This window comes from Polyodon spathula, chromosome 2, assembly GCF_017654505.1.
Source record: "Polyodon spathula isolate WHYD16114869_AA chromosome 2, ASM1765450v1, whole genome shotgun sequence".
In the NCBI taxonomy this organism is placed as follows: Eukaryota; Metazoa; Chordata; class Actinopteri; order Acipenseriformes; family Polyodontidae; genus Polyodon; species Polyodon spathula.
Genome location: NC_054535.1, coordinates 80,995,009 through 81,067,097, shown reverse-complemented (window position 1 = coordinate 81,067,097; position 72,089 = coordinate 80,995,009). Strand labels below are relative to the sequence as shown.

Here is a 72,089-nt window from a genome sequence, read left to right as displayed (position 1 = left end):
ATAATTCAGTTTTTAAGCTCTGGTGCTTTCTCATTTTCACTAGAACTGAAAATCTATTTTATACATAGTTGCACTAGCATATTGCAGAAATATTTAATAAATATGACAATACAATGCAAGTCTAAATGCAATTAAACAAGTTTATCATTCAACCAGAAAAACATAACAACTCCATCCTCTTATTATACTCAGAACACATTAAAGCAGCAGCAGATGAAAAAATCCCAATTCGGATTTCATTGGAACACTTCTTTGCATTGTTTGAAGGCTTTTCTACATTTATTATTTTCAAATAAAAATACATATATTGCTATTCTTGTTTAAATGTTGTGGGTGATTTCCAGTATCAATCTGTCCATTGATCTTTTGTAAAAATAAAATAAAAAAATTAATAAAACAACTGTGACAACTCTGGAACTTTGATATGTTTGTCACTTTTTTCCAGACCTGTTACACTGTCCTCTAGCACAAAAGAAAGTCAGACTTCCAGGAATGCAGTTTAAACAGGACAGTACCTGTGTGTTTATTATTTACAGTGCTTCAAAAAAAAAAAAAAACATCCAAAATAAACAATGCCCATGCCCTTTTTAAAAGGCTACCAATTGTTTAATTGAAGGCAGCTGTTGAATCAATTACACAATCACCTATTTTACAATTATGCCATCTAAAATGGCTGCCCATCAGTCCTGTGGCCTCCTGGGAATTTAAGTCCTGCAGCGCCAGACCAGCAGGACTGCATTTCCTTCAAATGGGTATAGACTGCGCATAATCTGTGGCCCAAAATATCAGCCCTTCGACCACAATGCCCCACACTTCATCACAATACTCTCAAGAAAGATTTCTGTTTTGATTTGCTCTTAAAGAAAGGCTAGTCTCAATGAGAATGTGCTGTTCCTCTGTGATATAAACAGGATAAACCATGAACATCCATGAAGTACTGTACCTGAGGATAATCAGTCGGCTATGGACATCTTCATGACTAACTTAAATGAACCTTCAACCCTCAATATTAGTATTATTTTAGATAACAATTATAATATGTATGTTTAAACCTAAATTAAACAACTACATTCAGAGAATTGCTTTCCCTAGATTAAGCAATGCAGCATCATTTGGAACAGTGCAGTTTGCCAGTCATTCAACTGTTTAATTTGTTGTGTAAGTCATAATAGACCAGTATGAAAGAAATTGTCAACAAGTAAGTGACTGTGAGTTGTGTGATTGTACAACTTTAGAGAGATGACATAAACTAAAAACTATAAAGCATTCTACTTAAAAAAAAAAAAATCAGAATCTCTTCTTAAAAATAATGTTTGTATTCCCATTTATATTCTCCATTTCTTTCTCTGTGGTGTAACTTTGTAATGTTCTTATCGTGTATAGAAGCATGGGTGAAAGTGTTTCATCTGTACATGGAATTCCATCAAAATGACTTCCCAGGTCCATTCCTATCAGTGGCAGCTGGCGGGCAAAAAAAAAAAAAAAATGGGGAAGCAGAGGGCTTGGGGGTCCCATTAAGCCTCCAGCAAGTGGTAGAATCTGACTGACAACACTTTTCATAACATTATTATTATTATTATTATTATTATTATTATTATTATTATTATTATTATTATAAATTAGGCAGTCAGCTTTATCCAAGGTGACTTACAGGTGTTACGGGGTAGTATTGTACAGGGTTACAATGCAAGAGTAATATTTAAATACAATATAGTTTACAGTAAGTGCAAATAATACTACTAAAATACAATATGAACTAGGATGCAACAAGTAAGGATTACAAAAAGTTACATATACAATTAAATATTAGTAGTGTAAAAGTGCAAGGATCGCGCATAAGCTGAGGATCCAGTAACGTGGTGCGTAGGTCAAGTAAGTCCAGTGCATAGGGGTAGATCAAGAGATCTACAAAATCAGTCTAAACAGGTTTTAGCCCAGTTCAGCTGTAAAATGCATTTCTCCACTAGCCAACAGAGGAAAGAATACAGTAGCCCATCATAATTTATTCTAATAAATTTAACTGTTACACACTGCCAGCGTATGTCTAAAAATGCACTGTATACAGCATACATATAGAGCATTTCTGTTTCAAGACCATGTCACTAACGTACTTTGCATACAATATTTTCTAAACAAAGTTGTTAAGGCAGAAGAAAGGCAGACAAAAAATTGCATACATCCTATAGATTTAACTTGATAAGCTTAAATAAATGACCAACTAAATTATATACCGTACAGACAAAAACAGAGTGAATTAGTTTGCCTGCGCTGGGGAAAATAATATAAATGTGACTTATAACAAACACTAACGGATCCTACCGGTGTCACAATGCATTGGGCGTACAGGCATGCAGTGTCTTCTGGGAATAGTAGTTTATCTGATACATGCTGAAAGCTGTTTCTAATCAGCAGAAATGCACAGGAAAACTGAAAATGTGATTAATCTGCTATATTTTAATTCACAGGGTGTCCGATGGGGCTGTAAGGACAGAGCAGAGGAAGCAGAAATGAGCTGTTGGTAAGACGGGCCAATCGAGTGATGCTCGGCCAAGGATAGAGGCTCAATCCCGTAGCTCGGCTTAGAGGGGGCCCCCCTTGGCTTAGGATAAAGAGAGAGAACCCAACCGATGGGGTCTCCTTTTGGCAAGGATGGCGCTTGGTCAAAGGTAGCGTTCCTGAGGATCTGAAAACATATAAAAGTTGCTCTGCTCGGCAGAGGTGCCTGTCGGGGTGATAGGAACAGCCCGATCGTAGGGCTGAAAGGAGAATAGTACAGGATTCCTTGATTGGTCTGGTGCTGCCCTCGCGTGAGGTGAGGTGAGGTGAGGTGAGGTGAGGTGAGGTGAGGTGAGGTGAGGTGAGGTGAGGTGAGGTGGGTTAGTCTGGGACTGAGCACTGAGAGTGTAAAGCGGGCCACATCCCTAGTGAAGGAAAGACAGCGCCTCACACGGTCAAGTAGAAAAGCGCATGAGCTGCGAAAATATAGTGAGGCCGGGGGTCCCCTCTGACTCACGCGGTGAAAATCCCCCAAGCGCGAGGACGAGGGGCCACGATCTGAGTATTGGAGGCAAGCTGGAGTGTTGGAAGGTCTGGAGGAGGACAGTTGTAGATTTAAGCATTTTTTACTGCTGCAGCAGTGAGCAGATCTGAAGAGAGAGCCGAGATCTGCTGTAGTGAGGCGCGATTAAAAGTAGAGGGTGGGATCTGCTGAGTAGTGCAGAGCTTTAAAGACGTAAACGATGCAGTGTTGTCAGTAGCGTGCAGTGGCCCAGATGTAGAGAGCAGAGATCTGCTTAAACAGTTATCTGTACTAGTGAATGTTGGCCTACTGTAGAGTGCAGAGATCTGCTGAATTTTAATAAAGGTCTTTGAGTGTTAAGGTGATTTAGATGGAGCCGAAGATGGGGCTGGATTCGGGCAGAGATGAAGAATACAAAGATCTGGGGCCGCTGCATAACCTGAGGATGAAAAATGCATTGCTTTTAGCAGAAAATGTTTTCTAGTACTCATAGAACATAGTACCCTCGTATCCAAGAGAGCTCGATAATGTAGAATAAATATTGATCCGGCTCTTGACACCGGTGTAAAAATTAATGTTGCATGACTTAACTGTAACATTGATATCTTTACCGTCGATTATTTATTTGGTAACAGACCTGAGTGTTAATGTTTCCAGTTGATGGAAATGGATATCTTCTATCAAATGTTTGGAGAGAGTGTGGTGCCTAATGGTAGAATCTGAATGAGAACCAGATGCAATTGCTGATGTTAAATTGCACTCGGGCTATGCTTGATGATTCCTTGCAGTGTGAAACGGACTGGTGGGATAGACAGCAAGTTTATTTTATCTTTTTTTTTTTTTATAACCCTTAGCGGTCCATTTATTCAGCGCTTGTCAGGTGTGTCAGGTCCAATTTATTTTCTCATGCGCTGTTTATTTTACACGCGCTGTTTAAATTTTTTTTTTTTCAGAATAAAAAAGGTTTAAAAGGCACTGAATCACAAAAGTACGCTTGTGTTGCATCTCCAGTTAAACCCCACCCCTTGTTAGCTGTATTTTTCACATACCTCTTTATAGCTGTGCATACTGATAAATCCTCTCCTGATCACTTGTTTTATCACCAAACTCCTCAATAATGGAAATCCAAGTCGTTATTTTATTACTATAACATCTCAAAAAGCACTGCAAATGTCTGTGATATTCTTTGAGTGCTGGATGCAGAAGCAGCTAGCTCCTTTGTTTATGTCCTTGTTATCTATGTGGTGCATTGGGCTATCAGATATTCCTTTTTTTGGCTTGATTTGGCTCCTGTCAGTCTCACACAGCCATTGAAAGGTTTTCTCTGCTTTTTCTGGAGAAAAATCGACTAGAGATCTGTGCTTTACGTCTTTTTGTGTGTGTCTTTTATGTCGGACTGGGAGAGGGAAAATTGTAATGTCGGACCTGGTCTGACATAGGACCGCAAAGGGTTAACAGAAATTAAGGATCCAAGTTTGCCAAGTGTAAGTTATTGTGAATGTGCGATGATACATTATGAAAATATTTTTAGTTCAGTAGCAGTGAAACTGAAAGTGTACAGGATGGGAAAATCCAGCATAAATAGCAGTGTGAAGACCATTTTCAAAAAAATTAACTTGACAAAAACAACAAATCAGCCATTTATTTTAGTACTTGCAAGAAGTCTTAAATTAGAACTGTACTTGCAAATGTTCTTTTTCAGAAAAATAAATTAAAATGAACTTGAAAATAGCTTTGAGACTCAAGCCCTTAATGTTGCAAAAGTATCAAAAGTAGAAGCCATATGTGGTCGTTGGACTTGATGATGCGTGCTTTGGACAATTGAGGGAGCTGATGCCAGGCTGTAAGTGGGAACGTCAGTTGTTGGGACCAGAAGTGCTGAACCAAGACGGCGGCGATGACTGGAGTGATGAATACTGCTGGGCGTGATAGAGATTGCTGCAGCGTTGGAAGCAGCAATTGAGGCGGCAAAGGGGTGAATGAGGGACTTCATGTCCTCGAAAATGTTGTTTATGAAGATGAAGGATGGGATTTGAGCTGTGCTGTGTGGGGAATCGCTGCGGTGAAGGAGAAATAATAATAATAATAATAATAATAATAATAATAATAATAATAATAATAATAATAATAATAACTGGGCATTCCAAATTGTGAGAAAATCGGTGGGTAAAATAACTAGAGATTCTGAATTTATATTACAAAAACAATGTGGTGGCTGCATTTATTTCCACCATATTCTTAAAGCAGGACCTGACTACTGCTCCCTGCACTTTTGTTCCTAACAGATCCGCCAACCACTGCTTTTGGTATTTTAGTCCCTCAATCAGACTGTCATCTGGCCGGGAGTCCAGAGCTTGCTGAAGCTCTAAAATATCTGCCTTGTTTAAACTCATAGTGACATTTTATTAAACTGTTGACAAAAAAAGACTGGATCTGTACTTTCCCAACATCCCACCATAACCTCAAAGAAGAAAAATTCCCTTTCTTCACCCTCCATCTCTCCCAAAAGAAAGTAAAACATTTTTTAAAAATAAAAACTATCCAATCAGGCCAGGGTAACATCATTACCACATGTTTTAACCCATGTGTAACGTATGCCATTAAAATTCCTCCATACAGTTCTGAATGTTTGAAAATTCTTAAAAACTCTAGCAGACTGTGGATGAGGCTCAATGTGATTTCTATCTAACCCATTATTTACTGTACAATTAAAATCACCACCTAAAATAAGAACAACTTCTGGTCCACAGTCTGCTAAAATACTTTCTAAATGCTGGAGAAACAAGATCCCTTCCATTAGTGGGTGCATAAACATTTATAAAAATAAAAACCATGCCCTCAATAAAAGCTTGAACGTTCAACAGCCGACCGTTTGTTATTTCATCAACAATAACTGAGCTGAGACTGAAATGTTCTAAAAACAGGAGTCTGAAAATAATAGAAGAGTCCGTAAGACTACCTTCCTCACTCTCTGAACTCTCCTCTACCACTTCACTAGCTGCCTGAATGCACCACAGTCACAGCTTTTTTTACATTGATACCATCCTTTGTTTTTTTTTGTCTTTTTCTTCAGGGTAACTTATCCCATTACTCTCCCTCTCCCACTTCCAACTGCACATTTTCTGACACACTGTTCTCAGCAACTGCACTTTTATGTCTTACCTCTTCTGTTGTCCCTACTGTTGCAGCCTTATTTTCAAACTCTCTCACCCTGCCCTGCTTCAATGTTTTGATCAGCTGGCTGTATTTTGTCTGATACAGCATTACCGTTTGTAACCTCTCCCTGTAGCTCGATCTTCTTCTCACCTGCAGACTCTACATTCAATCCACTTTGATTATCAGCCTGTCTGTTGGCAGTAGAAGAACATGCCTGTTGACCACTGTGACCCACTTGCTTCTTCCCCTCATTATCAGTCTGTCTGTCAGCATTAGGAGGACCTGGCTGATCACTGCCTTCATGCCTTCTCCTCTCCTCTCTCCCTTTCACCAGGCAATTTTTAATAATATGTCACTCACTCCAACATTTAAAGCATGCCATCAAGTCAGAAGTGGCGAAAACGACATGAATCAGTACCTTCACTTTCACCTTCACTTTTAAATTTAAGAGCAATATTTAAATACTTAATTAAGCACCATATATACCCCGAAGGGAATCACTTTATCCCCAACATGATTTGCCCATGGTGAGCTAACTCTTTAGAGTTTCTTTTTTTTTTTTTAAACAGAGGAACATTAAACAGAGTTATTCTCCTCACTAGAACAGCAAGCAATGAAACCTGGAAAAACATATTATCAATGACAATACATTTTTCCACTACTTTATAAACTAAATCAAATAAGCTAAAAAAAAAAACACCAATCGATCCACTCGTCCAAGAAGTCAATTTAATACGCCCCACATCCGCCACACATTTCTCTGAGGGAATAAAAACTTCTGAAATAACTTTAACTCCATGTTGACAGGATTATTTAGTATTAGTAAATGCTCACACTGAGACAAACACAACCGCTCAATCAATCAATAGATAGATAGATAGATAGATAGATAGATAGATAGATAGATAGATAGATAGATAGATAGAATATCTATCGATCTATAAGAAGATGATATCTATCTATCATCTGATTTTGAGGATGACGGAGGGAACGGAGGCCTCCTCTAAAGGAGCCCACTGACTCCTGATTTTTTAGCCTCAAACATCGGGGGGGGGGGGTGGGTAATATGACACTTTACAAAAACGTGTATGCACATAAAACACTGGAAAATTATATAAAAAGAGGTGAAGTTGACATTGAACTAACACACCATATATATATATATATATATATATATATATATATATATATATATATATATATATATATATATATATATATATTCTCTTATTAGGACTGAAGTCATTGTATTTTGTATCTTGCTCTTAATTGTACTGTAATTCTTGATATGTATTTTTTGTATACAACTGTAAGTTCTCAAAAATTTAACATTTTTATCTGTAATAATAATAATAATAATAATAATAATAATAATAATAATAATAATAATAATAATAATAATAATAATAATAATAATAATAATAATAATAATAATAATTGCCACTCTACTTGTTCGGGATAATGTCATGTTACACTACATTCTGAATACATTTTTCTCCCCTGGGTCTTCCGCATTAGATCTCTAGATTTAAAAAAAAAAAAAAAAAAAAAACATAGTTTTTGGTACTGTAAATTGTGAGAAAAAAACAAGCAAAGCAGATAAATAATTTGTAATATCTAAATTATTTTTTGGCTGGTTTAAAAAGAAAAATTTGCCTTCTTGGCTGATTACTTCCAAAATTTGATGGGGCATTGCACATTTTTTTTTTTTTTTTTTAAATAACGATAATCGTAGGACTGCACTTGATTAACCTTCCCTAGCTAAGTCAGAGACACAGGCAAAAACATGGACACACATTCCAGCCCACTGGCACCTCATTCCTCCTCCACCAAATCAACATTTCAAAACTTACCCCCAGGGCATTAAGTGCCACACTAAGCTAGCTGCAAGGGCAGTCGTATATTCTAATCTCCAGGTCTCTGCACTGACTGATAATATATAAAAAGGTGCATTAAACTTGTGACTATGTACACAGTAGTACTGTATGTAATTCTGCTGTCTTCTTTGTCAGCATTATTACTAAAAAGAATCGTTAGCCTTCTACTACTAGTTTGCAATAGAAGTTCCTAATGTTCTCTTCATTGCATCACAAGGACAACTGACTGAGTCCGAATGAGACAGTTGTGCGGGAGATGTATGAACTTTGACTTTGCAAACATTTTAAATACGCACCGGTTATCAGACACTGGTTCGTAGTGTACCATTAAAACTGGTATGTAGGGAACAGGACACTGATTTTTTTGTTCCTAAAGGCAAGGCACAGAAAGACTAATTTGATTTCTCCAAGGAAAATAGGCACCGAAAATAGGGTGGTCAGGTGCCATATAAGCATGTTTACAACAAATCGGTAAAGATTCTGAAGTTAATTTTCTGCCAAGTTTTAAGTTTCTGCCTATAGAAAAAAGTACCGGAGCAATGTTCCGGCTCAACTAAACCACTGCTTAATCTCCTACTCCTTCTGCTCACAGTCAGCCCTTGTTAAAGATACTGAATAATTGGGGGGGTCCCGAGTGGCGCATCCAGTGAAAGCCCTCTGCGTGAGTGCAGATTGCACCCTATAGCCTGGACGTCACCAGTTCGAGTCTGGGCTATTCCACAGCCAACCGTGGACGGGAGTTCCCAGGAGTCAGCGCTCAATTGGCTGAGTGTCACCGGGGGGGTGGTCTAGGTCGGCCAGGGTGTCCTTGGCTCATTGCGCACCAGCAACCCCTGTAGTCTGGCCGGGCACCTGCGGGCTTGCCTGTTAGCTGCCCGGGAGCTGCATTGTCCTCCTACACTGTAGCTCCCTGGTGGTTGCATGGTGAATTTGCAGTGTGTAAAGAAGCAGGCAGCTGACAGCACACGCCTCAGAGGACAGCATGTGTTCATCTTTGCCGCTCCTGTCAGCGCAAGGGTGATAGGAGTGAGCTGAGCCTAAATAATAATTGGACATTTCAAATTGGGAGAAAATAAAAATAATTGGCAACGACTAAATTTATATTTAAAAAAAAAAGATATAGAATAATGTACCTAATCTGAAGCAAGTGTAAAACTTGCCCAAATATTTAAAAGTAAAAAATATAAATATTTTATTTTAAAAAGTAAGAAATAACTTGGTTGCACTGGCAGCAGTTACATTTTTCTTTTAAATTATTTTATCATTGCAAACTTTGCCATCTAACTCAGTGAATCATATTTAGAAGCAAGCACAAAGTCAAATACACAATTTCTTAGAGGAATACAACCATTTTAATGGTATAAAGCAAGAAACAACTCTTGACTGGTCCTTCTGCAACTAAGTTTATACTGTTATGTATATTGTTTATCTTTTATTTTTTTTATTTTTTTGCTGAATAAAACAAAGATGTTGCATTTGCTTCAGAATTGTCTTTTCTTTTTATATAAGAACATAAGAACATAAGAAAGTTTACAAACGAGAGGAGGCCATTCGGCCCATCTTGCTTGATTGGTTGTTAGTAGCTTATTGACCCCAAAATCTCATCAAACAGCTTCTTGAAGGATCGCAGGGTGTCAGCTTCAACAACATTACTGGGGAGCTGATTCCAAACCCTCACAATTCTCTGTGTAAAAAAGTGCCTCCTATTTTCTGTTCTGAATGCCCCTTTGTCTAATCTCCATTTGTGACCTCTGGTCCTTGTTTCTTTTTTCAGGCTGAAAAAGTCCCTTGGGTCGACACTGTCAATACCTTTTAGAATTTTGAATGCTTGAATTAGGTCGCCACATAGTCTTCTTTGTTCAAGACTGAACAGATTCAATTCTTTTAGCCTGTCTGCATATGACATGCCTTTTAAACCCGGAATAATTCTGGTCACTCTTCTTTGCACTCTTTCTAGAGCAGCAATATCTTTTCTATAGCGAGGTGACCAGAACTGAACACAATATTCAAGATGAGGTCTTACTAATGCATTGTACTGTTTTAACATTACTTCCCTTGATTTAAATTCAACACTTTTCACAATGTATCCGAGCATCTTGTTGGCCTTTTTTATAGCTTCCCCACATTGTCTAGATGAAGGCATTTCTGAGTCAACAAAAACTCCTAGGTCTTTTTCATAGATTCCTTCTCCAATTTCAGTATCTCCCATATGATATTTATAATGTACATTTTTATTTCCCGCGTGCACTACCTTACACTTTTGTCTATTAAATGTCATTTGCCATGTGTCTGCCCAGTTCTGAATCTTGTCTAGATCATTTTGAATGACCTTTGCTGCTGCAACAGTGTTTGCCACTCCTCCTACTTTTGTGTCGTCTGCAAATTTAACAAGTTTGCTTACTATACCAGAATCTAAATCATTAATGTAGATTAGGAATAGCAGAGGACCTAATACTGATCCCTGTGGTACACCACTGGTTACCACACTCCATTCTGAGGTTTTTCCTCTAATAAGTACTTTCTGTTTTCTACATGTTAACCACTCCCTAATCCATGTACGTGTGTTTCCTTGAATCCCAACTGCGTTCAGTTTGAGAATTAATCTTTTGTGCGGGACTTTGTCAAAAGCTTTCTGGAAATCTAAATAAACCATGTCATATGCTTTGCAATTATCCATTATCGATGTTGCATCCTCAAAAAAATCAAGCAAGTTAGTTAGACACGATCTCCCTTTCCTAAAACCACGTTGACTGTCTCCCAGGACCCTGTTACCATATAGGTAATTTTCCATTTTGGATCTTATTATAGTTTCCATAAGTTTGCATATAATAGAAGTCAGGCTTACTGGTCTGTAGTTACCTGGTTCAGTTTTGTTTCCCTTTTTGTGGATCGGTATTACGTTTGCAATTTTCCAGTCTGTCGGTACCACCCCTGTGTCAAGAGACTGCTGCATGATCTTGGTTAGCGGTTTGTAAATTACTTCTTTCATTTCTTTGAGTACTACTGGGAGGATCTCATCCGGCCCAGGAGATTTGTTTATTTTAAGAGCTCCTAGTCCCTTTAACACTTCTGCCTCAGTTATGCTAAATTTATTTAAAACTGGATAGGAACTGGATGACATGTGGGGCATGTTGTCCGTATCTTCCTTTGTAAAAACTTGTGAAAAGTAATCATTTAATATATTTGCTATTTTTTTTTTTCTTCATCTACGATTTTGCCATTTGTATCTCTTAAACATTTAATCTCCTCTTTGAATGTTCTCTTGCTGTTGTAATATTGGAAAAACATTTTGGAATTGGTTTTAGCTCCCTTAGCAATGTTCATTTCTATTTCTCTCTTGGCCTTTCTAACTTTCTTTTTGTCTTGCGTTTGCAGTTCTGTGTACTCTTTCTGCATACTTTCTTTTTGGTCCTTTTTTAATGCTCTGTAAAGTGCCTTTTTTCGCTGAATATTTTTTTTAATTGATCTATTAAACCATTTTGGCAATTTAGTTTTACATTTAGATTTGTCTACTTTAGGGATGTAATTGTTTTGCGCCTCTAGTACTATATTTTTGAAGAACAACCATCCTTTTTCTGTGGGTGTTTTCTCTATTTTACTCCAATCTACTTCTGTTAGTCTCTGTTTCATACCTTCATAGTTTGCTTTTCTAAAATTGTAAACCTTAGCTTTAGTCATTACTTTTGGGGTTTTAAAAAAACACTTCAAATGAGACCATGTTGTGGTCTGAGTTTGCCAGTGGTTCTCTGACCTCTGTTTTAGTTATTCTATCTTCATTATTTGAAAAGACTAAATCAAGGCATGCCTCCCCTCTAGTCGGTGCCTTGACAAATTGTGTTAGGAAGCAGTCATTTGTCATTTCCACCATTTCTATTTCATCCTTCGTGCTACCCACCAGGTTTTCCCATTTTATTTGGGGGAAGTTGAAATCCCCCATTAGTATGGCTTCTCCTTTGCTACACGCATTTCTAAGGTCATTGTATAACAGATTATTGTGCTCACCGTCTGAATCTGGCGGTCTATAGCATGCTCCTATTATTATGCCCTTTGAATTTTTGTCCGTTATTCTGACCCATATTGATTCGGTTTTATTTTCTTTGTCCAGGTTTAACACCTGGGCTTCAAGATTGTTTCTTATGTATAGCGCTACCCCTCCTCCTCTTCTGTCCTGCCTGTCTTTCCTATACAGTGTATACCCACAAATATTATATTCGTCCCCATCACTCTCAGACAACCAAGTTTCTGTAACACCTATCACATCATAGTTACTTGTTAGTGCAGTAGCTTCAAGTTCTAGAATTTTGTTTCTGATACTTCTAGCATTTAGATAAATACATTTAATGGTTGTCTTACCTGAGTTGTTGTTCTTGTTTTGATGCGGTCTCCCTTCTGTTTTTTTGTTGATTTCTCCCCCCTTCCTTTCTAGTTTAAATGCTTCTGAACCTGCTTGAGGATCTTTTCTCCAAGTAGACTGGTTCCCTTGTTATTTAAGTGCAGTCCGTCCCGTCTATACAGATAGTCCTCATTGTAGAATGTGGTCCAATGATCAAGATAGGTGAAGCCTTCCCGTGTGCATCACGTCTTCAGCCATGCGTTTTGATTAATTATTTCCAGCTGTCCATATGGTCCTTTGCAAGGTGCCGGTAGTATACCAGAAAATACCACAGTTTTGGTTTTCTCTTTTAATTTCCTTCCTAGCTCTCTGAATTTGTTTTGCAGGGATTTTGGTCTGTCTCTTCCAATGTTGTTTGTACCGATGTGGACGACTACTACCGGGTCATCTCCTGTTCGTTCTAGGAGCCTGTCCACGTTCTCAGTGATGTGCTTGACCGAGGCTCCCGGAAGGCAGCACACTGTTGTAGTAAGGGGGTCCAAACTGCGAATTGAACTTGCTGTGTTTCTCAATATGGAGTCCCCAACAATCATGACCTCCCTTCTTTTTGCTGTCTGGTCACCACTGTCAATGGGGTCCTGGATGTTGTTCCTTTCATTCTCTTGTTGTTGGTTCTGCTCATCAAAATTCTGAAGTGACTCAAATTTGTTGGTTGTTTTGATTTCTGGTGGTTGTGTTTGACGAAGTTTCTTTTTTTCCCTGCTTCTGCCTACCTGAACCCAGCTGTTCTGACCTTCTATCTCCCTGGTGGCTTTCAGTCTGTTAGGGGTGATGCAGACTTCCATGAATTGCGGGTGTGCCAGTTCCTCAAGATCCTGTTGCTGTCTCACTTCTTCCAGCTCCATTTCTAGCATACTTACTAGTTTATGCAAATCCTGGATCGCGCGGCACTTTACGCACACTTAGTTTAGCTCCGCTGGGTTTTCTCGGATTTCCCACATCAAGCAGGTTTCACAGATTACTGGTTTGAAGACCATGTTGAAGGTTTTTTTTTTTTTTTTTTTTGAAGTTTAGTTTCTTCTGCAGCCGTCAACCTGCTTTCAAACTGCTTCTAAACTGCTCTGTACTTTTCCACGCCTGTACTTCTCCCACTCGTTGTCACTGGGAAGACTGCCTTGTTTAACTGCGTTGTTCTGCGTTGTAAACCAGTGCTTCTGACATGGCAAATATTTTGAACTGCCTTACTTGTGGAATAATTACTTTCAAAAGAACAGTACTTGCTTTTCTTTGTTAACACTTTCCTTTAATAAACTGCATGTGGGAATTCTAGGTGTAGCACTGTGCAGAGACCTCCTGGTTGTGGCATATGGTGCTACTTGTATGTATTTGTAATGAATGCATGCTCAGCAAGTACATATTGAAAATGCTCTGCTGAAAAACCTGCCCAATTTTGTAGGTCTGCAATTACTAAAACTAACTTCACAGCGGCAAGGTTTGCTTGGTTTCTTAGCACTTCTTAATTGTACGCTCAGCAATTAGTCTTTCAGTTTGCCACCTACTCTTTAACAAAGTTAGGTGTCTATGATTGACTTGGAGTATTGCTTCTGACTTTGATTAAAACACTGAACTGTTGTACTGCTTTTATAATGGAGCACTCACCTATAGGTACCAAAACTGACTCAGTGTTACTGAATAAGAAAGTTTACTGGTCCAGAGCGTATCTATACTTAAAGTGAGTATAATTTAGATTTTACATATGCAGTTAAATAAACTGTTAATGCAAAATCTGTATTTTTCACATTTAGTAATCAACATTGAAAATGATATGAAACTCCTTAAATTAAGTCTTTGAAAACTGTCAAAACGGTCCTTGAAAAGTCCTTGAAATTTATATCAGAAAAACTGTATGAAGCCTGTACTTATGACATCTGATTGAGTTAAGTAAAGATTGCATATGATTTTTGCAGATGAGGTTTTATAAAATGTGTATTATGTGAATTGGGTATACATGGAAAAGGTTTGATCAGTATCATTTCAAAATCTTTTGTTAACTAGCCTCACATGTGGTTTATGAGGTTGATCCATCTGGTAAAATGATAAGTTGTAAGTGAAGTCACATCTGAAGTTCTTTTTCTACAATGTTCAGTTTAAATTTGCTTCTGAAAGAATTCCACAATGGCCCAGAATGCATCTGAGAGCATGTACAACCTCAGAGCCCCAGCCAAAAGATTGGTTTTGCCCCAGGAGTTTGCCAACATGATCACTGCCCACTTTCACCCATGTACAAGTTACAGCATGTGACATTTAAGAAATATTTTTCTTAACAAGTTTTTACCTTTCTTACAGTTTCTGAAATGTTATGTGCAGATGTTTTCCCATTATTCTTGTAAAAATAAAAAGGCTGCCACAAAAATAGAAAACCTTGAGTTTTATAACACATACAACGCTGTGGGGAATAATATTTGTAGCATTTGAATTGTTTGTAGTAGCACTAAACATTACCTTAGGGCTATAATTAATAATAGACAGCTCTCTCTAGAATATACTATTGCAAGATAATTATCATTGCTAATGTCACTCTCTTGGTTTTAATTGATGGAATTACATGCACAAAACTATAATTAGTAAAGTTTTATTTACACTAACAATTAGCTTTCACATATCATTGTCCCATAATCTACAGTAGAATACACAAAGTATGCCGTACAATTATTCCTATCACAGTATGGTTTTCAGGCTCAATATAAGTAGATTAAAAACAGTATTTTAAAATAAATGCAAGGTCTTGAAAGTTTCTCTGAGTAGGGTTTTTTTTTTGTGTGTTTTCTTTGGATCTCACTTTGAGTGATCTACAAATTGAACTTGCGAAACATGGCTCTTCAGTTTCAAGCAATTACAAACCACTGATGAGCGATATGGAGAGCACTCAAGTGACTGGCTCACGGGAACTAAAATTGCCTCAATGAGGTATTCGGTTAGGTAAGCGATATACTTTCAAGCAACAAGAGACTGAAGTGGTGCTGTGGAACAAGAACAATCTTAATATGGCTGGGTGCCAAATGACAAAGAGGTGTAAGAATATAGCAAAATCGAACAGCTGTAGCATCGGATTGATTCTACAAGATCTTTTTTAGGAAATCTTAACCTCAACTCAAAGTTTAGGTGTTGTTCCAGTATCTCTTAACAATATATACATTGCTTCAGTATGGAACATGTGCATGTACTAAAAGCTACTGGATTTTGTTTTTGCACATTTATCATAGAAACACACAAGATTTTTCAACTGGATTAATTCATTGGCAGTTTCATGTTTCTATTACAGTACAGCATATTTAGTTGTGAAAAAATGAACACACATCTTAGTGATCCCTGCTAATTCTGTGTTATTCTTTACAGCTATTTTTTACAGAAATCAACAAACCTGTGATTTATATTGTGGGTTATAAGGTTTAATATGGATACTGTAACATTTTAAATAAACCCCAAACTGCATCAAAATGTCACCCCACAACAGATTATTTCTTCATTTCCTGATCATAATCTTACATTATTATTTTCAGAAGGACAGAATCATTTTCAAGACAATACTTTATAGTATTAGGTATTATTTTTATGGGGCTCTTCAGATTGAACCATAAATATTTGGGATTAACTACACAAATTAATGTCTTTACTGTGTTCTTACAAAAATGTGTGTCATATAAGAGTACTAGCAAACAGAAAACATATAAAACAAGGTATAGTTCAAGAACGTACCCCCCACCAAGGTTATAAAAACATTACAGAGGTCATTACCATGGAAAATAATGCCACCCTAACCAACACCATAACAACAGCGGATTCCTGAAGCATGTGCTGTATTGCAGTTGTCTTTCCACTGTATTGTTCTTTAATAAATATATCACACTTGAAGGAAAACACCAGCCGGATTATTAGTTAGATGAGAGTGACTTTAGGACCCACCCATTTAAATCCTTAAAATCGACCCCAGCATCTTATAACAAAATAATCAGGCAAATATTCATCCAATCAAAACCATACGCTAGAATGCTTACAGTGTGTGTGTGTGTGTGTGTGTGTGTGTGTGTGTATATATATATATAGAGTCAGTGGTTGAAAATACTGGCCTGTGATTGGTTAAAACGTCATCACAGGAGGAAAAATAGATTGAACTATTGCCCTAACATCCTTACACCGCCAGGCAATAGTCTCCATCTGTCATGTGATTAATTCGCATCACGGTCAGTCTCACCCCTTTTCAAAGGAATGCTCTCCATCTCCACTCTAACAATATAAAATAGCTGAATGAAAAAAGAAAAACTGCTGAACAGTGATTCTGTGACTTAACAGAAAATAAATTACAAACCATACCACAAAAGAAAGAAGAAAAAAAAACTGTGGTGTGAACTTCAAAAACATTTTCTGTTATTTATGTATGTTGTTTAAAACCCATAATAAATGGCTTGCAAATATCTATGGCTATACAGGATATAAAGCCATATTTACTATCCAACATTGCCCCTCATTATTTTGAGTGACTCATATATTAAATATTGTCTGCGGCTTTGGGCATTATAGCCTTCCTGTCTTTAACATTAATCTTCCTTCTGGTCAAGAATTTTCCACTATAGCCCTCCTTTCCAAACACATATGGTACAAACACATTGTTTAGTTTCCTTGTAGGAATTTGCTTGAGATTCTTCAGTCATAAAGCAAAATCCTTGTAACTTTGACCTCACAGATGATGTTGCGTAGTTGGCTGAACTTGCATACAATTTACTATATAAATATACTTTATACATTGATAGAACACAGTTAAAAGAGCAGAGTAAAAACATGGCAATAATAACACTGTGTAACAAATGTTTATTTTTTTTGTTCCTGGGTAGTAAGTGTTATTTCCTAATTGCTTATGCCTCAAAAGTATAGAAAATTTGTGTCTTTTCATTCACATAAAGTCAGAAAAAAAACAACATATGATCCAAATTAACATGTATTTATATTAAAGTAATACAAAAATGACTACAAAAGATTTAGAAGTGAGTAGTTTTTTGAGATTTACAATTATACTGTAAATCTACTTTAGTATAAATACATGTTAATTTTGGATCATATGTTGTTTTTTTCTGACTTTATGTGAAAGAAAAGACACAAATTCGCCCGTTTTCTCATTGGAAATAGTGATATTTTGAAATTTACCTGTCCTGGTCACAAAAGCAAAGTTTGTGGGGAATAATAACCATTTTCTATACTTTTGAGGCATAAGCGATTAGGAAATAACACTTACTACCCAGGAACAAAAATTGTGTTACATAGTGTAATTAATCACTTTGAAATGCTGCTATGAAAAAAACTCACTCCTAACGTACAGAATGCCATCTGTATGTCTCCCTGCATTCAGATATTTTTCAATCAATGATGAAAGAAGTAATTCCTACATTATTCAGTTATTGCAATTTCTCATTTGAGTGTCAGCTAAAGGGTCCTTTATGACCCGTCAGTAGTCTCATAGAATCTAGGTATCAATGATCAGTATCAATGTTATACTTACCAAAAGCAATTGGGCTCTAATTCATGGGATAGTATATGATTATGGTATCTCTCATTCAGTGCTTTTTGTAATAATTATTCTGTGCTCTGCAGTATTCTGCATATACTGTAAGTATATGGATTACGCTCCACATAATGCCATTCCTCTAGAAAATCCCTGTTTACAAGCAACTTTGGCAGAATGCTAAAACATATTGCATCTGTAAGTGACACTCATGGGCCAAAATCCCATAAAAACAAATGACGCTGTGCACATGTCTCTCACATTGTCTTTTGGGAGAATTCCACCAGTACACTACATAAGGAACTTTTAGTATCCTGCATACAACTGGTATATACTGTACCTCAAAAAGGTTCATGTCTATAAACGATCCTGTGGTTAATGACAATGTTCTTACTCTCAGGCTGCAGAGTTGGGCAATGTGAACTTATGCTAGTTTATTCTTTAGAATTAGACATACATATAGATTTTTTGTAAAATGTATAAAAAGAACATAATAAATAATATACAGATCCAAAACATAGAGCCCCATTGCTAATAGGTATGTTGTATGATATACTACAGTTTATAAATGAACCAACATAACAAGTATTCTCACTTTAAAAGCACATTTTAAATTGCACACCAAATAGTCTTCAATCTTTATTGCAAAAGTTTATATAATTTATTCAAAATTACTCCAACAATATGTGTGAACCACAAATATTAAAATATAAAATACACAGTACGATACATTTTTTTTCCCCTGGCTTATCTCCAATAAGAAGTCAAAATACCTTAAGGCACAGTAAAGGTTAGTTTTAGCAAAGCATTAGTCAATATATAAAATAAATAGAAAGGTTGTAAAACCAATATATGACAAAGCATGGAGAGTAGTCACAATCCAGAAGATTACAGGGAACCACTTTAAATGTGTGATAGATAGATCGATAGACAGAAAACAAAGAAATCCATAATACTGAAATAACATAAACAGATACACTTGAGTCAAACTGAATTTTAAAATACATTCATAATTACTTATGGAGCATTTTCAAATCTACGGATTTACAAGTTTTTTGGTATAGGCATATGTTTATTCTTAAAATTCAAGGATTTTATAATATTTATTTTTTTACTTCAGTCCCTCTCATACATTAGTAATGCAGTATTTCAGATTGTGTTAAGCGTAGAGGGCTTGTATTAGAATATCCACTACATTAAAATAGACCCACCTATATTAAAAAGGATAACACATTGAAAAATAAGCATTTTTTTTCAGTGTCTGCTCAACACAGACAATTATACCCACAGGTGCTAGAATTAATGAATTACACAAATACAGTTCTTTGGTACAAGCATTGAAGACTTTATACAAAAAATACACATAAAAGTTACATCCCAGGAGTGATAATAAAAATAAGATTGAAATCTGGCAGTTTCAATGAGCACCTGTATTAGTTCACTTTGAAGCAGAAGCTGAATTAATTCCATGGGAAGTACTTTTCAGCAGGTTTTTTTTCTTCTTTTGACTTCTCCATTTCATGTTCACGATGCTGGGAGTTTTGGCTGCTGCCCTGGAAAATAGGCTGATAATGTTTGTGGTTTTACCCGATTCGATAACAGCGCTCTAGTTGGCACTGAAAAAAAAAAAAAAAACACACACACACAAAAACCTACTGTTATTTTATACAGTTTTTTCATATACAATTTTACTTCAGGTCGTTCAACCTTTCTATTATTTAAAACACAACGTAACAAAAATAAAAACCCACAACATTTGGTAATGTTTACTGTATTTAAAAACTTATATGAATACCAAACTACCTGCATTATAGGGATTGTGGCCCTTCTGTGCTTTGAGCGGAATGCTCTTTTGCAAGTACTTCATGTCTAATCCAGGAGCATCACTGCAAAACGAATGTTTAACAAAAGTTAATAAAATTGTCTCTGGCTCATTACTTTGTACACTATAAAAGTTTTTTTTTTTTTTTTTTTTTTTTTAAATGCAGAGCAAATACCTGACCAATGAAACACTGCAATATTGTTGCGAGGAACCTACTTTTTATTTGAGGCATGCGGTATCATAGGACTGGAAGTTGATGGACCTGGTCTCTGTTCAAATGCACTAGGGGTTGCGCTATTCATTGAAAGGGGGCTGAAATGCACCTGCAGGAATAAAGGATTGAATGTTACAGCAAACCAACCTCTTTTTACACTGTTGCTACGTAATGTACAGTAAAATTTTAAACTTGTCTAAAAATTGCAAACTTGTTATTAAAAATGTGTAATGCACAAATGTGTTTCAAAACAGAAAAAAATTAAAAATCTGCCTTAAAAAAAGCACAAAAGATGACTGCCTGGGGTCTGTGTCTAATCATACTGGGGCCAAAAGATGCTGGATGCATTCCAGCTGAAGAAGCAAAGATCTTAGAATAGTTATCTGAAGGCTGGGCAGAAGGGGCTTGCTGGGGCATCGGGGAGACAGAGAAATGAGTGCTGTAGAGAGCTGGGGGCTGTTGCTGCAAAGACAAAACAGTAGCGTTAAAAGCCAGCTTTGATCATCATATGAAAAGCAAAAAAGATCATTATAAAATGCTTAAACTTCTAGGATTTATCAGAGTTGTTCCACATATGAATAAGTATAGCTGTCATTCAAAAATAATAAGCAGACAGCTGTTCACCTTTCTAAATTAAAACAGTGCAGAAGATTATCCCAATATTTATTAAAGCTTTTTGATACTCAGGTTGTGTTACAGAAGTAGCGAGAAGCTACCCAGTAAGATTAAGGACTCTGTAGCCCATCTAAAGCTGCACTTTCAAGGTTTTGTTCATCCAGTGTCTTTGAGTCAACCTTGAACAAGAAAGTCAGACCACCTATTTCGATCAAAGTTCTTTGAATAACAACATGCTCAAACTCATCCAATTTCTTTGAAGAAATGTCCCGTCCAAGTTAGCTCTGATTGGCCATCAAGTTTGCAGTCACACATTAAACATGCTGATGACATAGCTGGTGCCTTTTTAATATACCAGATGTATTGCTCAGATAAATTGGATCCAACTTTGATCCTACTTAATTTGACCATGAAAACAGTGTTTCCAATAAACTGGATCAACTCAGATCCAACTGCATGTATATTTATTTGACACTGAAAATACACTTTATACAGTTTCTTACAAAAACAATGCAAACTGGAAATTGAAAATTCATACAGGTGGTGAGACTCAATAGGTGAAATCAACATAGATAAAATCAGAACACCTCAACAACTGATATGTTATTGGGAAAATATGTTTTATATTTCTTTTTAAAAATCCCTTGACAACCACTAAAATTTTGTGGTGGTTTGTTTTAAATTGTATGTAAAATATTACAGTTGTAAATGATAAATGTCTACTTTATCATAATTTATCATTGTTTGCTGAACCAGAAATTAAACTAAAAATCAACAATTCATGGATGTAACAGCAATAAATAAGCAACATTGTTCCTTTCAATACAAGTTCATATTCTGATTAAATACTGGCATGCAACTACGATACTGGCATGCAACTACATGCAAATAGACGGGATGGACTGCATTTAAATAACAAGGGAACTAGTCTACTTGGAGAAAAGATCCTCGAGCAGGTTCGGAAGCATTTAAACTAGAAAGGAAGGGGGGAGAAATGAACAAAAAAACAGAAGGGAGACCGCATCAAAACAAGAACAACAACTCAGGTAAGACAACCATTAAATGTATTTATCTAAATGCTAGAAGTATCAGAAACAAAATTCTAGAACTTGAAGCTACTGCACTAACAGGTAACTATGATGTGATAGGTGTTACAGAAACGTGGTTATCTGAGAGTGATGGGGACGAATATAATATTTGTGGGTATACACTGTATAGGAAAGACAGGCAGGACAGACGAGGAGGAGGGGTAGCGCTATACATAAGAAACAGTCTTGAAGCCCAGGTGTTAAACCTGGACAAAGAAAATAAAACCGAATCAATATGGGTCAGAATAACAGACAAAAATTCAAAAGGCATAATAATAGGAGCATGCTATAGACCGCCAGATTCAGACGGTGAGCACAATAATCTGTTATACAATGACATTAGAAATGTGTGTAGCAAAGGAGAAGCCATACTAATGGGGGATTTCAACTTCCCCCAAATAAAATGGGAAAACCCGGTGGGTAGCGCGAAGGATGAAATAGAAATGGTGGAAATGACAAATGACTGCTTCCTAACACAATTTGTCAAGGCACCGACTAGAGGGGAGGCATGCCTTGATTTAGTCTTTTCAAATAACAAAGATAGAATAACTAAAACAGAGGTCAGAGAACCACTGGCAAACTCAGACCACAACATGGTCTCATTTGAAGTGTTTTTTAAATCCTCAAAAGTAAAGACTAAAGCTAAGGTTTACAATTTTAGAAAAGCAAACTATGAAGGCATGAAACAGAGACTAACAGAAGTAGATTGGAGTAAAATAGAGAAAACACCCACAGAAGAAGGATGGTTGTTCTTCAAAAATGTAGTACTAGAGGCGCAAAACAATTATATCCCTAAAGTAGACAAATCTAAATGTAAAACTAAATTGCCAAAATGGTTTAATAGATCAATTAAAAAAAATATTCAGCGAAAAAAGGCACTTTACAGAGCATTAAAAAAGGACCAAAAAGAAAGTACACAGAAAGAGTACACAGAACTGCAAATGCAAGTCAAAAAGGAAGTTAGAAAGGCCAAGAGAGAAATAGAAATGAACATTGCTAAGGAAGCTAAAACCAATTCCAAAATGTTTTTCCAATATTACAACAGCAAGAGAACATTCAAAGAGGAGATTAAATGTTTAAGAGATACAAATGGCAAAATCATAGAGGAAGAAAAAAAAATAGCAAATATATTAAATGATTACTTTTCACAAGTTTTTACAAAGGAAGATACTGACAACATGCCCCACATGTCATCCAGTTCCTATCCAGTTTTAAATAACTTTAGCATAACTGAGGCAGAAGTGTTAAAGGGACTAGGAGCTCTTAAAATAAACAAATCCCCTGGGCCGGATGAGATCCTCCCAGTAGTACTCAAAGAAATGAAAGAAGTAATTTACAAACCGCTAACCAAGATCATGCAGCAGTCTCTTGACACAGGGGTGGTACCGACAGACTGGAAAATTGCAAACGTAATACCGATCCACAAAAAGGGAAACAAAACTGAACCAGGTAACTACAGACCAGTAAGCCTGACTTCTATTATATGCAAACTTATGGAAACTATAATAAGATCCAAAATGGAAAATTACCTATATGGTAACAGGGTCCTGGGAGACAGTCAACATGGTTTTAGGAAAGGGAGATCATGCCTAACTAACTTGCTTGATTTTTTTGAGGATGCAACATCGATAATGGATAATTGCAAAGCATATGACATGGTTTATTTAGATTTCCAGAAAGCTTTTGACAAAGTCCCGCACAAAAGATTAATTCTCAAACTGAACGCAGTTGGGATTCAAGGAAACACATGTACATGGATTAGGGAGTGGTTAACATGTAGAAAACAGAAAGTACTGATTAGAGGAAAAACCTCAGAATGGAGTGTGGTAACCAGCGGTGTACCACAGGGATCAGTATTAGGTCCTCTGCTATTCCTAATCTACATTAATGATTTAGATTCTGGTATAGTAAGCAAACTTGTTAAATTTGCAGACGACACAAAAGTAGGAGGAGTGGCAAACACTGTTGCAGCAGCAAAGGTCATTCAAAATGATCTAGACAAGATTCAGAACTGGGCAGATACATGGCAAATGACATTTAATAGAGAAAAGTGTAAGGTACTGCACGCAGGAAATAAAAATGTACATTATAAATATCATATGGGAGATATTGAAATTGGAGAAGGAATCTATGAAAAAGACCTAGGAGTTTTTGTTGACTCAGAAATGTCTTCATCTAGGCAATGTGGGGAAGCTATAAAAAAGGCTAACAAGATACTCGGATACATTGTGAAAAGTGTTGAATTTAAATCAAGGGAAGTAATGTTAAAACTGTACAATGCACTTGTAAGACCTCATCTTGAATATTGTGTGCAGTTCTGGTCACCTCGCTATAAAAAAGATATTGCTGCTCTAGAAAGAGTGCAAAGAAGAGCGACCAGAATTATTCCGGGCTTAAAAGGCATGTCATATGCAGACAGGCTAAAAGAATTGAATCTGTTCAGTCTTGAACAAAGAAGACTACGTGGCGACCTAATTCAAGCATTCAAAATTCTAAAAGGTATTGACAGTGTCGACGCAAGGGACTTTTTCAGCCTGAAAAAAGAAACAAGGACCAGGGGTCACAAATGGAGTTTAGAAAAAGGGGCATTCAGAACAGAAAATAGGAGACACTTTTTTACACAGAGAATTGTGAGGGTCTGGAATCAACTCCCCAGTAATGTTGTTGAAGCTGACACCCTGGGATCCTTCAAGAAGCTGCTTGATGAGATTTTGGGATCAATAAGCTACTAACAACCAAACGAGCAAGATGGGCCGAATGGCCTCCTCTCGTTTGTAAACTTTCTTATGTTCTTATGTTCTTACTATGTAAGCCTAGTCTCAACCAAAGTAACCCCATACCATCTGGCACAGCTGCAGGTGACTGCCACATTATATGTAACAGATTGATCTGAGAATTTATTGACATGACCAAAACAACTGCCAGGGAATCCACTGTAAGCTAAAACAACCCAATTAGATGTTATCTACATGTGCAACCACACAGTTAATCTGCAGATAGCAAAATTAGGATGGATTAACAGTCATACATCCTACAATTACAGTACTGGCTACAGTGGGCCATGGGATAGGTCATTTAGCAAATCCAGAGTTCAAATCCTCATCAGTCTCAATGGCCGCAATACATCCATGTTTGAGAAACACTGCAAGAAGCGTATTCTTCCCAGTCTTTGCATTAACCCTCCATCAGCAGCAAGGGGTGCGAGCCCCTTTCCTCTCTGCTCCTCCCCTCCCCCCTTTGTCTGTGGCATTGTAAAGGCATTTACTGTTGATAGCAAAATATTAAATGATTTGCACTTCAAAACAACCTTTATTTAATAAAACACTGCTTAAATAATATAAACCAGTTTGCTTTAAATTATAAGTTAACCGCATTTAGGTATGTGGTGTGTATTTGAACCCCTTTCCGCCGTCCTTGCGAGTCCTTTTACTGCTGCTGAAGAAGGGTTAAGGAAGAGTGATGCCCAAGAGTCTAAAAATGTCCTTATCCATGCCTACACCTTGCACATTTATCAGAATGGGATAGCCACACCACATAATGGAACTTACTCACAAAATCTTTTGACTGATATTACGAATCTTCTAAAAAGTGGCTGTGTGGCTTTGAAGAGAAGAGGGTGTGGGACAGATATTGTGTTGATTAGCAAATCCACAGATTGTGCTACGAATCCACAGAAAATGGTTGATTCATCAACAAAAGCAGTCAGAATAACAGAAAAGTGAATGCCATTTTATTACGCAACAATCATTTTAACAATTAGTTAATTATTGTATTACACATTTCAAACGTAACACCTAGAAAAGAACTTGTTTTAGCATTTCACATTTCATATAGCTTTTGATATCTTCCATTTAACCATTGTTTAAACAAGCTTACAGCCTACTTCTCAAACAGATGTCTGGCAATAATATTTAGGTCTTGATCTGTTTTAAGTTTGCCAAAATGATCAGTAACTTTACTCTCGGTTCACATTCCTTTGGTTTTTTTTTTTTGGCATTTTCATTTTTTTAAATTCCACTTTCATGTTCTACATCTAAAAAACAGTCCTCGCTACTATATTCATTTACAAGAGACACTTTTGTCTGTGTAAGAGGGATTTCAAACTCCAAGGAACTCATGACCACAATATGAGACTAACATTTTAACTGTTTAACTGAAGTCTAACAAGAGCCAAAACCAAATCCAATTCCAATGACCAAATTATCAATCAAGTATCAAATTAGGAGGAAATGTTTTAAGTGCCATAAACAACTCAAAGTGTTGAAAATCAGTAAGAAAAGAATCCGTAATTAATTATTTTTTACCGATTCAACACTTATCGTTGTTTATCCCTTAAGAAAACTATAGCCGACCCCTTTAATTGTTCAGCAAAAGTATTACGTTCACAGTATTTAATAAGATAATGTTCCAGTTTGTCAGCTTACCAGACTGTTCTGCATCACCGAAGGCTTTGATGAGGTGCTACCAGGCATGGCAGAATCACAGAACCCAGCTGTTTCTTGCACTGAAGCTATCTTATTTTCATTTAGTTGTTTATTCAACCAAGATATCACTGGAATAGAGATTGACACACTTAATTGTATTTAATGCCATACTTTATGATTTTTACCAAAGCTTGTTTTTTAATACAAGTATCTCAGCATTTTTAAATACAGAGTACTGTACCAGTACAATAGTGCAAAACAAATAAATATTTGTCAATACATACATTTACTCACCATTTTCATTTGTCTTAAGCAACTGTTTACTTTCATCCAATTTTTCTGCTGTGCTATCAAGTTGTTCTTGCAGCTTTGAGGCCTAAAAGGGAGAAAATAATGCTTTCTAATGTCATACTTGACCAAGTTATTATAATTAAGCATGTACAGAGACACTGGCGTACATGGATAAAACAATAATTTTTACAACCATTTTACACCATTGCATCCCCATGCAGGGGATGCAATTCCCAGCAAAAGGGAGGTGGCGTCGTATGGAGAAGGTTCTGCACATTTACACACCTCTTCGTCCGTCTGCATGTTGCTCTTACATATTTACACCCGTCTTGAGAACACAAGAAGTTACAACACATATGTTTATTATGTCATTTTAATCCATGATACTAACACATCATTTGTTTACCTAATGACATCTAGTTCTTAAATACCACTTGTCCAATTATTAATTGCTATATTGTTTTCTAAGCTACGCCGTGGTTATATGGTCATCAACATTTCATTATACTGATATCTCTAATTTTGAATTTACAGCCATTGCGAGGGATATGTTACCGATATACTTGCGTTTACCTCATCTTCCTTTTGTTTTAATGCATGTTTCAAGTTGTCCAGCTCCAATGTTTCTTTTTGAAGCACTTGCTCCTTTTCAGTAAGAAGTTTCTCTTGTTGCATAGTAACAGCATTTTTTAGTTTCATTTTTTCCATTAGTTTCTTCATATCCCCCTGCAACTTTTTTATAATTTCATTGGCCTGTAAAGATAACATTTCATAAATGTAATCTAATAACACACAGAGAAGTATATATATATATATATATATATATATATATATATATATATATAATTTTTTTATTTTTTTTTTTTTTTTTTTTTTTACCATATACAGTGCCTACAGAAAGTCTACATCCCCTTTAAAATTTGTCACCTTTTGTTGCCTTGAAGCCTGGAATTAAAATGCATTAAAATAGTTTTTTTTTATTTATCTACACATCCTATCCCACAACTTCCAAGTGGAAAAATTTTTTAGAAATTTGTAGAAAACAAATTAAAAATAAAAACTGAAATAGCTTGGTTGGATAAGTTTCTACCCCCCTTGTAACAGCAATCCTAAATTAACTCAGGTGTAACCAATGGCCTTCAAAATCACACACCAAGTTAAGTGGCCTCCACCTTTGTTAAATTGTTGTGATTCACATGATTTCAGGATAAATTCAGCAGTTCCTGTAGGTTCCCTCTGCTGGGTAGTGCATTTCAAAAGAAAGACTCAACCATGAGCACTAAGGCGCTTTCAAAAGAACTCCAGGACAAAGTTGTTGAAAGGCACAGATCAGTGGATGTGTATAAAAAAATATCAAAGGTCTTGAATATCCTTTGAACACGGTCAAGACGATTATTAAGAAGTGGAAGGTGTATGGCACTACCAAGACCCTGCCTAGATCAGGCTGTCTCTCCAAAGTGGATGGCCGAGCAAAGAGATTGATCAGAGAGGCTACCAAGAGGCCAATAGCAACTTTGCAAGAGCTACAGGCTTTTATGGCCAAAACTGGTCAAAGTGTGCATGTGAAAATAATATCCCAAGCACTCCACAAATCTGGCCTGTATGGTAGGGTGGCAAGAAGAAAGCCATTATTCAAGAAAGCCCACCTTGAATCCTGTTTGAATTATGCAAAAAAAAAAAAAAAAAAACATTCTGTAAAAACATTCTGTATTCTGTTAAAAGATTTTGTAGCCATGAGGCAAAAAGTTTTGTGGTCTGACGAAACTAAAATGGAACTTTTTGGCCTAAATGCAAAGCGTTATGTTTGGCGCAAACCCAACACAGCACATCACCCAAAGAACACCATCTCTACTGTGAAGCACGGTGGTGGCAGCAGCATGTTATGGGGATGTTTCTCATCGGTAGGGACTGGGGCACTTGTCAGGATAGAAGGGAAAATGAATGGAGCAAAGTACAGAGAAGTCCTTGAGGAAAACCTGCTGCCCTCTGTAAGAAAGCTGAAACTGGGACGGAAGTTCACCTTTCAGCATGACAATGACCCAAAGCACACACCCAAAGCTACACTGGAGCGGCTAAGGAACAACAAGGTAAATGTCCTTGAGTGGCCGTCAGAGGCCCGTCCTAAATCCAATCGAAAATTTCTGGCATGACGAAGATTGCTGTCCATCAACGCTCCCAAAGGAACGTGACAGTGCTTGAACAGTTTTGTAAAGAAGAATGATCAAATATTGCCAAATCTAGGTGTGCAAAGTTGGTAGAGACCTATCCCAACAGACTCACAGCTGTAATTGCTGCCAAAGGTGCTTCCACCAAGTATTAACTCAGGGGGGTGGAGACTTATCCAATTATGATCTTTCAGTTTTGTATTTAATATATTTTTTTTTCCCCCTAAACAGTGTGGAGTATGGTGTGTAGATAAGTGGGAAAAAAAAATCTAATTTAAATTAATGAAACTCTGAGGCACTGGCACAACAAAATATGAAAAAAAAGTTCAAGGGGATATAGACTTTCTATAGGCACTGTACATCTTTCTGTGCATTACCTTTAAAAGCTCCTCTGACAGAGATTTCACAGTGGCTTCAAATTTTCCAATTAGTAACTGTTTGTGTTCCACACTTTCTTCCAACTTTTTCTGAAAATACACACAAGCATATTTTTTCTTCTTTACTTCCCATGTAACTAATGCAATAAATTGTGAAAACAGGGACTGACAAAGAAAGAGCAAACGTGCCACAAGCTGTACTAAAGTCTAAGTTTCTCAAGTCGCATCGACTGTAGATTTCACAAATTGTACTTGGTTTTTGAACCACTGGTTTTGAATTTAGTCTTTCATTGGTTTGCTGGATACTTTGGTTCAACAAACATTTCTTTATACATACAGAAAGTTTAAGGTGGAGTGTAGAAATACCTTATGCTCCTTTGCAGTTTCAAATGTAACTGTTGTCCTTGTGACAACTTGCTCCTTATCTTTTACTTCCTGCTCCAAGACAGCTGTCCTTGTCCTTAGCTGACTCAGTAGCTTCTCTTTTTCATGACACTCTGAATCTAGGGTAGAATTCTCTCTTCCCAAGGAAATTACTTCTTGTTTATATCGATGATAGTCCTGTCAAAACAGCACAGTATAACCAAACTTATTACCTTGGACAAAATAAAAAAAAAAAATTGAACATGCAATAGGTTAAGTTGTTGTGCAGCACAATCGTGTGGTAAAATATTCATTTGCAAATCCACAACACTCATTTCAGCATTAGCCTATGTCCTGCCACAAAATCTCTAAACTTTTCCTTTTTTTTTTAAATTATACAGTATTTGTGCTTGGAGGCACTTTAAAAAAAAAAAAAAAACAACCTTGTTTACCTCTTCCAGGCCTGTCAGCTTAGCCTTCAGCTCTCGAATTGCAGAGTCTGATTTGTACTTTCTCTCTGTGAGCTCTTTGTTGGTGGATTCCAGTTCTACTACTCTGCTTTCTAAGTGCTGCACTGCTCTGCTGTGTGTCACCTCCATCTCCCTTTGTTGTTGTTCATACTTTATCTGGCACTGGGACTGAATCTGTGAAAAGCAATTTAAGAGACAAAACTGCTACAACATACAGCATTGGAGTGTCTCCTAAAACATTAACTTTTTGAAGCAACATAATTAATAAATGAACAAAAATATCCCACTTGAGTATGTCCAGATATCCAATAAGTAGAGGACATTTTAAATAAAAGAAGTAGAGAATCACAATTGGAGTTCAAAATAAAGTGAAAACTTATACAGGGTTTTCTTCATAGTATATAACTCTATGGACTGCTGCAAGTATAGCAGGTAGTGTTGCAAGTTGCACTGCCATTCGAATTCTGACCTGTGACAGTAAGATAAGGTGACATGCCTCCACTCAGTTACTTTGGTTCTGCGAGTCAAATTCTCATAAGCCCCTTTCACGCTAGCATACTCTATCCAGGTTGGACCATACCCGGATCCCGACACGGTGTCATGTGGGTCAGCTACATAATTTCACATTGATTTTTGAAGAAGCAGGGTTGACCTGGGTGACAGAAGGAAGTATGCAATGCCACAGAAGCAGCAACATTCACATGACCACGCTTTCATCTGTTTTTAATCTGTCTCTGCACTGGACTGATGTCCTGTGAATTCCTCAGCTAACCTTTTGCAAATTGTTTGGAAGACGTGCTTGTTACGGACTCTTCCATGCAAGCTTCTCTGGATTGAATCGTCGGCCCAAATTTTGATTAGAGCAAAAAGATTTCTTCATCCCTGTTGCGATCTGGCTTATGGTGCATCTCATATCAACAGAAATATGGCTTGAACAGAATAAAAAGAAAGGTTCCTTGCAGGCGTGGCTGTATGTTACTTTATCCGCTTCCAAATGCCGATCATGTTATTTTATGTCGCTCGACCCGGGTCAAAGCATCAATCCAGGTAGGAGCACCAGTGTGAAAGGGGCTGTAGATAGCTGGGATCGATTGCCAAGATAAAGGGGGTTGGTGCTGTGTGATGCATGGCTGTTCAAATTCTGACCTTGGCCCATGTGGTGCAAAAACTGCATGCATGTATGGTTGGCTGTTTGTTGCCAGCCTCAGCCCATACAATTATACTATGAATGATGAGTCACAGCTTTTTTAATGAACAGCTTATATATCACCCACGACACAGTATTAATAAACATATTTCAGAAAGCAGATGTTTCTATAAAAAGTTTTACATATTGAGAAAAATACCTGTGACTTGTTGACAGTACATTGTCTTTCTCTACATTACTATGCACTGTGTAAAGGAAATATGAGAAAAAAGGATCCTTCTGTATCATGAAACCAAGTGTATGGTATATATGATACCATAAACATTGACAAAAGTGACAGCTCTGGTGGCCCTAAATTTAATAGATTGTATAAAAAAAAATAAAAAAAACTCATTCAAATGAAGCACACTATTGTAATAACATAATTAACACATTGGATCCTTCCTGCCAAGATTCAGTTGCCAGTCAGCTTGTTTTTTTAAAGGAATGTCTCTGGTTTTTACAATTCTCAAAAGTAAAACCTCTGATTTAAAACACCAAAGAACATTCAGAGGAAATATGTTGAAATATTTTATAGTTCATTTAACTTCTATTGATAATTTAGGTGAAGTTAAATTAAGAGTTCAAATTATCATATATAACCAACTTCCGATATCATTGCTAATAATTGAAAAAAGAAAGGAAAAAGTACAAACTATTCCTGGAAAGTCTAGACGGCAGAAGCAGATTGAACACTTAGAGAAAGGAGGCAGTTGAGGAAGCAATGGAAAAAAGCAGAACAAAGTCAGAAGGAGGGACTCAATCTGTTACAAAGGGTCATAAACGATAAGCTTGCAAAATTGCACAGAGCCGAGCACCTAAAGAAACGCTACAAAAAGACGAGAACTAACTTTTATAAAGATCAATTCAAATTTGTAAAGAAGATATTCACCAGCGAGAAAAATGGAACACTAAAATCATCTAAGTTTGAGCTGGAGAGATATTTGGAGGAAACACATACAGATTCAAAAAAGAAGGAGCCTTTGTCAATTCCTTCAAATATCCCACATGTCAATCCACCCGAATACCAAATGGAGGACTGTGCACCTAAGTGGAAAGAAGTAGAGCAAGCTGTGAAAAAAGCAAGGGCATCATCATCTCCAGGGCCTAATGGAGTTCCATACAGCGTGTACAAGAGTGCTTCTGGAGTTCTTCAAATCCTGTGGAAATTGATGAAAGTGGCATGGGAAAAACAGGTTGCACTAAGAGCATGGCGCCGAGCAGGTGGAGTCTTTATACCAAAAGAAAAGGATTCTACAAGCATCGGTCAGTTTCGTCCTATTTTCTTACTAAACGTAGAAGGCAAGATTTTCTTCAGCATTATTGCTCAGAGATTGTCAACCTACCTATTAAAATAACTGCTTCATTGACACTTCAGTACAAAAAGCAGCCATTCCAGGTTTCCCAGGATGCAAAGAGCACATCAGTGTAATCTGGCAGCAAATTCAATCAGCAAAAAAGGAGAGGAAGGAGCTCCATGTGACATTCCTGGATTTGGCATATGGTTCAGTGCCACATGAACATCTTTGGGCAGCATTTGATTTTTTCAGCGTACCGATGACAATAACAAATTTAGTGAAAGCCTACTTTGGAGATTTGCAATTTAGGTTTTCAACTGCAGAATTCAGCACTACATGGCAATGCCTAGAAGTTGGAATAATAGCAGGATGTACCATTTCTCCACTGGCTTTTACCATGGCAATGGAAGTAATTATAAGGGCATCAAAATGGGTAGTGGGAGGAGAGCGCTTGGCTTCTGGAATGCGACTACCACCAATTCGGGTATACATGGATGACATCACAACAATGACTACAACAGTAGCCTGCACTAATCGGAATTAGGCACATTTACCAATAACATTGAATGGGCACGAATGAAATTCAAGCCCACTAAATCAAGGAGCATCTCTATAATTAAAGGTAAAATAGTAGATAAAAGGTTCTACATTAATGGTGAGGCAATACCAACAGCGTCCGAGAAGCCAGTGAAAAGTCTAGGGAGATGGTACGATGGGGATCTAAAGAACACAGTTCGTGGAAGGGTTGAAGAGCATAGACAGCAGCGCTTTACCAGGCAAACAAACTCTGGCGCTTTCAGTTTGGTCTACTGCCAAGTCTGCTGTGGCCACTGACTGTGTACAAGGTTTCCTTGACAACAGTTGAGAAGCTGAAAGCTTTAATCAGTTCATAAGTCAGGAAATGGTTGGGAGTTCCATGCTGCCTCAACAGAGTGGGACTTTATGGTAAAGGAATACTGCAGCTACCAAGCTCTGCTCTAACTGAGGAGTTTAAGTGCTCCAAAGTCCAACTGGAAATGACATTAGTAGATTCACGTGACAAATGCGTAAGGGAGGCAGCACCTGTGTTGAAAACTGGAAGAAAATGGACGGCAAAGAAAGATGTGGAAGATGCTAAGGCTGCCCTTCGAATCGGAGATACTCTGGGGCAAGTTCAGCATGGAAAAGGAGGTTTTGGTCTCAGTTCAGCTCCTACATGGCACAAGGTAACCCCGGCTCAACGGAGGAAGCTGGTAGTCAACGAGGTGCAAAAGCAGGAGGAGAGGATCAGGTCTGTAAAAGCCGTTTCCCAGGCCAAGCAGGGAGAATGGATGAGATGGGAGAGTGTGGAACAATGCAAGATCGGCTGGCAAGACCTGTGGACAATGGAACAGAGCAGGATCAGTTTCCTCATCAGATCAGCATATGATTTTCTCCCATCACCACAGAAACTAAACCTCTGGGTGGGTGACGACCCCTCATGTCTTTTGTGTTCATCACCTGCAACATTAAGGCACATTTTGACAGGATGTAAGGTGGGTCTTAGCCAAGGACGGTTTACTTGGCGCCATGACCAGGTGCTGCGATGTTTGACCTTAGCATTGGAAGACATGCGTAACCTGACCAATAAGTTGCCACTAGTTCCATCAAAGCATTACACACAAAAGACCATATTCTTCCGGCCAGGAGAGCAACCACCAAGAAACGGTGTTAAAATCAAACCTTGCTCAGGAGAACTGGAAGCTGCTAGAGACTGGAAGATGTTGGTCAATGGTTTATTTTTCCACCTGAGATTGCCACCATTAACCTTCGACCAGACATTGTCTTGTGGTCTGGATGGAAGGTGCCCACTTGAAGACCACAGAGATGTACCCTACTTAGCTCAATCCAGACGGTTGTCAGACTGATGCGCTGGGGAGACCCCACTGGGTTTATCCCTGGAGTCAGCATCGTAGCCGTTGTGTGTGCTGATGCACTGGGGAGGCAAAATGAGCTGATCCCTGGAGCCAGCATTACACTTCAGCAATCAACACCAGACATAAGGATATCTACATCATCAGATGGAAAACGCCGCAAATGGATGGAGATACAGATGGATCACACTAGTTTACTGCAAAGCTATGTCTTAGTTGGTGCTTATCTTGACGAGAGCCGAGTTCAAATCAACCTGAAGTTCAACATCTACTCTCATGTAATGGAAATCAACGCTGGGATTAAGTTACAGGTGTAGGATTCTGTCATTTTTGCTGGTTTTCGTTATTTTTGTTGGTGTCTGCAATTTTAACAGACAGCATTGAACTTTATCAACTCTACGAAAGACCTGAACTGCAGATGGGGAAAAAAAAAAGTAGTTTCACATACATAAGTGATATCTATGGAAAAATCTTGATGGATTTCAATATTATTGTTATTATTATTATTAATATTTATTCATAAAGAATGATGCCTTTATCCAAGGTGACTTACAGTTTTACTTTGCAGCAAGTGGCAAATACAATAAATAAAACAAAGAATACATCGGACCAGTGTGGCGGCATGACATAGCTGGTGATGCAGTGCTGGGACCCAGGGTGCTGTAAATCAGTGAGTAGAGTGAGATCAGAGGTAGATCGGTGGAGTCTACAAGTGCAGCCTAAACAGACTGGTGAAGATGATACATTTTAGAACTTCTTTCCATTGGACGCTGGATCGCCGAAAACATTACTCTGACGTAGTCGATGCTGCAATTTACATAGTAGTGGAAGAAACCCAGAAATCGGGACAACACCTTGAATATCGGTTGATGCATTTGAAATGCATACGAACTGCATAGATATTACGTACATACTTGATACTTTCACAGTACTTTTTTCACAGTAACGCGAATGATGTTGAACTAGCATGGTTGCCCAGAGTAGCTACTGATACCCTCTACATTGCAAGCAAGACAGCAAAAATAAGTGTGAAAGCATGATCTGGACAATACCCCAAAAATGTATTTCATGAAAGCAGGGTTTTACTGTTTTGTTCAACATATCGGTAGATCACAGTCATAAAGCAAACTGTGAACAAACAAATAGAAATGAAAACTGTACCACAGCAGAAGTACGGCAAACTCTGCACAAGCCTTAAATGTGTTCTCAATGAATTTGTAAACTTCAACGAACATAGGCAGCATGCATAAGGTTAATGCAATGATTGAAAAAGGAACACACAACTGACCTGCAGAGATTTCTCTCTCTCAGCTGTAACATCCTGAGTGTGCCGGTTTGTCAGCAAGGAGGTGCGAGATGACCATTCATTCCGCAACCTGTCTAATTCTTTAGTTTTCTCAGCCAAAGTCTACACAAAAGAACAAAACAGCGATTTCAGTTGTAAGCTGAAAAACATATACAAAAAATAAATATATTTTTAAAAAATCTATGGGCAAATAATAATAATACCTGCTGCGTTATACTTAATCGTTTAGATAGGTCATCTTCAGTTCTGTGAAGCTTTTCCTCCAGCATATTTTTTTCTGTCTAAAAGCAAGATGATTGAGAAAGTTAAATTGGCTGTTTATTTCTGGTTTGTTTTCAAATTTCACTGTTGGTTCACTCAGATTAACCTTTAGCTGGGAAAAAGGCAATTTTGGAAAATATAAATTCACTTAAATTAACAAAATGGATGTGGGGATATTTTTATTTTGAGATCTTATTACTCTATAGAATGCATTTCTCTTAGTTTGCGGCCATCATTAAATTGTCTTAATTTGAGGTAATCTTTCTGTCAGATTTGCTTCAAAAACAGAACAGCAAAAACAGCACCCAAGCTGAGCTATCACAGTGCTTGCACTGAGAGCATATCCTGCTGCACTCAGCCTCTCCCCCAACTAACTCTCTCAAACATGTGGCTGGGCTTAATTGATTTTTAATTAATCAAGTAAAGCTCCAGCCACCTTCTGCACAAGGATTCATCAGGGCTGAAATAAACCCCATCCCTGCCACAGTGACTCATACTTGAAAGTGGGTAGTAAATGCCTTTCTGGATCTCAGAAATTTACTAAACAGTGTAAGTGTGCAGTGCTAGAACTGGAAGTGCCTCAGTACTGCACGTCTGGCAATCAGAAACTGAACAGTGATAGAAGAACATTATTTGCGACTGATTAATATGTAATTTTGTACTTATCACTGGAAATCAGTAGTTTCAGAAAAAAACAATTATGTGTAATAAGCTTCGGTCAGCTTCTCCTAATAAATCTGATCTTCTGTTTTATACAATAGGAGGAGTATTACAATGAAGTTAAACAGTGGCAGTATTTTAAATCTGCGACAATTTAGATAATTAAAATAGACCCCAAAGTACTTCACACACATTGTAGTATACAGGATTTAATATACAGACAAATAGAACAGAAATAGGCTCACTTAACATTTATATGTTATTTGGTACTTAAACTAAGAAGGACAGATATACCGATAGAGACAATGTATAAACATAAAAAATTAACATATTGAAATATATACTGGACCTTTAAGCTTTTGAGACAGATTGCTAAATACTTCTTCACATCACTGTCGTTTCCTGGGAGCAGCTTCAGCGAAAGGTGAGTAAGGTGTTTGAATGGGTTTGTTTCTATTACATTCAAACCAGCCGGCAATCTGTCTAGAACTGAAGATGATGCTTCCAATTGCAGTAAAAACCTTTATAAAAAATTAAATCATATATGAAATGCTAAGCATATTTTATTGAGCAGATTAAAAGTTGATCTAAATCATGTTGTGACCACCATAGTACATTCACAGATGGGTAAATAGCACTATGTAATACAATTTTTGTTCCTGGGTAGTAAGTGTTATTTCCTAATTACCTCAAAAGTATAGAAAATGGCTATTTTTCCCCACAAACTTTGTTTTTGTGACCATGACAGTGATATTTTGAAATATCAGTATTTCCAATGAGAAAACGGGAGTTTTTGTGTCTTTTCGTTCACATAAAGTTAGAAAAAAACAACATATGAATCCAAATTAACATGTATTTATACTAAAGTAATACAAAAATGACTACAAAAGATTTAAAGTGAGTAGTTTTTCGAGATTTACGATTATACTGTAAATTAAGGAAAAACTACTCGCTTCTAAATCTTTTGTAGTCATTAGTATAAATACATGTTAATTTGGATTCATATGTTGTTTTTTTCTGACTTTATGTGAACGAAAAGATACAAAAGCTCCCGTTTTCTCATTGGAAATACTGATATTTCAAAATATCACTGTCCTGGTCACAAAAGCAAAGTTTGTGGGGAATAATAGCCATTTTCTATACTTTTGAGGCATAAGCAATTAGGAAATAACACTTACTACCCAGGAACAAAAAAAAAAAAAAAAAAATTGTTACACGGTGTAGTCAAGACTGCTTTCCAAAGTATGCCATTATCCCCATGCGCATGACACTTTGGACTTAATCATGTTAAAGCAACAAGTATCCACATTAGTCTTTAAACAAATTGCCATATTTCTTAGTGCTTGAGAAAGTCTACATCTTTTATATTTAAAAAAAATCTGATCAGATATTTAGTTTTATACACACAACTTTACATTCGTTACCTACCTTGGCACTTCTTTTGTTTGCTCCAAGATGCACTGTTCTAAAAGGTCTATAAATCGTTGAGCGAATGATGAAAATTCTACTAACAATCCTTGCTGGCATTTTAGGCTAGAAAATAAAAGATTTCATGATTATCTAAACACATGTGCACAGCTACAGAGAAAATATAGGTATGCATACTGGCTGTGTGGTCCAGTGGTTAAAGAAACAGGCTTATAATGAGGACCCAGGTTCAAATCCCAGCTCAGCCAGTGACTCACTGTGTGACCCTGAGCAAGTCACTTAACCTCCTTGTGCTCTGTCTTTCAGGTGAGACATTGTTGTAAGTAACTCTGCAGCTGATGCATAGTTCACATACCCTAGTCTTGTATCTTGTAAAGCACTTTGTGATAGTGGTCCACTATGAAAGATGCTATATAAAAAATTATTATTACTATATAAATGTAGAACAATCCAACTTCTAACAAAATGACTATCATAAAATAACAAAGGCACAATGTGCCATATTTTCAAAGTGTTTTGTCCAGGCTTTAATTAACTCCTAGAACCAAACAACTAAGTAATATAATCTGAGCTCTCTAAGCAAACAAGCAGGAGTTAAAGACTGGAGGAAAACTGTACAACCTAACTCAGGTGTGGCACAGCTTTAATGGCAGAGAGTGATGGATCCCATTTTAGAAACTCACATGGAGGACTGAACTTTCCTCCTCTGCAATAACAGCATCATATAAATGGTATTCCCTTCAAGAATCTGACACAACACAAAACAATTAAATATTTTCTCCCAAAGCATTAGTCAAACAACCTCATGCTGCCTCTCTTAAAACTGCTGAATGACATTTATCACAGCTAAGGACCACTCATACATTCCTGGAGAAAATGCAGATATGGATATAGGTTTAGACACATACTGTACAGTCATACTGCATACAATGTTTTCCTTCTCACTCAGTACATGAAGATACAAATATACTGATTTGTCTCACAGGGCTTTATATAAGATTTGACAGCAGCTTACAGTTGATATTTACAGCAGATTGACATGTGACATTTTCCCAGTCAGTATAACTTCTCACTTATTGTTGGGAGAAATGTCAGCGATCGTTGGATAATATCTGACATTCTGAAGTGTCTTATGTTGAGAGTGAAAGGGAAACAAATTTACAATTTATACAGTACTTGTGTAAAGTTCCCCAGCCATCAGTATGCAATCCAGAATAACCAAACTATAGAGAAGTGTTTCAGTTTTGCATGAACCATCATGAACCATCCTTCTCCAATCAATAAACCGAATGTCAGTTGTTCTTAAAGTCGTGACCATTTGGGTTTCTTTGTAAAATGGTATTACAAACCTAATTTAACTTGAACAACTTATTTCATCGTTTGTTTTGTATTTCCATGCCAAAAAAAAATGTAAAAGGGTTCAAATACAATTTACATATTCCACAACCACCACAAGTTTTTTTTTTTTTTTCATTTTGTTTAAGGTTTTAGTGGAGGGATTTCTATACCATACCTCTGGAAATCTTCTTCACTGATCGTGAGGTTATATAGAAAGAAAGGATCAGTGTCATCAGTTAGACGGACGATCAAATCCTGTTAAATTAAAATTAGATTTTTAGTCAACGGTATTAAGGTGAGTAATAACTTAGGATGTCATCTAAGGGAAAGGTGTTTGCTGGCCTGAACTACTGGAACTGGAACTAATGGACTATTCAGCTGCTAATGTAGAAAATATGAAAACAATTAAATTTTGCCATGCATAATTATTTATTTTTTAAATATATATAGGCCTATGTGTGCCTCATTATTGGCTCAATAGCCAATTAACCCTCAAGGTATTCTGGGGGATGTAGTCATATTTCAAACCCCTCGACTACATTTTCCTCTTTCCTCCCCCTACTATGCTATACTAGATAATTAATTATTATCATTAATAACACTTTCAATAGTTAAACCCATGGAGTTTAAAAAATAAAAAATAAAAAAATACATAAAAATAAACATCTGCAGTACCTTTTTGTGGACTGGGTTTGATGCACTCCGAGTTTCAACTGTTAATCTAATGCTCGCTCTCCTGAATTAAAAAAAAAGTATTTAAGAGGGGCATTTTTTTTTTAATACTTTCACCTTCACCTGTGCATCTAATTTATATAAATCTCTTTTGATTTAGGTACAGTATGTGCATTTCAATTGTGGAAAAATAGATACTATATATGTCTAAACAGAATTACAGTGACAAAAGGCATGTGGACAGAATGCTGAATTGTAGAGTTTAATGACAGCAGATGAGAATTTAAAATACATTCAGTATTTCTAAATAAATACATATACATTTAAGTTGTTTTATTATTATTATTATTCTTCATGCAGGCTGGCCCCTTTGAGTAATATTATTTTTAAACAAAGAAGAAGATTTGGTTACATTCATTAATTCAAAGTTTCAGATAGGGTGCCAGAGTGAACATGAACAGCAATTTTAGAGATGCTGTTTTGCACATGTGTTTTACCTAGAAACATACTTGAACATTATGAGGTTGGATCCAACATCCTGAACATCCTTACTGCTCAACTATCCCACAAAAGACACCTTGCTAAAACAGCCATCGTGTCAAATTAAAGAACTCCCTTTGCATGTCAACTTGATTTGAAAAGAATCTGCAGCAACTACATTATAAACACCACTATAATGTCCTGCTTTGCTCTCTATCCGTCACCTACTCCTTGTTCCTGTTGCACACAGGGCTGCAAGTTTTAACATAACCATTCAGATTTGACACTTCTTTTCCTCAAGCAAGTTTAATTGCTGTAGTCTAGCAAATTGCTACATTAATTTATTTTACGGATACTGTCCTACATTTTTTATTATATAAGGTTAGCACTTTGAAGTGCTAACATTCACTTTATAAATCATTAAGGCTCAGGGTTAGAAACTTGCACTCGCCCGCGGCAAATTAAATCTGATGAGGTCTAGTAGTCCTCTGGGCGAGTATATCTACACATATACTCTCACTTTTAGTCTTACGTTAAAAAAAAAAAAAAAAAAATGCAGGGAAGTCAATTTTCTAATAGGGTGAGGTAGTGGTGAATAAGCATTCATATATAATGCTTAGAAAACAGTCACTCGGAACTGAAACCTCCTTCATCTCCCCTGCAATGACAATCCTACTTAATGGCGTTTTACATTTGTATTCTCCCTCTATGCGGAATGCAAAGTTTATCGTTTGAATTTGCTGAAACACGTTGCATCTTTTGAAGTACGTGTAAAGTAATTTTACAAAAATGTGGAGATTTATACTGGGTTACGACCCTGACTGAAGATGTCATTAGCAAAGGGGGCTGGTGGTACTAACGAGGTCAAACAATAGGTCACACTTTACTAAACATTTTAAAACTATTAAAGAAACAATTACCACAATGAACATTATATTCATAATAAAGTTAAGTTCTTAGCTATAAACAGTAACATGTTTAAAGCTTGGAACTTGCCGTCTGTAGGTTGGTGTTGTTTACATTATCGTCAGCATATTTTAAGTGATTGGAAGCTGAAATTACTTTTTTTAAAAACACACTTTTCTTATACCAGTACAGTACTGGTGAGCGATAATCAGTTTGTCTGAAAACCAGGCTTTAATCACTAATAATACGTGCACAGGCGGTGATTCTGTGAGCGCTCCGGGGCTCAAGCACCAATAAGGTCCCACACCCTCCAGCTATGCAGCTCTCATCGTGCAGCTCCAGCCGCGCAGTCATGCGTGCGCAGGTTTTAATAGATCATCACTATACTGCCGAAGGCAAGCTAATTCATCTGAACACCCCAATCACATGATCACATCGTACCTTATCGTAACAGCCGATGGAAACTTCATAAGACACCCATCAAATGACTGCTACTAACAATAAACGTACCAAAGTGAAAACGTCAATTTTACATAACGTATGTATTTTTGTTTTATAAATTCAAACTTCAAAGAAAAGTGAAAATTAATTCGATACCAACACACTCTTTGTAGGCTGTAAAATATGTAGTTGCAATTTAGTTTAAATCGGAGCAATATCATTTTAAATGATGTCCTTTATTTTCCAAAGACTGTTGTTTTACAGTCTTTGACATAAATCTTTCATTGATTTATTCATTATTCGGGAAGACCCTGTTTTGTTCATACAGGGACAAAAAGGGACATTTTGAAACAGTGTTGATGAAGATTATTATTTAAATACGGATGACTGCAGTACACGATTGCAATGGGAATGTCAGATTATATGGTAATATGCATAGCACTGTGTGCATTATTAGTTATCCATATCACACTGTATGACATTTCCCCAATAATAATGAATCTCAGTAGCTGAAAAAAGAAGCATATGAGGAACATTTCTATGTGACCTGGTTCAGTATTATTTAAATCCCTAGGAGCACATCTTCAAATGTATTTATTTGAAAAAAAAAAAAAAACATTATTACGCCTTGATTTGATTAAACCATCATTATTAAATAGTTGTTTAAAAACATTATTATTACAGACATTTAGCAGACAAACAACGACATCTATTATAACCGTCTGGAGGAGCCAGACTGCAGAGATACCCCTCTCAATAAATCACCTGTTCTGTCAAATTATAGTGTGGAAACAAAACTGTTTTTGCCGCATTTAAAAATATAAAACCCATTTATACAAAGTCTCCCAGCTTTCTTGAAAAGATCTCAGATTCCCTCGTTTTTCTTTTGTATGTTATACTCTCATTAGTATCTAAACCTAGTAGATACAGCGTCCATCATTTCTGGCAGATTCTACTGTAGGCCTACTTGCTGAAGCAGTTTTCTCCCACTGCTAATTAAAAAAAAATAGCCACCTAGCCAGTAATTTCATCCCGAGGGCTACAGTGAAATGTACTGTCTTTAAACTGGGACTTTACTGAAGACCGCATGTGTACGTGAGTACATTAATTATTGTAGACAGTAATTCATAGCCAGCCAGCATTTTTGTAAATACCAACACATGTAATGTACAATTGGTGTCAATTTCAGGCGGCGCTTCATGGTCGGCAAGGTAACAGCTGACAGAATTTTTTCCTCTGGTGCTGTCAGTGTCAGTTTCTCAGCACACAGTACAGTAGTTGCTCAGTAACGAGGTGTAAACAGGTGATTGATCGATCTGACTCGCAAATGCTGAGCGACCTTTAAAAAAAAAAAAAAAAAAAAAAAAAAAAAAAAGCAAACCTAAATTCATAACAGTGTTTATTTTTAAATCTAAGCCTATTTTTAGGGACCCCAACTGTTGTTGATTCCACCTTAGGCACTTCACATAAGGACTAGTAAGTTCAAATCAGAACTAGCAAGTTTCAAAAGGTACTAGTCCTTTGGACTAGTAGCCCAATATCGTTAGTTTCTAACCTTGAGGCTGCAATGCTTTTCACAGATAATCAAGGATTTCATGAATTCCATGAAATTAACCTATTGCCAATATTTAGTTCCCTGCAGAAAAATCAATTTCTGAAAGAATAGTGTAAATATACTTATTTTTGTATCACTTAAAATAAATACAGCAAAAGTTTGTCTTATTGGCTCACTACCTGTTACACTGCATTTAGGAACCTAGCACCCAGTTCAGATTGCTTCTGGTAAATGACTGAACACACTGCATAGGGCTGCACCATTTCTTAAACACCTTCAACGAAAAGACACTGGCTGCATCAGGGATCAGAGATATTTTTTAATAAAGATCGCTCTGTCCAGTATAAGACAGGGTTATTTCACGTGTCTTATTATTCTTTCATCCACTTATGTTTTAATTTGTTTGATAATTCACTGGTAGAAACTCTTTAAAAAGGTGGGCATAAACTAAATATTCTAGAATTTGGCATTTACTGTTTTTCGGGTACGCATTTAAATATTTAGGAACATTTGTTGAATCATAACTCTAGAGAATTATCAATTTTGAATGTGGCAACGCTATTTGTTCTGCTTTAACAAATAGTGTTTAATCATGAAATACACATTTTTAGACCATGAAATGAGCCATTTCTTACAGTAAAAAAGATACAGCTCTACTTACAATGGCTGAATTTAACAAAGAGGACACTACACATTTGAAACAACATGGAACTAGATGAGAAAATAAACTCCAGGTATTAAATTTGCCCGTGGGTTGTGTGCAGGCAATAGAAAAGCAGTGTAATTTATGACCCCTGAACCGGTCTAAAGTTGGTTTAAAAAAAAAAAAAAAAAAGTACACATTGTTCTCCATGTGTGGGGATGACGCAGAGGTAAATTTTTAGTACAGAATCCCTTTAAAAAAAAGATACAACAAAAAACGTTATTTGTCTAGGTCAGGGGTCTCCAACCCTGGTCCTGGTGAGCTACTGTGGCTGCTGGTTTTCGTTTCAGCCAATCTGTTACTCAATTGAACCAATTATTGGCTTAATTAGTCAAGACTAACAGGTGTTCCAGATCTTTAGCCACTGATGATGTAGACACCTATAAAACCTACAGGATAGGGGCTCTCCAGGACCAGGATTGGAGACCTCTGGTGTAAATCATCCCCAGATAGACAAGTGAGGTCAAAGAATGTTAAAACAAGAAACACCTCCACAGAATGTGGTCCACTTGAGCTGCAATGACCTCAAATAAATACAATTAGTATCATTTTACAGCTTGTTTAAAAACAAATTAAAAAAAAAAAAAAAAAACCATTTCAACAGACAAAGTGTTGAATATGGGTTATACATTACACTGAAAACATGCTTTGTATTGCAAATAATTTAGAAAATTATATTTCATCGATGAGTGAATAACGTCTTCCAAAGTTTCCTTATTTGTGGGCCATGAGTTATATATACTGTAGAACATATTTGCATGTTGTAAAAGAGGTTAAGTATTCAGGCTTTAGTTATTTTCACATTACTGGCCACCTGTTCCCAAAACTATAAAATCATGACCACTGAATCACCTCACCTCTAAATGACATTCACAGCCAAAAATATTAATTTAGTCTACAAATAAAATTAACTACCCACTGTTTTTGTTTTAGTTATTCATGTAAATTAATTTACACAAATCTGCTTCTCTTTAATATTTCATACACAACATACTTGTACAGAAATATTGCATATAATTAAACGTGACTGTCGTAATAAAGATGAAATGAAAAACAGAAACAACCCTGATACAGCACATGCGCCAAGGCTAACCAAATGGGTAATTTCAGAAACACTGTAATTCACTTGCTTAAATAGATATTTTAAAACACACGCACACTTCTGTAATTTTATATATATATATATATATATATAAACCGATGTGTTGATTACAACAGATGCAATTTAAAATCAAAATTATATTTGGTCTACTCACCTGTCTTCGCAATCTTTACACCTCAAAATTACGTTGACAACTTTACAAAATATCTCATCTGCCATGGCAATTTTAATTTAATAAAATGTTCAGCATAAGGCCCACTCCCGGTGATGTGGGGTTATTTCCGACTCGCATTCCATTTCAATGTGCAATTTTCAGAAAGGCATACGCGCTGCACCTGTTCTCTCAGGTAAGCGTGTATTTCCTTTCTGTTGTTATACGTGTGGAAAAAAAAAAAAAAAAACGTTCTTGTACAAATTATACTTTTTTTAATGAATTCGTACTTTTTCTATTAAGTTTGCCTTGTTATGCCATTTCCATTGATGTTACTCCACGTTTTTTCTCAAAGGGAGTGTTTAGCTTTGTTCTCCAACTTCTCCTTCCTGTCCGTCTGAATTATCCCTCTTCAGTGGTTCCCATGGATTCGCGCCCCAGTCCCGCCCGCACAAGCACCTGCAATACTTCACAGGTAGTTTGTGTAATTTGTAGGTTTAGATTTTGTTAATGTGCTGCCACTAAAACAAACATTTTAATGATATAATAATTAACCATTAATGCAGTCATAGAAATAAGGTCTGTGAAATGTCCGTCGATGGCTTGCAGATCAGAACTGAAACTTAAATTTACGAAATCATTTCCCACATGTGGTTGTGATGTGAAAGTGTTGTGTTTACAGTGCATAGTAGTGTCTTAGTAAAGGCGAGCTTTATATGCTGGTACCTGGGAGTCTACTGCAGTAAAATCATTTCAGTTAGGAAGAAAACAAATATTAGTTGCCCATCAGAATTTACTACTGTACCTCGATTGTCCCATATGAGGAGTATGTAAGGTAAATTCCAATTGTACTAATCCAAGGGCTACTGCAAATCTAAATTATTGATACAGGTATTGCAAATTTTTTATTTTTTACCAGATGTGTGTTCAGTATGTTTCATTATAAAAGTCTGCCATATTTCGTTATAAAAGTCTGTCATTTAATATTGAATATTCTTTGAGAATACTCTTTTAACTGAAGCTGTTACTATGAAGAATGCAACAAAAACTGAAATGGAAATATTGAGGCCGAAGGCAATGCCTGACGCAATTAAATTGAAAAAATGCATACAGAGTTGGTAATAATCTAAGAAAACACAGAACCTTGAAGTAGTGTCCATAATAGATTTGAATGAATTGTTCAGTTGCACACACTAACGAAAGAAAAAATCTATGTTTGTTGGGTCCAAGGTCTCTTTTTTGCAAGTACTGTATTTGTGAAATACAGGAGCTTGAATGAAAGAGACCTGTGTCACATGTGATATTGGGTGTACCTCACTGTGATAAAAAAAAAGGCTGCTGTTGTAATATTTTTAAATAGCAATAAAAAGTTTCAATAAAATGTTTCATTTTAACTTGCATTCAAATAATGTTACCTGTATAAGCATGGGAGAGGATTGCTGTGTTTCATATGACAACAGATAGTGGATGTCAAAATTGAACTAAAGGTGTGTTTTATGCAAATATTTACTTGCAGGCTCATTTACAGTTATTGACAGACCATTTATATATGTGTTTCCCAGGGTCATGACACTGACTAGTAGATAACTGGAAACATTGTTTCCCAAAGCAACTGTTTAACAACTGTTACAGTTACCAGTACATTGTTTAACTAAGTTATTTGAGCTTTCTGAACCCCACAATGAATTTCTTAGATAAGACCTCGACTGTTCCAGTTAAAAAGCAGCTCATTTTTAAATTATTTTGAACTGTACATAGGTAATCTCCTGTGGTTTCATTATGACTGGGAAACCAACTGTAGAATTGAAATCATTGAAATACACAATGCATTATACTTATGTAATCTTGGAAAGTCTTTGTCCGGTTGTGATTTGTGTGGGCATTATCTTGACAGTATATTGAGAATATCTGAAAGGTGACAAAAATGAAAGACAGCTGCAACTAAAGGTGTTTGCAGAGTTCAGTGTTGTATTTCTGGGAACAGTTAATGCGCATAAACAGTTTAGCAACTTGATTTTGCTCATGAAACTGATTTGTAAAAAACACATATATGCTAAACAAAGCAAATCATGTTGTAATAAAAAAAAAGCTCCAATCACCTTCTACTGTATTGCTGTGGTATCTCTGTGTTTGGCACCTTAAAATAACAAAGAAGTAGCTACAAGTGAATCCTTCCTTCAAAACAAGGTGCTTTTCTTTAACCTTATATGAGGACAGAAAAGCAGCAAGAAAACATTCACTACCTTCTGGGAATTTTTGTTGGTTGCTTGTTTTGAAACTTGGGTTGCATTTTTGTTAAGGCACAGCTATCATTATAGCAGCTTTTATAATGCAGCCAATAACAAAACAAACAGTGATGCAGAGTTAACATTACATCATTGTTCACAAAGTTATCATAATATAGGGCCATATTGCAGCTCATTAAAATGTACTCCTAGGGCTTAGTTCCTGTACCCTGTTTAGGTTTAGAATTATTTATTGTTTTGCAAGTTACCGCTGTGCTACAATAGTTTCATTGTAATTGTACATAATGGCTTATTTCAGTATGTGTATTTCTGACAGTGAAAAAAAAAAAAAAAAACAATATGAAGATGGTTTAGTGCAGTAAATAAGCACACACACACATACAACTGAGGCATGCAATGAATTCCCAATTCATAAATGGATAGGGAAGGTAGCTGTCATTCTTCTTGAGTAATAAGGCTGCTCCGGGGAGAGAGAAGTAACAGAAGGAGTGTTGGGAATTGAATTCAACATAAAAATGCTAAGGTACTGGTGCAGGTAAAACCCCATATAATTAGGGGAAAAGCAGTCAAGTCTAAATCTGTAACAGTAAACATACAATCACATTATTAAATTCAATATTACAAGAATTGCCATTGGCTTACTACAAGTTGACAACAGCATGCTGTAGGAGCAATTAATTTAAGTAAAATGTAATTTAAAAAATAAATACAATAAAATCAGTGTAGTTCCTACTGTACTGGATACCATACCCAAAGGACAATTCATATACACAGATCATTATAAAAAAAAATACACAGAAAAAAATATGGCGGGGTCTTCTTTCTTTTTTCCAAAAGCCTTTCATCCATCTATCTGTGGTTTTAGACAATCCTTTCAGGACATCATAGTTGACAACTCAGTGACACCTTGGTGGTATAGCAGGGGACTGTTTCTGAAGTAAAATGAACATACAGCATTGTTAGCCTTTTATAGAAAATCTTCTATGTCTTATATTTGAAGCAGAGACTGTGCTTGTTAAATTGTACCACAAGGCTGTGATGCGAACAAACTGACTCAATAATAAACTTGGGGCCTCTGATTCACTTTTTTTATTAAAGGTGCTGTTTACTGAATGTTTAGAACCCTGTGCCAGGTTAAATATAGATAGACACCTTCCCCATGGATAAGATACAGATGCCCCATTTTAAAAGCCGCAGTATTAGGAAATATAATGATGAGAGTGTAAACACTAACCCAAATTATTTTGTCATTTGTATGTGTTAGACTTTTATCTGTATATATTGACTGTAGCAGTTAGGTACTAAATTGGACCAACCCACCAAAAAGTTAAGGAGACCTCCACCTATAACCCTGATTCCTTCAAAGACCTTCCAGCATCTTGTCCCCATTCCCAGGTATAGGTCCAGTTCATAACACTGTGCCTTGCAATCCACTGACTGAGCATGTAAAGGTTATATTACAGTTGTACATGACTATGTCAGACTGCCAGAAATGCATTTCTTTCTTGGTGGGACCAGATACCAACAATACAACAATATTTGTTGACACAGAAAGGTCAGGCACTGGTTTGAAGGGCAACAATGTTGAATCTGATGCCTTATAGGATGAATGTATCCTATATTGGATCTCAAAGTATTTCAGAGAAATGTCTACATTTCCAGAAAGCTTTGCTGATTTAAGCATTCTGATGGGAGGTAGAGGTTATGGAGACCAGCTGTGGCAAGCTATTACTAACCCTGAACTAAGACAGTCTGCAGTCAGATACAGAGGGGGCCACAGAGAGCATTTTCTGAAATAAACATCCAGTCTTATACTGTGTTACCCATTGTTCATGTAGGTTTCCTTTTAAAACATTGTATAATAAAATACTTTTTAAAATAACAGTTAATACTTTATAACTACTTAAACAAAATACAATTAAATTCCTTCCCTTATTTTACTTTTATGTATTGTCTTTTTTTTTTTTTATGGATCCATATTACTAATGTGGTTCAAACCATATTAGTAATGTGTTTTTTCTACTTAACCTTATCAAATAATGCAAGTTATTTTCATATCAATTGAACAATACAATACAGAAAAATAGCAGCAGAAAATGTCAGACTTTAGGTGTGGACTCCAAAATGTCTGAAATTGAGCCCTTTAATGTATTTGAGTGTACACAGTCTAGTGTTAGTCCAGGTTGATGTAGGTGAACACCATCCACCTAGGCAACCTTGGCCCTTCCAGTCCAGGTATTTATTCCTACTATATTCCAGAATTAAACTCAACCTAAAATGTTAATAAATAGGTTAAACCTTTTGAACTTGTAGTGAAATAGCCCTTCAAGACCAAAGCTGCATGTAGTCTTGGCATATCAATGGAAAATCAGTATAATCTTCATGGAGGAAATACTTTTTTGTAACAGTGTCCCCTTGATGTATTGCCTGGAAATGCACTTAAAAAGGCAACTGGTTCCCTACAATCACTCAGCAAGGGCCTCTGCAAGGGGTTCAACTGCTACTTCAATGTGATTCCATTTTTTGCTTAGATAAGGGTTAGAAGAGCACAATTATATTGGAATGTGTATTTGTCTCTTGTGATGTGAATGTGGCTGTGTTCATGCACAACCATTGCTCCTTGCTGAAAACATTTGTTATTGAGGGATAGGAAAAAGACATGACAGTTTGACAAGGGTATGCCTCAAAGTGAAGAGTGTGAGAGATTGATGCTTAAAGACTTAGCACCATGTGGCTCCCCCAGAGAAATCCCTGGGTAAATAAACCTGTTTTTTTACCACCCAGTGTTTCAATGGCATTTTCCTACAAGTTCACTCCACTAACCCCAAAATCTGTGAATGCTGTACTAAAGGTAAAATAAATCATGCTCTCACCTGTGTATCATGCATGTTATTTGGTTTTGAAGTATTGATTTGTTCCAGCTTTTCATTACATCCTTGAAACTTATTTTTAAAAAGTTTGAGCTCAGCATGTTTCATAGCAGTATTCTCTCAACTAAATACCATTAAAACATGATTTTATTAAGTTCCCCCATAAGGCTTTTTGCATTATCAATGTGAGACTAAAAGAAAGAGGGTGAGACTAATTTGGTTATTGGTCTCACCTTCAACACCTGTGCAAGCTTTCCTGTAATGGAAAAAAAAAAAAAAAAAAAAACATCTGACTTATTGCATCATGTTAGCAGCGGCAATTAATTCAGCTAGCCTATCACATGTGTAAAATGCAAGACTGATAATCAAATTAGTCTCAGTCTCTTATCTCTAGTCTTACATTGATGACGCAAAAAGTCCTTATGAGAAACGATGCAGAAGTATGATTTAATGATCTTTAATAAAGAACATACTGCCAAGAACCATGCTAAGCTCAAAATTAGTATCAAGGCTCTAATGAAAAACATAAGGAATAAAAGAACAAATGATAAGACATCAGCATTAAATTACATTATCCAGTACTATAACACTTAAAAACAACAATAATGTGCACTGCATAAGTTTTAGGACATTCGGTATTTTGGCAAAAATATTGCAATAGAAGTTGATAGTCTTATAGTTGTGTGTACGATTTTGGAATAGCATAAGAATCCACAGAATTACACAAATGTACCTCTGTCCCTCAGTGACTCAACATATGCTTGAATAAACTCCTTTTCAAGTTCCTTCTCACTGTCGTGATCCTTCATTGACTCTGTTTGTTCCTTCTCATCCTCAAGATGGTTATCAAATAATTTTATAAATCTGCAAGAGGAAATACTTTTAGAGAGGAGTCCTAAATACAGTAGTTACTTTCTAATAAAGTATGAAGAAACTACAGAGGCTGTACCCCATGCTGTTGTTACTGATGTGTATTACTATTACTTAAACTATTGAAAATTAAGATACAATTTCCATCAGATTTAAGGTACTAATATGAATCTGTACTACAAGAACTACACCCCAATTTTGTTTGTCTGAACATCAAAAAAAGACTAAATATTACAAAAATGCTGAATATGAGCATCTATGTTTCTATATGTTGCTAGACACTGTAAAATTGTCCTGGTATGGTTTTAATTCTAAGTTCTAAACTGGGTAGAAGAAACCATTTACTTTATTTAAGACCTTTCAATTCCAATACGCAGAGAGCACTGTCAAACATAACTGGAGAACTAAGATGAAACCTGATGTACTGAAAAACAGACTTAATAGAGACTGACAAACTTGAATGACTACCAGACAGGTGGTACTTCAAAGACTTGTTTCCGACTCTCTAACCTCCTGTCGTTCCGAGATGAGAGAGTGTGGAATTAGACACCACCTACTGTGACAGTTGTGGGGCTGTAATAAACTGTGCTAAGGCAAGCAGTACTCATTGTATAGCTGAAAATGCTCATAACACTGATTAAAGATTGTATGGGGGATGTAATTTCCCATGAACAGTCTTTCTATTTTTAACCATACAGTATTTTCAAAAAAGCCTGACCTCTCTGAGGATAATTGATTAACAGTAATCCTTTGGTAAAACAATGACCTTTCTGGTAGAATACTGGTCAACAGTTGAGCGTATAAACAAGCAGGGTAACTGACCTGTCATTAGGAGGTCTGGTATTTAATGATTGAAAACATTATAAGAAGCTTTTTTGGTTTAACTTAAATATGCACAATGGGGTAAATTAATGTAAAATAAACAGTAGCAGATCTTAATACAGAAAGTTAATACAGGGATATTTGTGTTCCATACCTTGAATTAAGTCTCATGTATATATGTCTGTAAAATAATGTAAAAGTTCAGGTAGGATCCATCCTCTTTTAACACCAATAGATCTCAGTGCTAATTAAACTGATTTCTATTTTTAAAAAGCTGTTATTTTCTGTTTTTCTTCATTATTTAAGTAGTCCAAAATGACATAAACCGTACAGTATTTGTTTTCCTTCAGCAGTGTATTTGTAGTTGGTTGTCTTGGAAACTTTTAGAGGTGGGTAGCAAAACATGTATTTAACAACATTTATATCTTTGATTAGCCAATTCAAATCACAATGTTATTTCCAAAAGGAAGATAAGCCACTAAACCAGAAGCCAATACACTATTTAGAGGAATGTATTTATAGTAAATTAAATATTTTACAGTTTAAATGATGATAGGTATATATGATTTATTGGTCATAAAGTACCACATCCCTAGAATACATAGCTTTAACAACTGTCAGTTAACCTTGGTGTAAAGAAAATATTATAGCCTTTTATTGTATGACCTTAATAGCAGTGTATCTCAATTACTCGGCCCTAAAGCAAGTGTAATCAAAATTAGACAGATGTAAAAATGTTGGTGTGACATACAGACAGAAATACCTCAACATATCCCCACAGTAATTAATTCCGCAGGGCTTGAGATGTTTGGTTAGATGTTCCTATAAGATTATGGTTGAGTGCCTTGATAGTGTTCTAGTGACCTTTAGAATCTGAGGCACAATACGGTCAATTAAAATATGACAGTGCTTGAATAGGTCTTTCTTGTATTGCTAGAATAGGCTGATTCTGCTTTAATAGAATTGTAGGTCACAGCATATTACTTTAATATGGTCAAAGTGTCTAAGAAAAAAGTATTCTGCTGGTAATATTGCCAACATTTGCTGCAATTTGGTCATTTTAATTTGAATTAAAACTGGTCAAACCAGCAGCATCAAAATTCGTGCCAGCAGAACGTAAATCATGAATGCCTTAAATATTCCAATTGTTATTAGACATAAATGTCTTTCTGTACTGTGTATAAAAAAAGTGAAAAAATACTCTTACTTAATACTGGGACTGCTACAGATGGCTGTTGGCATTTTAACCATGCGTTCACCGCTTATTACAATCATACTGAGCTTTGTTAGGTTACACAGAGCTTGAGGAAGATACGTCATTGGGTTCTTCTGCAGGAACAAGGATTCTACTTCTTCCAACCTAGAGAGATATTAGTACAGAAGAGTGAGTTTAAATGCAGAGTATTTAAAAAAGCCTCTGCTAGTTCTGTAAACGAAAAAGCCATTTGAAAAAGAAAAGAAAAAAAGAAAAAAACATTTTACGTTTTATCAGATCTCTAGTTTTCTTGTTTAATGATGTCCTGAAATATCGACTTAATTTAAAAATAGCTCATTTTGGCTTCATTACATAAATAATGTACACATATTTATAAATATGTATAAATGAAAAAAATCATGCTGTGATTGAACTACCATATACTACAATCCCAGCAACATACTATTCATCAGTTTAGAAAAGAAAAATCTTGAAATATTACGCTTCTCAGAAGTACAAGCGAGTTTTTTCGTCAGAAGTAGTACATTTCAAAACACCGGCCCATTTTCCACAAAGAAGTTTTCAGCAGAAAGGATGGAAGGACAGAGTCATAGTTTCAGTTACCTGTCAATATCCTGAGGCAGTTCTTTCAGGTCATTGTTGCTGACATCCAGCCACTGCAGGCTTGACATGCGGAGAACACAGATGGGTATACTACTGAATTTGTTTGCCGATATGTCCAGGTATAGGAGCTGTTTCAGATTACTAAGCTGAAATGTCACCACAAATCAGTGTTACAGATATTGTTAATAAATGTGTACTGCTTACAAATATACATTCATGAACATACAAAACTTTAACAAACACTGTGACTTCTATGAGTCCCTCTACATGTTAATAAGGCCCCTTATGTACTACTGTATATTTTGATGCATATCAGATCACAATTTGTTTTGCTATCTCTGTCCCCATACCCTTGGTCATTAATCAGTTTTGGTCGGCTTGCTGGCTACCACTCAATATGTAACCTTTTGTCCTCTCAAAGTCATATCATGTCTTCACGGTTTTATGTTATTAACACTCCCATAGTACACCTGTGCTTGCCATGACTTTATTTGTTTTTGAACACAGAAGTTAAACATTACAGAAACATCAGTAATGTTGTGTTTCTCTTTTCCTGGGCAATTAATGTGTCACAATAAATTAAACATAATGTTGTTCTCTTAAAGGGATACTTTATACCCATTGAATGTGCATAATACTTCTATTTTAAACAGTTTATTATCCTAGGAGATTTGTTCTTATTCATCATGTCAACTTAAAAATGTTGTTTACTTAGAGAAAGCCCCAAAAGTAAAATATGCTTTTATTAAAAATGTCACATATCCATGTGTGCAGAAACATGCTACATACTTTATTAAAGGTAAAATAAATAGAGTGTACAAAAATAAATCATACTCTCACTTGTGTATCATCCATGTTATTTGGTTTCGAATAATTGATTTGTTTCTTTTCATTGCATCCTTGAAACTTATTTTTAAAATGTTTGAGCTCAGCATGCTTCATAGCAGTTTTCTCCCATCTAAATACCATTAAAGCATGATTCTATTAAGTTCCACCACAAGGACTTTTGGCATCATCAATGTCAGATTAAAACAAAGAGGGTGAGACTAATTTGGTTATTAGTCTCACCTTCAACACCTGTGCAAGCTTTCCTGTAATGAGGGAAAAACCATCTGACTTTACATCTCGTTAGCAGCAGCAATGAACTCAAATGAGTCCGTCTCTTACCTTTAGTTATAAATTACCATTAACGAGCACATATAATGATAATAAACAGATAAAAACATCATTTTACTTAAATTCAGAGGATATAAAGTACAGTATTCCTGATATTTTTACTTTTTTATTTTTAATTTTATGTTATGTCACAGTTTAATAGATTGATATTTTCACTGAAAGTTTATTTCTTCAGTTGAGTGGAAGGACACTGGTACAGTATGGGTGTATATTTCAGCCATCTTTTTTTTTTTTTTTTATGTTTACATAAAACATTTACTGATAAGCTGTGTTTGCTTTGGTATGTATTAAAAAACCATTTCCCAGGAAAAGCTTATTGATAATATCTGGAATATATTTACTGGTTTGTATTTAAAAATATAAATAGCTATTTGCTCCATTATTAGTCATAAATGTATTGAATATTGAATATCTGAAAAGTCACTGTTTATTTTGACTAGTTCTGTCTGCTATTCAGATTTATTCCCATTTTAACTTGTTGTGTGTGTGTGTGTGTGTGTGTATGTGTGTTTGTGTGTGTGTGTGTGTGTGTGTGTGTGTGTGTGTGTGTGTGTGTGTGTGTGTTTGTGTGCGTGTGTGTGTTTTATTAGACAATGAGCAACCAGGGAATAAGCTGTGTTGAATCCCCTGAATAAAAATATTAGCACGGTGAATTCAAAGACTGATATGCCATAGAGTAACAGATTTGTACTGCAACTGTTTACTGCCCCCTGTTGTACTATTTTAGTAATAAGAAAATATTCTAGAAGGGAACAAAAACAAAGAGTTATGAGTGACTACCAGTGTACCATAGTTCATGTTCTAGTGTTACACTGCGTCTCATTCCGACATTTAACCAATTTAATTATACTCCAAGGTGAACTGACTGCATCTGTTGATGTTTTACCTAAATTTGCATGTAAAAATGTTCACCATTTTGAGTATAAATTTGACCATTTAAACCTGATTTTGTGAGGGGTATTTCAGGTAGTGCTGAACAACAACAGAAAACAAGTCTGCTTACTGTAATACCACTTTAAATCCTTTACTAAAAAATAAATGTCTGCTTAGTCTAATCTCATTTCAAAATGTTAACTTACAATTTTACATTTTTCCTGGGGGGGACGGGGGGGACGGGGGGGTTCTTTGTATCCATGTTCACCAAAGCTAGAGTGGCCCATGCCACACATTGTAGGTGTGGACAAATCAGAGCCTGAAGCTAGCTTTGCCCAGGTTGGTTGACAGGCACAGACTTATGGAGATGCAAGAAAGGACACCAAAGTAATGGAGGACAGGCGTGTTAGCTCTGCACATTGTACAGATAAAAATGCAGCTAGCAGTTAACCTCTGTATTCTGCATTGTGTTTGAGGAAAAAAGCCATATAAAAGGTCTCCCTTATTTACAAAAGTTAGCTCTGTGCTGCATTCAGTTGCTCAAGATTCTCACAAATACATGTAAAAACCACTGTAGTCTTGTAACTCCTGTTTAATGGGGCATTGCATTGCTACATACTCATTCAGAGCTGTCCAGGAATATTAAAAGCTAGCTATTGTGTTCAGTTTATTGTGCTCAGCACTTCTTATACAAGGCTAGTGTGGAGCAGACATGTTCAGGTCCATTCAGAAACAGTAATCAGTAGTACACATTGGAGATGTAGTATACAGCCCTGCTCTACATAATTACCCAAGGTAAATGCAGTACTTAATAACTGAGTAATAACTGACTGTATGCACACACTTCCCTTCCCCCAGACTGTGCAATGTATCAGGAGAGGTGGGGGGTTCTGAGAAAAACAAAAAGAATTGTCAACAATGTCAACAATACAATGAAGAGTTTTGTGTCTTTAAGAGAAACACTGGCATGTTCTGAAAATAATGATTCTGCCAAGCTTACAAGAATCCTTTGTGAAGTCCCTTGTGTACAACATGTGAAAAGTACAGGATTGAACAGTCAAAGTACAGACGTGGCAATAGCCTGAACTGGTCAAAACCATGAATTTCCTTCCCTTTGTGTCTCAACCACATTCTGTGCTGTTATGCTCTGAAGGTTTAAAACTCTTCGTTATAGTTTAATGATACATCTGTGATTCATGAACAATTATCACAAATAATCAACCTTGTAGCACAACTCACTGTCGCTCTCAGTGTTGGAAAACAACTTGGAAATATAACACTGAAAGGCACCAATGTCGGTTACCTCAAATGGTAGTTCCCAGAGGTCCAGGTTTTCAGTTAATTCCAGCTTTTCCAGGTTTTCACAGTCTCCAAGTTCAGGTGGGATACTAGAGAGCTTATTATAGCTTAGGTTCAGTTCCTTAAGGTTCCTCAGTTTACCTGTAGTATTTAAAAGACAGTAATCATCATCAAAAAAGTATTATGGAGAAAAGTGTATTGCATATTAAACCAGTAGTTTTGTGTATATCCCTCTAAGGAAAAATATGTTTGTACGAGGAAATTGCTTGTGCAGCTTAGTACTTAGTATGAAGTTGGTCCTGGCTTTGCTGAAGGGTCACTGAGGGTCTGCGCTGCATCACATCTTGCTCTAGATTTGGCCAGTTTTGGCCAGTTCCCACAGATCAGCAGGAAGTGGTTTGCTTTTGATCCTAAGGTGGTCCCATGTATATAGGGGTGGTACATGTCCAGGACCTGTGCATTTTGTGATCATCATCATTTATAACTATTACTCCATCCTGCAGCAGCAGATGTCATCCATGTAGGCATACCATGTACTGTAGGGTGGTATCTTGAATGCAGACATATATATCTCTTTCCAACTTTCAAATGGCCCTGTTGAAAAGTGGACTGCTCTGACTGCCTTCTACAGATCCTGGGCATAATCAATCTACTCCAAGATGTGGATATTATACCCCGAAGAATGTATCCAAATTCTCAGATTAATTATTTTACAAAACAAACTTGTGGCATGAATACATGCTCAGGTGAATATAAAAGCTATAGAATAAAACGAATTGAAGAAAATCATCCAGCTGTGTGCGTGCTTAGGATGCGTGCCGACTCTTAACAAGCAAGTTTCCAGGACACGTTTATCAGGCTTCTGCTACACACACTGATTGTCCCTTGCTTGAGCCAGCACTCAGTATGGGGCCTCAGTCTATTCCTTTATTTGCTGCCAATTTTAGCAGCTGCCACTGAGGTTGTTGTTTTTCTTAACTGACTAAAAAAATAAATTGGCAAGGTGGCATTGACTGCTAAATCTCTGTCAAATTCAAGTAACATGATGTATTACAAAAAAACTACTGCACTGTCAAGTAATACAAGTATAACTACAAGAGATTTTTTGTTTGTTTGTTTGTTTGTTTGTGATTAATCTGTTTTTGTCTGGTGCCTTTATGGAATTCCCAAAAGGAAAGGCAATGATTTGCCCTTTTTTAATTGGGTTTGGAACACCCCGATCTTATCCATTCCCCTTCTTTAAAATGAAATATAACAAATCCTCAGAAAAAATAAAAGCCACAGCTTTTCTTATAAAAAGTAAATAGTTTCAAATCACAATATAATGCCTCTGTTGTTTATTTTGATTTTTTTTACCTTTTCCTTACAGCCTAGACTTTCATTTCCTCATTCCTAAATATCACGTGGCTTTTCTGTTGTTTCCATCTACTCTGTACAAACTTTATAACAAGCTGAAAGGCAATAGAATAACTTACTCTATTTTAAGAATGTGAAAAATCAAGGCTGAACTGAGCCCTAAAACTCAGAAGCATTGCAAACGTCACAGTTGTGGTTCAAACCTTGAAGATATTAACTATTAAGCTTTAAAAATGCAGTGCATCATTGGTGTCATGCCTTATAATGATTTATAAAACATGTTGAATATGTTTCAGCCATTTAATCGATAGTGCAAATTGCACAACTATGTATTTTGGGATTTCCATGAGAATCAATAAGTATTTCTTCATTTTTATTTTTTCCATTGAACTGCTTTGTTCAAGTTATGTTGAAAAAGAATGTTCCTTTTCATTAAGTGGTCCTGCTTTTTCTTTTCTTTGAGCTACTTTCACCTAAAGTCTGATGAGCACAGATGCCAGTACTTGTACTGACAAACGAGCTGTGACATATACCAGATTGCTGCAACCATTTCTTTTCTCCAGAAAAGCAAGATGGACAAGCAAATATTGATGGAGGAAAGGGACTGCTGTCCTAAATAATAAATTCTGAGATAAAGAGTGTAGTTTATTAGCCATACTTCCAATTAATGGATTGCTTCCCCCCCCCCCAAGTCATAAACCAAGTAACAAATATACAATATGTTTAATATTATCCCAAGGGACTTATTTGACCTGAAAAAAGAAACAAGGACCATTCTATTACCATTCTGTTTATCTTGAGATGACAAGATAATTTATCTCAGTATCCCAATATTACCATTCCGTTTATTTCAAGACCACAAGATAATTTATCTCCGTATCTCAATATTAGCATTTCGTTTATTTCAAGATCACAAGATAATTTATCCCAGGATCCATCAGTTTCTCTAAATGGATAGATACCTAAATGTAGAAGATCAAGTAATAATGGGTTTACCTATTTCTGCCAGGAGCTCCTTGATACCATTTCTGGATAGTTGCAGTACTCTCAGATCCTGAAACAGTTCAATATACTTAGGAAGTTCCTGTATGCTGGTTCTGCTTATGTGCCATTCTCTGAGGTAAGTCATTTCTTTGATTGAATCAGGGAGTTCCTAAAATTGAAAAGTAATCTTATTCTGGAAAAAAAAATCTTTCAAATAATATGCATTTGTCTTATTTGCTATATTCCGGTTTGCTTTGAGACAGAAGCTTTTCTATTTTTTTAAACAAACCAAAAAACCATGTAGACTGAGTAGATTACACTAGACAAACAAAAAAATATGTTGTAGCGATCTCAGTTAACACAGACAGAGGCAATCCACACACAGGCGGAGGGCGGGCGCGAACGCGGGACCTCTCGCACTGAAGCATAGCGCCAATACTGCTGTAGAAAAGAACTGGCTCCCTTGCAAGGGAGAACATTTATACCGACACCCAAAAGTTATTTATTAAAAACAACTACAGGTTTCTGTGGGATTGCATTTCCAATGTAGGCCTGTAGGCCTGAGGATGACTAAAAGCTTGCCCTTACCAGTTTGCTTTGCAGATGGTGTAAGCTTCAAATCTACAATACTGAAAAAATACTAACAATTAATTACCTTCCATTGTTCTCCATTTAGCTCAAAAATAAATGTTTTTTCATCAATATTTATCTCAATTCCTGAATACAGTGAGGTGCGCCCTTCTGACAGCAAATTCTTTTCACTGCTGTGGTAAAGTTTGAAATCTGTTGCCACGTTCTCCAAGTTCAGCTGATTTGATTTTTCACGGAGTCTCTTCCTGTGTTCTAGCCTTTGACTCCATTCTTGATTCAACCTGGAAACAGACAACATTTCTTCAGTTGAAGGTACTGTATGTACATTTACCAGAATTTACATTCATGCAGATGAAATGTAACATATATTTTCACTCCCCCCCCACCACCAGATTTCTGCCAGGAAAAAAAAAGTGCTGAAAAGATGCTTTTTTTGGTGGCCTCAATACGCTTCAATCAGTACCACTTTCAATTAGTATACACATGCCCCACCAGTTTTTCAAGCCATGAGTCACCAATGCTCTTGACACATGGAAATATGGTGCTTTATTGCATTTAAAATATGAATTTTTGTATGTATGGTTTTACATATAATTACATATAAATATGTTTGCTATATAGTTATATCTAATGGAAAGATTCCATGCATTCTAAATACAGTTGAGCTTGAGGAATATAATCCCTGTGTCAAGGAAATTCATGGTTACATTAATTTTAATATAAGCATTTCACAGATATTTAATTCGGACTCTTGTCTGTGTGACATGCTGTGGTGATTGGGTTGTTAACAGCAGAACATTCTTAACCAGATTAGACCAAGGCATAGGCTACAAACTGTGTTAATTCTTTGATGCTCGCCTTCCAAAATGCTATCTGATTGTCTGGTTAAGGTGTCTGATCTAAAACTTACCAAGCCAAGCTATAGTGACTATGCAGTTGTACCATTATTGTGTTAAAAGTTAGTTTAAATGCTTTAACAATCATTTTTAATTACATAACTTGTAGACACAAGTTTAATAGTTATTTTAAGTAAGATTCCCAATAAACCGAAAAATAAGGATTTTCGTAGCTCTCTGGATTCATTCTTGCTCGCTGGATTTGCTTTTTCTTCAAACCATCTCATCGCTCACAACTCATCAAACTCTGAAGTTCTTCAACGAAGATTCAATTATGTAATCTTCAAAGCTGTCCCGGAGAAGATGGGCTCCCTTCAGAACAACAAAAACTTTTGCCTACAGACTTTACAGAGATAATGCACTGCATTGCTACACAACTAACTTCCACAGAGAGGATGACCATGTTACGAAGACTTTGTTTTAAACATTGCACCAACAGAATAAGTATCAAACTTATATTGTGTGTTTACAAGTACCTGAACTGAAGCCATGCTATTGAAATTGTCACAATACATAATGTGCGTCTGACTGACTATTCAACTAGATGCTGAACATTGTAAATGTGTACTTAGCTAATTGGAAGCTAGTGCATGTACATGTAATGTGTGACTGAACCAAACAATGCATGATGAACTATTAAAGACTACTTCACTAATGCAAAACTCTATGACCAGAGAGCACATCAAGGATTCATTATGAACATTTAACAATGCTGTGGCAGAGCAAAGCTCTGCCCTTTTTATATTGTCAGGGATGGGGTTAATTTCCCCTACCTGCCTGGGTTTATTATGTTCAGGTGGCTGGGGTTGATTAGTTGATTAGGTTAATTAACGATCAATCAGCGCCCAGCCACCTGACATAAAAGGAGGCCTCTGCTTCTCATTTGGAAGGAGGGAGCTGAGGAAGTAGGTTGGTGTTTGTGGGTTTTGTGATTTGTGAATTCAGTGACGGCATTGCCCAGCCTGGAAACCTTAATTTTGTAAGTTTTGTTTTGTTGTCTTTCTTTTTGTGTTTAAAGATTTTTATTTTGCCCTTGTGCACTTTATTTTTGTGTTCATTTATAATAAAATTAGGATTTTTTTAAACTGCAGTCTGTCTCTGGGCCTCTATCCACTCACCAGCCTGCCACAAATGTATTATTTTTCCTTGAATGTTTTGTTACTTCTTTATACATATGTTTTTAACTATGAAGCCTAACCTTTATTCTTCTTCCTTTGAGAATATGAATAAATATAATAATAATTTGGATTATTAGGTTTTTTTGTCTTATAACAAATACACATCTATGATTGATTTGAAATACTTAAACATGCATAGTATTAATTGTTAATCTCTCTTCATCATGAATCTAGGGATAATTAAGCCAGACTTGCTAGTTCTTATTGAGATTGTGTTTATTATGGTTAATAATTACATTATGAGCTATAATGGGTATTTTCTTTAATGGTAATTGGTGAGGACACAGTTGTGACATAAATCCTAGATATACAAAGTAAATATGCATAACACCTGGTATATGCCCTTAAAAGCCTTGTAACTGCATCACAAAAACAAATCTAACAAGATCACTCCATCGGCTACTAACAAAATGTTGTTTAAAGTAAACTAGATATGAAGGAACCTAACAGGATCAACCAATGATCATTGGGATGCAGTTTTGCAATATGAAGAACTTGTGAAAGGTGGAAGAAAGGACAGAATGTTCCATCACACCCTTAGGTTGTCAGAGTCAGATGACCAGGGACAGAGGAAGGGTAGAAGGAGAAGTGTTATGTTTGCTTAACCATAAAATGCTTGCTTAATCTTAACTGGTTTCTGAAATGAACATAATAAACGCAATGGAGGGGGTTAGGGTTAGGTGTGCCAAATCCTGATAGGAGCAAGGGATTTTATGTAGAAACTATCTAACCCATGTGCATGCTTTACCCCGGTAGAATACATTGGTTACTGATAAAGTGACAGTTATTCTTAGGAGCGCTCTGTTGTTTGACCACTGCAATAAACCTTTGATGCAACAATCGGTGTGATTGATTGTCTCTGTACATATTTTGCGACCCTAAAGATGTCAATTGAGCAATGGCTAAATCAAAACATTCCGTAAAATACGATAGAGAAGTACTGTCGGACAAACTGAACCCGTTTCTTCATCAAGCTCTTCCGAAGGTCACACTGCCTCTGCTGTTCAAGTAGTAGGCAACTTTCTGGGAAGCATTTTTAATAACTGGAAATATTCAAATCAGTTACCAAGGAAAAGTGCACTATTTGTTTTACAGATCTTTGTTCTCAGTTTATTTTCACAGAAGCATTTTTAATAACTGCAATAATAATAATAATAATAAATCTTTTTCACAATCTTTTGTTCTCTGTTTCCAAAAAAAAGTATACAGTTTTAAAAACACTGTTTTGTACACATTTTATAATGAAGATTGTTGTTATGGAGGACTATATTTATAGAACGTTCATTTTAGAGTGTTTATGTGGAAGGATACATGGGGGGGGAAAAAAAGGAAAACCAAAAAATTCAGTTAAAATCGATAAAAAAAAAAAAAAAAAATATATAGATAATTGTGATGTAACATTGAAGTATATAAGGAATAAGACCCTCCACATTGGGCATTACTAACCATTATTTGACCATTTGGCTATAACTTCATCTCTGGCCCTATTACTCAAACGGTTGAATAATGCCTGCTAATGTCCTCTGTGTCGGGTCTTATTGCTTATTTATTAAAGAGATAAAATATTGTATAAATATTTGTATAATTTTGAAAGGTGCATTAGTTAAATATGTTACTTTTGTTGGTACCCTATGCAGAACTCCACCACTATCGCATCAGTATGAATACATAAAGTTTTGAAGTTCTCTACACCTTAAAGAATAAGTAGCGGAGGTTTAGAGAAATATAGCGTTATATGCCCCTACATGTTGCTACAACTGTTTAAATAACATACATGTAATTTCTATTTTCATTGTTAGCATCCTGACAACTTTTTACACTTGTATAACTTTAAAGCCTGTTTCAAAGCTCTTTTCAAAATGGCCGCATGTAGGGGCGTGTAACCCTATATTTTTTTCGTAACCCTGCTACTTACTCTTTAGAGTGTGTGTTAACCCAAGACAGAAATTATGCTTAAAAAACAAAACAACAACAACAAAATCGTGCATACCCAAAGTGGTTTTGTAAGTTGGTGATAAAATCTTTTCAAGATCTTTTCAAATCTTTCATCTTTTTAATGGTAGAGTAATTATATTAATTCCTTGTTTTCTTGATTTTTTTTTATTGACCATTGTTAAACTGGGTAATTTGTTTTACATGAAGTGACAGCGTGTAAAAAGTTAAACTGCATTCCCAAACACATCTTCTTTGATATACGGCTGAATCCATTCTGTCCTCGTAAGAGCTGGATTTGCTGTTTTAGATCTATAATAAAATGTGCATTTATCGGTTTCAAACTATACCGTTCAGTTGGCACCAGTGTGCGTAAATGGTGCTTGGATAATAGAATGTATATGTAAGCAATAAGACCCAACACGCAGAGCATTACCATGAATTATTACATCCAATGTTATAGCACAATTAATTCACTTTATTTTATTTTAACTGCATTTCGCTACAAATAAAACCGGTGGAGTAATATTGTTTTATTATAGGTATCTCTGGCCCCGTTACCCAAATGGTCCATAATACCTGGTAATGCCCTCTGTGTCGGGTCATATAGCTTACTTATGCTTCAATGGAAAGATTCTCTGCGCTCTGATTGGCTGAGCTGGAGAGATATCTGCCCTTAGACTACTTGTAACTGCATCACAAACTGTGTTGGGTCTTATTGCTTACATATTCCACGCAAGGCACCATCTGCAAGCGGTCTTTACAGACAGGTGGTCTTTATACTGTGGCTCCCTGTGGAATCTGTATAATTATCACATACTGCACTGATTCATGTTGACATTTTTAACACTTGCTAAATACTCAATGAGCCAATAACAGCAACAGCTGACGCTAGGCCGAGTGCAAGGTGGTGTAATGTGGGTAAATAGAGAGTTATGTCACTGTGAGAGCATTGCAGTTTTTCATCTGCACTGTGGGGACACTCCTAACTCAAATAAGTAAAGCAAGGACATCCCCGCAGAAACTATACTGACTTTAGGGCCCATAACCTGCGAGGTTGGTTTCATTGTATAATTATTCCTGTATTTTTTTTTGTAATTTGCATGATCAGGCAATGGAATCTCCTTAACCTGGTGGGTTGATGTGTGTGTGTGTTATTATAAACACTAAGTAGAAGGGATTTTATTAGTTAGCGAGATTTATTGTGCCTGTAGTGGGGCAGGGCAGAAAAGCCCTGTACATAATAAAAGGGGGTGCCCTTCTGATTTTAAATGTATTGTGTTTCTTATTATTTTAAAGGGAATGTATTTTGTTTATTTTAGCATGGGAGAAATGTATTGTATGATTTAAATGTAGTTTTTTGTTTGATTTAAAATATGATTTTTTGTTATTGTCTGGCAGCATGGTTAGGGAAGCCCCATCCCACAAAGCTCGTGTGGAATGTGACCATTTCCAAAATGGATAAGTTTAGTGTTAATTTGGAGATGGTCACAAGTATAAAACAGAGATGCCAAGGTTTGGCTTTCCTTAAAAGTGAGATTTACAGCCCCAAAGAGTGAGATTCAAGGTCAGAAAGTGAGACTTTCCAGGTGTGCTGTTCGGTCAATGCTTAAGACAGGGACTCTCATCTTTGGTCCTTGGCAACATCTAATAGTCCCAGTTTTTAATCCAACCAGCACTTAATAGTTTGTTTTAAAATGTACATTGCTTAATATTACATATGAAACACTTAAATGTCCCAATTCATACGAGAATCTAGGGTAATGAGAAATTCTATATGCAATGCAAACCAGTGGATTTTAATATAAACAATTATTTGCTGGTTGGAACAACAACCTGGATGATTGGAGATCCCTGAAGACCAGAGTTAATAACCTATATAAACCTAACACAAAATAAAGCTGTTTTATCAATACAACAATATGTTTATTTTGCATACTACCTTGTCATAGTGACCATTGTTTTGAAAAAAACGTGGTTTGTATATTAATGTTCATATTACCCGCAAACTTTCAATTAAGTGCTGCTCTTTTTTGGGCACTCATACACTTTTTGACAGTCCATTGTTCACACATACTAAACAAAAACCTGCATAGCCTCCTCTCTCCTCTTGTGCACATATAGAATGCCTGTAGTCTCCATGGTTACCACAGTACACAAGCTTGGAAAGTGGCTTTCCATGCTCTAAGTCCCGTGCCCGAAGCACCAAATGTAGCCTACTGTTGCCTCTTGCAGCCCCTGAGAAAACAAATATTTAAAATCTTTATATATATATACTCAAATGGGCTACGGGTATCTTATACAGGCAAACTGGATTTGACATTGACCCATGTTAAAAACATTAACATTTTATTCAACTTTGTTGTTAATCCCGGATTTAACTGCAATTAATTGACACTACTGAAAATGTGTCAGATAATCCTATGAATTTTTTGAGCATGAGCTAGCATGCTAATGCATGAGTCTCACACCCAATGCATAAGACTTGACATATCTGATAAAAAAAACCTGCGGCTTTTCTGGTTCAGGGTGGGTGTTCAGAGGAAAGAACGAGAGCGAGCAGAGAAAAGCAAAAGCAAAAAATGAAACCGCAAGTAAAAAGTAAGCAATTGCTACTCGTGCTGGGCAGACCAGCTCGGTACTTGTTTATGCGGTGTCAGTGTTCGTGATTTTTGTTTTTGTTTAAACTTTTATTTTGCTCTGTGAGCATAGTTTTTATTTAAGTATTTATTTTATTTTTGTTTGAATAAAAATGGCGCCGCATTGTCACCCGAGTACCTGCCTGTGTGTTCTCTGTCAGCTTCCGTGTCTGGTCTGGGGACGTCATCATTCACTTGGCTACCTTATCACAATGCCATATAAATCATATACAATCTATAACAACCACTCAATGGTCTTTATATTGACGGTCTTTTTACCCTGCAATTATCACAAGTGTCCTGAGCCAAATAGATATTTTCTTACTCCATACTGACTACTCCAGTAAGCTAACTGACGGTAACAGTGGACTAAGTGTAGGTTTAAATTCTACTACATTTTCTGGATTATTATTTCCACAGTAAAGCCTATACATTATAAATGTATTATTATTATTAGTAGTAGTAGTAGTCGTTGTAGTACTAATATTATTACTATTATTATTGAAAGTTTCCCTTTTATATCAATTTAAATATCTTGGGAGTCATTAAACATAAGGAAATACCTGTGTTCAAGTGATTGTTTTTAATACAGGTTTGCCTGTGCTATTTGGTGGGGAATGAGACCTAAGCAAAAATATCCCATTTAACTGAAAAGCAAAGAGGCTGATAGTGACACTCAGACATTTTTCATGAATATGATGGTGGATTGCTTGCTATCAAACAAAGGCATATAAAACAGAAGGCAAGGCAGTGGATCACATAAATGGCCCTGGCACATGCATAGCTGCAACCGAAAAGCAAAAGACACAATCTATGACTTTATATTATTGATTACCTAACCCAGGCTTAGGGAAGGTTGTTAAGGAGGACTATACTGGTGTGTTTAACTGCAACACCATTACAATTACACAGTGCCTTTCAGAGTCAAGACCATCCCAAAGGGCTTAACAATAAACATTGGAGACTGGTTAAAACAACCACATCCAAAACAACAGGAAGATTGCAGCGAGGGATGTCAGCTGCAATTCTAAGTTCTTATTCTTGATAGCGGAACTTTTTTTTCTTAAAGATCTAAACAGTGAGATGTAACATGTATAAGCTTGATTTTTTGTATGGACCCTCTGGACCACATGGTTTCAGGTTTACAGTACATTGCAAAACAGCAGTATTGGAATAGGCATTACAAAGTTCACGGTTGTGGTCAGGGGGTCAGTGTTCCAGAATTTGGCAAAAATCAATCTCCGGTTCAACCACAGTTCATGAGGTTTTCAAGCAACACAAACAGACAGGATATGTTTCTGATAGCAAGTAGAAGCAATAAATGCAGCAGATGCATATCAAATTGCTTGCTATCAATTTGACTTGCTTTTTAAAAAAAAGTCTGCTTGTTTGAAACTCAGAATCTGTGATGCTGTTGTTGTCTTTCAGACTCTGCTCCTGCCTGGTTTGATAAACTGTTATGACAGCAAAGGCTTTGCTTTGTACTCTGTCTCAGAGTAGCCTTTTTTAAGATAATATCGGTTCCACGAGGGCTAAGTCTGTTAGCAAAGATTTTTAACTTGTGAATAACGCATGGTTAACACAGATTAAAGGTTTCATAATTTTAATTTTGTAAATCAGTTGGTTGAAAAGTCTTGTCTGTTGACAAAACAAAGTCAAACCACACTGCATTGGAATTGGTTCCTCCCTCCAGCAATTCTGACCACACTCTTCTTTAGATTATGCTTAGGATGTGCTGTAAATCTGAATGGCCCAACAGAAACAAACTCGCCTTTACTTTTCTCTATAACGGAGCACTCGTGCCCAGAAGAAATTGCATGTGAGTTTTATTCAATAGTATACAAAGAAAGCATGTGTCAAGTGACTTCAAAAAACCACCCAATGTCACTTAAATATGAATAACGTACTTTTCAATTCAGTATGTTTAGTTCTCTATCTGTTTACCAAAAGACTGTAAGAATGTATGTTATACAACACTGATTTAAATAATTGATGTGAAACGTTTTATGAATATCATAAATTGATGTAGTTTTGAACATGCTGGGCACTACGTTAAAGCAAGTCCAAAGTCCAGTTTTGAGTGAGGAATATATTAGAAGATACTACTGATTTAACTGCTTCTTCCTGCAACTGTTTTTTTCTTGCTAACATTATACCATTAATGTTATTACTTGCTCCAAAATAGGGGTGAATGCTCTTAAGATCAGGTTGAAATCTTACTTTGCTAATGCACTTTTTTCCTGACGTTCCCGTTCCTTCCTTTGACGTTTTTTGTGTTTCCTTATTCGTCCCTCCCAGATGCCCTTTACGATTGACAGGTCATACACCACTATTGCTGGGCCCATACTTACATTCAACACAAGCTTATCTGTAAAACAGTTACAATGCAAAGAAAAAAAACAACAAAATGATTCCAAGCTTGCGTTTTAATGACCTACTCAGAAGCTTTGGACAAGATCTTCTAAACAGTTAGATTTATTTTCTTTTGTTTCAAAGGTGTTTTACACAACCTTCAACATTTGAGACAATAAAATAGAGGTAATTATTATAAAATAAATAAAGAACATACAGTATGTCACATAACACAAAATTATCCATACCATATCAGTACCTACTAGTTTTCACTTTCAAGTAGCACCAATCACTGTCAACATTCATTGCAGCTGTCAGTTATTTTGTGACATGATAATGTTAAGATAAAATACAAGATTTATTATCACCTAAAATGTCTGTTATACTGTTCCATATACTCCATCTTTATGCACCATAACTCATGCCACATAATATGTCCCAAATAACTGATTCCAATAATAATAACAGTATAACATTAACCATATTAGCCAGACCCCCACCCTAACCAAATACACATCGTTGAGAGTGTACTGCTTCTTTTAAACTGCATTCTTGCAAAGCCACAATAAAGATTAAACAAAAGGAAACCGTTAAACAGTGCTACTTACCAACTGTTTATAATGCGAGGCTACACATACGTTTGACAGAAAGTTGTTTACAGCAGTACATATCATGTTTAACCTGGTGAGTCAGGGTCGTTCACATTCCCAATGTGACTAGCCTCTCAAGTGATATAATGTTCTATTCTTGGAAACTGATAATATGATTCCTGTCATAGTAGTCGCCAGTTGAACAGGGTTGGTATTTAAACCATGTGAGTGAACACAGTGTAGCCTCTATAGGCAGTAAAAACATCCTGCCTGTGTGTGGTAAAATAACCAATCAATCAGTCAATAGATAATTAGTCATCCATACTGTGTAACCTGCTATCTACTGTAACACATAAAGAAAAAACATTGACCATGATTTTGATGGCATGTCTGTCGTCTTTTTTTTTCTTTTTTTTTTTAATTTGCAGATTTGAGGGTTTTACTGATTTGATTCTGATTTCTGAACTGCTGCCTGGGTTCTGTCTAGAAATAAATATTACTAGCATTTCATGCCAGTAAATCTTACTGGCATTTCACTCCTTGTCTTTTTTGAATTTCACTTGATTCCTTTCAAATTTCAGATTGTTTTTAAAATTCTGTTGTTGGTATATAAGGCTGCGCATGACCTTGCTCTTTCTTACACTCTATTCCTTAAGACATTTAGAAGAAAACAAGAAAATAGTCTCTAAAATGAATCGTGAAAAAAGCAATGTTAATGGTTTTCTTTTACTTGATTAAGTTAAGCCATTTTACATATACAAGTTAAAACATTAGGTTATTTACTGTAACCATGGTTCCCTTTCCATTCGAAGACAACCACCAACACATTACTTATAGGATATGCCTCCTATTGGCAGGTATTCACTGAGCTCTTTATATCAGAGCTGCTGATAGGCCCCTTCCTAGGGTGAAATCTTCGGTCCCGTCTACATAGGGATTAAACAGTCAGCCCACGGAAGCCATGTTCCCTTTTTGCATCCAACCCATGAGGGTGACCGATGCGACCTTTCTGGTTGGTGGTCGTCTTCTCTTTCATGGAACCAGGATTATGTTAAGTAACCTAACATTCCCTTTCAATTCGAAGAACACTACCAAAACAGTACTTATGGGAAAGTATACCAGAGCCATCGTGACTGAAAAGGAACAGCATAATATGAAGGACACATCAGAACCGCAGAACCCAAGGTTAGCGATGCAAGCGTGCAACCTCAAGGACCCTCATGCCTAATGAAGGCAAGGAAGGATCTATCACGTTAAGGCAATAGAATCTGGAGAAAGTATGCGTCGTAGCCCAGCTAGCCTTGTACCGCATGCACCGAGGTACCAAAGCACCAAGGGCACCGCGTGCACCATGCTATGTATGCACCTGGGTACTAAGTACCATGTGCACCAAGAGCACCGTGCTCACCAAGCATTGTGCACTGTGCACTTATTACCTTATGATGCTTAGTGCACCCAGCACTCTATGGTTATCGTGTCACCGAGTACTGTTTGCACCAAGTACCGTGTGCACCAATGACCATGTGCACCGAGCGCCATGTGTGACACTGCAGTCGGTGGAATCACTCAACATCGGGGATACAGCAAAGCTTAGCCCTGATGGAGGAACTGTGTTCTCCCCAAGAGTGTAGGCTAGAAAAGACAAACACACACACTCCTTTAAATCAATCAAACTGTCTTGAGAAGCAAAAAGAGAACATGGTTTCCATGGGCTGACTGTTTAATCCCTCATATCGAGGACATCACCCCAGGAAGGGGCCTATCAGCAGCTTTGATAAGAGCTCAGTGAATACCTGCCATTAGGAGGCATATCCCATAAGTAATGTTTTGCTGGTTGTCTTTTAATTGAAAGGGAACACAGGTTTATTGTTTACACTGGGCTACTGTACATTATTGCTGATAAAGTTTGTCAATTGAATGACTATTCTGATATTTCTACTATTTCTACCCATACTGCTTGGTATTGTTTAGCATTTTGTAGTAGCTTTCCTCCCTTTCAGTCATGCTAAAGCAACACAGATGATTTAACATTTAAAGACAGACGTCCCTTGTCCCGCAAGCATTGGGTTTAATGTACTGGCATCAAATGATATTTAAAATCAACAACATTAGTAATTGCTGGGAACAGTATGACTTTCAGTTTGCATGACCTCAACATTTAAAGGTTACAACACTAAATGCCAGCTTGCCTGCTGGGAACAGCACATTACTAATGTTTTATTTTACTTTATATTATTACTAAACATGGCCGTGCTTTACAGTGGTCATTTATTTTGACTGAATTGCGTCATTTGACAGCTGTGCCCTACGTCTTGTCTGTGTTGCCCTTCCTTTCATACTGTAGCCAAGCCTTGAAGCTGCCTGGAATTCTTTCTGGTGTGTTCTGTCCATTCACTGTCGGTATATAGGGTCACGAAGCAATGTTACTTCTAGGTAGCACAAACCTGTT

The 72,089-nt window shown here is 36.5% G+C and overlaps 2 protein-coding genes across 3 annotated transcripts; both read right to left on the bottom strand.

Moving 5' to 3' along the window:
- Window positions 1-18,621: 18,621 nt before the first annotated feature.
- LOC121301969 (spindle assembly abnormal protein 6 homolog) lies at window positions 18,622-46,915 on the bottom strand. The gene is made up of 17 exons (XM_041231720.1): window positions 45,151-46,915; window positions 39,813-39,873; window positions 39,313-39,392; window positions 37,800-37,904; window positions 36,721-36,892; window positions 35,654-35,731; window positions 35,433-35,552; window positions 29,751-29,942; window positions 29,302-29,496; window positions 28,936-29,025; window positions 26,967-27,146; window positions 26,397-26,478; window positions 26,103-26,230; window positions 20,276-20,437; window positions 19,978-20,084; window positions 19,743-19,825; window positions 18,622-19,555 (listed from the first exon to the last, which is right to left on the bottom strand). The coding sequence occupies exons 1-17, from the start codon at window positions 45,213-45,215 to the stop codon at window positions 19,464-19,466; spliced, it is 1,992 nt and encodes a 663-aa protein (XP_041087654.1). The 5' UTR covers window positions 45,216-46,915; the 3' UTR covers window positions 18,622-19,463.
- Window positions 46,916-47,101: 186 nt separating this feature from the next.
- On the bottom strand, window positions 47,102-69,758 carry LOC121301979 (leucine-rich repeat-containing protein 2-like). Of its 2 annotated transcripts, XM_041231733.1 has the most exons (9): window positions 69,659-69,758; window positions 68,919-69,066; window positions 60,118-60,334; window positions 59,475-59,631; window positions 57,127-57,263; window positions 53,775-53,920; window positions 53,163-53,315; window positions 50,997-51,127; window positions 47,102-48,325 (listed from the first exon to the last, which is right to left on the bottom strand). In XM_041231733.1, the coding sequence occupies exons 2-9, from the start codon at window positions 69,041-69,043 to the stop codon at window positions 48,276-48,278; spliced, it is 1,116 nt and encodes a 371-aa protein (XP_041087667.1). In that variant the 5' UTR covers window positions 69,044-69,066; window positions 69,659-69,758; the 3' UTR covers window positions 47,102-48,275. The 2 variants fall into 2 exon arrangements, with proteins under 2 accessions (XP_041087667.1, XP_041087676.1); XM_041231742.1 differs by lacking the exon at window positions 50,997-51,127.
- Between the last annotated feature and the right edge of the window lie 2,331 nt (window positions 69,759-72,089).

Excerpts from the sequence above, each read along its gene's own strand:
- LOC121301969 (XM_041231720.1), bottom strand. The coding sequence starts at position 45,215 with ATGGCAGATGAGATATTTTGTAAAGTTGTCAACGTAATTTTGAGGTGT. Across the intron at positions 36,893-37,799 it reads CAAACAAAAGAAGTGCCAAG|GTTTTTACTGCAATTGGAAG; the intron begins GTAGGTAACGAA and ends TTTTTTATAAAG. Across the intron at positions 29,026-29,301 it reads AAACTGCAAAGGAGCATAAG|AAAAAGTTGGAAGAAAGTGT; the intron begins GTATTTCTACAC and ends GTGTATTTTCAG.
- LOC121301979 (XM_041231733.1), bottom strand. The coding sequence starts at position 69,043 with ATGGGCCCAGCAATAGTGGTGTATGACCTGTCAATCGTAAAGGGCATC. Across the intron at positions 57,264-59,474 it reads GGAGCTCCTGGCAGAAATAG|GTAAACTGAGGAACCTTAAG; the intron begins GTAAACCCATTA and ends TAAATACTACAG. Across the intron at positions 48,326-50,996 it reads TGAGTCACTGAGGGACAGAG|AAACAGTCCCCTGCTATACC; the intron begins GTACATTTGTGT and ends ATTTTACTTCAG.